Source organism: Rhea americana, unplaced genomic scaffold (assembly GCF_003343005.1).
Source record: "Rhea americana isolate MKP2758 unplaced genomic scaffold, rheAme1 scaffold_96, whole genome shotgun sequence".
Classification (NCBI taxonomy): Eukaryota; Metazoa; Chordata; class Aves; order Rheiformes; family Rheidae; genus Rhea; species Rhea americana.
The window spans coordinates 208821-262161 of NW_028187155.1; the positions used below are offsets into that span (position 1 = coordinate 208821).

At 38.7% G+C, this 53341-nt stretch overlaps 3 protein-coding genes across 5 annotated transcripts; 2 read left to right on the plus strand and 1 right to left on the minus strand.

Annotated features, from left to right (window-relative positions):
* Positions 1 to 6515: 6515 nt before the first annotated feature.
* Positions 6516 to 23177, plus strand: RNPEPL1 (arginyl aminopeptidase like 1). The gene is made up of 10 exons (XM_085325100.1): positions 6516 to 6668; positions 7334 to 7485; positions 7945 to 8061; positions 9355 to 9590; positions 11833 to 11946; positions 13027 to 13139; positions 14169 to 14277; positions 15713 to 15940; positions 16154 to 16296; positions 16969 to 23177. Exons 1-10 carry the CDS (start codon positions 6516 to 6518, stop codon positions 17239 to 17241), a joined length of 1638 nt encoding a protein of 545 aa, XP_085181226.1. The 3' UTR covers positions 17242 to 23177.
* A 1523-nt stretch (positions 23178 to 24700) lies between these two features.
* Positions 24701 to 40107, plus strand: CAPN10 (calpain 10). 2 transcript variants are annotated; one of them, XM_085325078.1, is made up of 14 exons: positions 24701 to 24805; positions 25184 to 25388; positions 26823 to 26954; positions 27218 to 27414; positions 28803 to 29020; positions 29499 to 29640; positions 31178 to 31344; positions 31921 to 32204; positions 32701 to 32903; positions 35066 to 35118; positions 35236 to 35321; positions 36632 to 36831; positions 37384 to 37429; positions 39212 to 40107. In XM_085325078.1, the coding sequence occupies exons 2-14, from the start codon at positions 25245 to 25247 to the stop codon at positions 39239 to 39241; spliced, it is 1902 nt and encodes a 633-aa protein (XP_085181204.1). In that variant the 5' UTR covers positions 24701 to 24805; positions 25184 to 25244; the 3' UTR covers positions 39242 to 40107. The 2 variants fall into 2 exon arrangements, with proteins under 2 accessions (XP_085181204.1, XP_085181203.1); XM_085325077.1 differs by having other exon boundaries at positions 35066 to 35321.
* A 1165-nt stretch (positions 40108 to 41272) lies between these two features.
* On the minus strand, positions 41273 to 52229 carry LOC146584220 (cytochrome P450 2J2-like). Of its 2 annotated transcripts, none has more exons than XM_085325200.1 (9): positions 52059 to 52229; positions 50825 to 50987; positions 50162 to 50311; positions 46919 to 47079; positions 45346 to 45519; positions 45001 to 45142; positions 44189 to 44376; positions 43183 to 43324; positions 41273 to 41451 (listed from the first exon to the last, which is right to left on the minus strand). In XM_085325200.1, exons 1-9 carry the CDS (start codon positions 52227 to 52229, stop codon positions 41273 to 41275), a joined length of 1470 nt encoding a protein of 489 aa, XP_085181326.1. The 2 variants fall into 2 exon arrangements, with proteins under 2 accessions (XP_085181326.1, XP_085181325.1); XM_085325199.1 differs by having other exon boundaries at positions 45001 to 45183; positions 45342 to 45519.
* Positions 52230 to 53341: the final 1112 nt, after the last annotated feature.

The window sequence follows — 53341 nt, forward strand, 5'->3', positions numbered from 1 at the left end:
GCCCTCGCGTGTCACCCGCCCGCGCTGGCGGCGCTTCAGGCCCGCCCCGAGCAGCGGGGGCCGCGCCGAGCGCTTCGCCGTCGGGTTTGCCCCGTTACGCCCCCTCCGCTGCCCTCCCCGCTCTCCTCGCGTGGCAGCCGGGCTCGTGAAGCGGCATCTTCCCGCCGCGCGCTCGCCCCGCGGGGCCCGGCCGCTCTCCGCGACCTGCCCGCTCGCTGGGCGAGGGAGCGCGGCGTTTCGCGGCCCCCCGCGACCCTGCGGCCTCCTTCGGAGGCGACGCTTGCGCCCGCCGAGCCCGGCCTCGTGCGCCCGCCGCCCTCCGGACCGCCCGTCCGGATGGACGGTCGCGCTGGCGTCGCCTGTCCTCTCAGCGCGCTGTGGCCGCTGGCAAGGACCGTGAAAGTTTTAAATCTCCTGCCCCGTCTGAATTCTTCGGGACGAGTTACGTAATCCGCGAATAAATCAGTTTTCCTGGGTGTTTTTGCCAGACGATTACAAAATCAGGCCCTGTGCACCTCGGTTTACATTCTAACAAGTGACAGTCAGAAGCTTTTAGAAGAGCAGAGGCGGTTCCACTGATTTCTGCAAGTTATCCGTGCCAAAAGAGACGAGGAAAGGCCCAAACACCCATCTAGCTGTGGCCCCAGGAAGTGCTTGCTTGTCTCTGTTCATTAGCCTTTTTCAGTAGCAAGATATTTTTAAATTTTGTTGCTTTTTTTAAATCCCTGATGCTTAGAAACACTTCACTCCTGACCTTTTAGATACTGTCTTGTAGATCTTGAGTTTTTAAGTGAGTATGACAGCAAAAATATAACAGCAAGCACTGGAACATCAGCTCTTGTTGTTGCTGTGTGGTCTGTTCTGCTTGGGAATTAAACTGAAACGACCTGGTTACGTGGTTCGTGAATCTCTTTCAGGAAACATCGTTCCTTTTGCAGACTTTCACGACTTTGGTAGCTCTTCCTTACCTAATGGAATTGACTCTCAGCCTGCTGGTTTGGTATTACCGTTGCATTGSTCCAAAACAGCAAACCCGTGCATCTCTTTGACCATTACAATTTCCTTAAGGAGGGCAAGAATTGAACATACCAGTGTCATGTGGAGTAACCAAATAGGCTGTATATACTAGGCCATGAATTTATGAAAAGAAGAGACTGCAGAGTAGAATGAGTTTACCAGATCTTCTTCTGTCTAACTTTACTTCTGTGGGTTTCAACATGGTATCAATTTAATCTTYAGAGTTATCTGGACAGTTTTAATACGTTGGCTAAGTTGGGATAGYGATTCCACATGCAATTTTTTACTGATAAACATTTACTTTTGTTATAAATACATTGACCTTTAAAGTACTGGTCCTTCCTTAAAAAGGGGAAAAATGAGATGAAATTCTGGCACCTTTTTAATTATAACCCATYGGTTAAGTGAGGATATTGTTTCTTTTTACCTCTGTATAACTCCTTGTCTTGCCGTTTTCTTGTACAGTATTTTGCTGTAGTTTCTCTGCACTGAAAAGAAACATTGAAGCTGCCTTTCAGGGACCACAGTGCACTCGGAAGATTCTGTTCTTTATTCTTGCACAGTTTTCTGGAGAAACCTGCTTGTTTTGCCATCTCAGTGCTTTGTTTATGGTTGAAGGCTTTAAAGTTGGATGTAGAATCATTCTTGGTGTGGCTGAGCCGAACCTCCTGCAGAACCTAATACTGTGCTCCCCTCCTCCTGAAGGAGTCGTTTTATTTTAGACTGACCTGTGTTTTCTCCTGGGTTTTGCCAGCTCTGTTGACAATTGTCTTGCTGTTTGTATCAAGAAGTGATCTTGGATGTAACTGAATCCTGATCTGAGACTTTGCTTTAGAAGTGATCTGACAGCACTGGAAGTGCGGAGCACTGATGTGGTGGTGTTGGYTTAGTCCCGCTTTGCTTCAGTATGCTATCTCGACCCTGTTCGCTATCCAGTGTGAAGGTTACGGATTTGAGGATGCGGGGAGCAGAGCATTTTTTCCATTCCCACTGTTGTTTTCCGCTGGATCAAATGCGAGCTAGCTATTCTTCATCCTGTCTTTCAAAGTCTCTATTGTGCCTTTAAARGCACACACTGCTTCAGTTGAGATGAAGCTACAAGGACTAGTGTCAAAAGATTATTGATGATTACAAAGTCAGGGGCATGCACTGCCCTTTTCAAGTGATACTGAAAAGCAGAGGCAGGCATGCTTGCTGACATGAATTGGGCCATRTTTTCTAGCTTGCACATGTTATTGTAGATACTGACAAAATATTTGTTCTTGAGTAGCACCTGCTCTAACCCTTAGAGTTTCTTYGAGTACTTTGAGCTATCTTTTCGGCTCCAAGGCTTTTTGGTGCTGTTGTAGTGCTATTTGTCGTTGCTGGGTTTTTTCAGCCTAGTGTTGCACTTCAGTAGGTATGAGTAACCTGTGGGTGTGTAAGGGTGGACTGGTTTGGATTTACACCTAGCTTATTTCCTCACAGTCTCTTTCCTCTGTACAAGTRAAGCACCTTTACAGTGTCAGACCTTCCTCTTCTACAAATTCTATCTTCCTGGKCCGTTCTGTGAATATTATCTTTTTATATCAGGGTTTGTTTTCTGTGGGACCCTTAACATACTTGTGGGACCTATAAAACAGTAAATTAATGTCCAGTAAARACATTACTGGCAGCAAGATCACTAGGGCAGATAGTAGTCTGTTAAAAATTGGAGCCCCGTTGCCTCGATAAACTTGCTTTGAGCCACCTGGGTGTGTTATTGGACTGCCCGTTATTTCTCGTGCAAGGGAAGGGTCTTTGGTGTTTGATAGATGCTGAGAGACAGCTGAGAGACTAAATCTGCCTTTCGCAGAGCATTCCAGCTCCTTATGCTGTTAGGAAACCTCATGCTCTGTACATCACCTTTTCACTTCTGAAGACTGTCTTAAACACTGTGTATGTCTCACGGTTTGGGCTGAAGACACACACTGGTTAGGTGTWTCAGTGAGAGGAGCCCAGCTCCTCCTTTCTCTCACCTGCCTCTTACTTCTCAGTACTGTGGATATTCTTTCATTAGATTTTTTTTTCCCTACCCAGAGAGAAAAATCTGTATGGCTCTGTTCTTCCACTGTGTCATGCCTCTGATATGGCRGTGGATATGTTAACAACAGTGTTATTTTCTTTCCATGACAACCTTAAATGCAAACTCTTGCCTGTTCTGGTATGAAAAGTGATAGTATTYCCTCATCTTTATGATTCAGCAAGAAGGACAACCCTCTTGGCAGGGCTGGAAGTTTCCCTGTTGTTCCATTAGAGTTGTTCTGATTCCTCAGGCCTCCTAGAATGACTCGCTCTCTAGGTTTGCCTCTTCTGTCACATCCTCTGCATCTCAGGTATGCAGTTTATTTTGTAACCGGGTGGAGTGGTCTGTTGTTTTTCACTGGAGTAGGYAGTAACAAGGAGAGATTTTAAAATTGAAAGGAGCTCAACTAGTTGCCTTTGGCATTTGCCAGATTTGCGTAAAAGGTTATATTATAAGTCAATAAAAAATGATGAGCTAGGTTGGTGTATTATAAATCGTGTGCTGCTCTGCAGTATGTGGGCAGAGGGAAACATGAACTGTCCAAAGCCACGTTTTTTTTCAGCAAAGGGACTAAGAGGCAGCTGTTACCTAGCTGTTCTCATGGTGTATTGTAACGTTTGAAACAGCTACTCTCCTGGGTTTCTGAAAAACTGCATGAAAATGATGAACGCTACGATGTGCTCCTAAGGGGAGGACAGGGGGAGTTTGGATGTAGAGTAGATGCTACGGCCTCAGATACCGCTCTACCCCCTGAGCAGTTCATGCTACCTGTACTCCTCTCTGAGACACTGCTGCTGCTCGTTTTCCCCCGTCCGTAGTCCTGCCTCTGTCTGGCAGCATAGCCTGGTCTATTTATGTTACAAGTCTATTTATATTGTTTCAGGATAACTTTCATCATTGTTCCAAGTGCATCTGGAAAGAGAGACCGAGGCTTGCTATGTAGCAGCAGACATTAGGAAACAGGGAAAAAATACTTCATCCTCTGCAAAACTTTTTTCCTCTTGGCCCGCAGGATTGAGACTGGTGCTTCGTTTAGCTTCAACCAAATGTCAAATAAAGGATGACTGGTTGAAAAGAAAACGTCCCTAATTTATGGAGTTTCTTGTAAACAAGAACCAACTTCTCAGTTCCCTCTTGCTTCCTGCTTATGTTTTCTTCCCGCACTGGTCAGAGAGAACTTCCTCTTTATCTCTCTGCTTTAAAGACATCGTCTGTCARTCCTTTTTCCTTCCTCCTCTAGTGTTGTAACTTAGTTCTAGTGACATCTTATCTGTGATTTCTTTGTAAGCCTTTTCTGTCTCTCAAAAAGCAAAGGAAACAGAGCCTTTTGAAGATGCACGTTCAGCAAGGCCAACAAAACAGATTGTGAATTGTGATGTGAACACAAAAAGGCYGATTGGAGGAGTGTTTCTAAAAGTTGGCAATGGGGCAAATCATTAAAACTATATTTTTCAGAGCTTCTTTCCTATCCAGCTCTCATAGCGTAAGTGAGGCATATGTTTGGCCTGCAGGATTGAAACAGGAGGGATTATTTTAAAACAATTTCCAAGCAGAGAAAATTGCTCYGAGATTATTTTTACTTTTAGATAAATTTTAAAAATTTTGTTGGTGCCCTTCACCCCARAGAAAACATCTTCCAGTGGAAGTGTGTACAGAAACTGCGTTTTTTGTGARTGTGTGCTCTGGGCGGAAGCTGTTWGTTTCAAACAGGTGACATTAATGACAAATTTGTCCCCAAATAGCCAGTGGAATTGCTATGTCCAGTTCCACAATGTCATATTGAAGAGAAGATGCTYMTTGCCATGAAATGTGGGTATCCGTGGGGTGGAAGGTGGGTGGTAGTAACATAGGGCACCTCAGCTTTGATGTAGGGTTTGGCCAGTGACATGCTGAAATACAGCAGCTAGGACATATTCTCACAGTCCTAGCTCTTACRTGTAAGTGAGGCAAGGTATGTCAGGAGAAGGGATGCTTTAAACAGGCCCAGTTCTGGTCTCTGGAGTTGAAATAGAARGGATAATCTTAAAACAAATTCCAGGTTGAGAATGAAGCTCTCAGATTAATTTTACTTTTATCTAAATGTTTTAAATTATGTTGGTGCCTCTCACTCCCCAAAAGCTATTCCCCAGTGTATGAGGAACKGAAAACTACTGAAAGTAAATTTTCTTTCCATACCTTTCACTGATCCCCAGGGTTTCTGCTTAAACAGATGATTTGGAAGAGGAGTGCAATGGCRTCAGAGAAGACAAGTCTAAAGGCAAAGGAAGAAGATAAAGCAGAATAACCTTGTAGGACAGAGGGAGAGAGAGAACATGCRGAGGTTAACTGGGGATAGTAGGAGACAGAACTTTAATATGCATATGTTCTGTCTTGCAAGTCAGAATTGAAATAGTGTCARTGCTAACTGCTGTCCCATAAATTCACATTTATTGGTTACTTTGATCTAAGAATTTAGCAGACTCAAAAGCTTTATTCCTTCTGCTTAACTGTTCCTAAGACTTAYAGTGCTTCCAACTTTGTGGGAAGTTTCATAATAGTTGATATTTTTCATAAAAGTTCAGCTCCAGAGCTTTAGGATTACAAGCAAATCCTTATTTAAAATTGTTCCTACGCTTCAAAGTTGGGGGYGGGGAGCAAGTGAAAGCACAAATACTACATTTGAAATAGAAAAAAACAAAAGGCAAAAAGTTGCACTTTTTCATATTGTTCTTAATCTCTTCTAATGATTTGCTCACGGCCAAACTGAYCGTTTATTTGCTGTTTGAAACCCAAAATAAAGACATGCTCAGTGATTTTTGGGGGGTCTCTCTCTCTTTTTCTTTTTTTTTTTGGCGACCACCCAGAATATCCTTATCCGTTCTCTAGAAAGAGGTCTCCAGTGTCACTGACCAGATGTTTCTTACATATGCTACCTCTTTTGCATAGTGTCAAAATATTTGGTGCTCCAGCCAGAAGGGCAATGTCAGGGTCCGAGATAATGTTGTGTACACTGTTCAGCCTCTTTTTTTTTTCTTTTTTCCTTTTTTTCCCTCTAGCCTGCACTACCTGACCCCTACTACTCCTGTTCGTGTTGAGTAGTAAGATGAAAGTATTCAGGGTACTCTTTCTGACAAGAAAGGTGCATGGATRTTTGTTAGGAACCTTTTATTAATTAAGCAAATCAATGTAACAGAAATAGTGGGGCTGGAAGATGTTATGTTGTGCATTACCACTCAGTGTTTAGACAGTGCAAAACTACTCTGAGSAGTCATGGTGAATAAACAGGAGTAGGAAGGTGGCTTCTTAGAAATGGAAACGTGCCCTATGCTAGGTAGCATCTAGGGAACTAATGGATAGCTAAACAGTTGGGGAGTCTGTCCTCCCTAACAATTTCCTCTTGATTTCATTTTTTTTTTTGACAGTTCATCCGGTCCACCTTTTCATTTCATGCCTTTCCCTCACCTCTTCTTCTTCAATGTTYCAACAGATTTGGTGGCTGGATCCAGAACTGACATACGGCAATGCCAAGCCATTCGTCTTCACGCAGGGCCACTCGGTGTGTAACCGGTCTTTCTTCCCTTGCTTTGATACACCAGCAGTGAAATGTACCTATTCAGCTACTGTTAAGGTAAGTGACTGAATTGATGTAAATAGATAATTGGGCACTTTGCTGTTCTTATTTTGTGAAAGCAAAGTTATGTTGTAGATGTATATATTATATAAAATATTGTATTAGTTATGATATATAGTGATATAAAAATATAGGATTTTTAGATCCTATAGTCTGGTTTTCCAGATAAAAATGGAGTAGTGTCTTAAAAGCAACTGTGTTGCTTATCACACTTGAGTCTTGCATTCTCAGAACTCCACTGTGGAAGAATACGCCTTAAATGGGTAATATGAGAGAATTTGGTTGGTCACTTCCAGTAGTGGTTGTTGATGACAATACTCAAATTGTAAACTCTTGTTTAAATTGTGTATTCAAACAGTTCTTGAAAGGACAAAGCACGTTTTTATGAAAGCAGCATCAAATAATGTTGCATTTTGGGTAGATGAAATCATTTAATATGAGTGTCCGTATAACTGATATGTTTGACTGGTATTTTCACTGGGAATAGACTGTGGTACAAAAAAATACAGAAATCTTACATTTTATATGTTTTCTAAATGATTGTTTTTTTCATCCATTCCTAAAAGGATGTACATAAAATAAATAAATAGAGAGAGATCTATAGTATAGTTCCTTGGCTGTGATCATCTAGTGAGTTGGTGTGTCTGATGCTGGTCTTTCAGGCCCCAGCAGGCCTCCAGGTGTTGATGAGTGCCACTCAAAGTACCTACTTAGAAGAGGAAGGTGTATACCAATTTTACATGGAATATCCAGTTCCTGCCTACCTAGTGGCCCTGGTGGCAGGAGATCTTATACATGCAGATATAGGTCCAAGGTAAGATTTGCAGCCAGTTGATTYTGCTTTTTGGGTCCCTATGGGGTGCTGTGAGGCTGTTTGGGATAAATGCTTTAAGTCATTGATAAGGGAATAGTTGGGACCAAGAGCTGTGACTGTTCAGAGAGCTTGAGCTTTATTTGGATGCAAAGAATTTTACAACACTGCACTGTAAGGTGAAAGAGATTACTCTTTCATAGATATTTCTTATTACTCGCCCCCCCCCCTTAGTCATTACAGCTACTTTCCTTATTGCCTTCAGGCAATTCAAATGATCTTTGAGTCAATGGTCATCTTTTGCCATGTATCCACTGAGCGTTAGCCTAAAGAAGGCCTAACTGAGGTGACACACCTGTTAGCAATGTTATACTTAGAAGTCTGGTAAGAAGACAGGTTATTCTGTATGAGAGAGAACTTGGTTCATGGAAGTATCACTTGATGTTTTCTGTTTTCTGACAGGAGCAGAGTGTGGGCAGAGCCTTGTCTGCTGCCAACTGCCATCAGTAAGCTTTCTGGCATGGTAGAGCGCTGGTTGAGTGCCGCAGAGAGTCTGTATGGCCCATATATCTGGGGAAGGTGAGTTTAAGAAGTCTTCCAGGAATGTGTAACGGGAACAAAATAAAGCAATCTAAGAAGTGATAGTGCCTCCTCCCTGTGTTAGCAATAACAGGAAAATCAGACTCTCATTGGTGACWCTGTAGTAGTCAGAAACGAACTCTTGGAGTTTTGACTCTCTGTTTGTCAGAGAGGAGCATGGAAGCAGGATGGTGTTCTGCTGGGCCTGGTGGGCAGAAATTGGAGATTTCTAAACACTGCATCTTTCCTGAGGAGGGAAGGGTGTTTTTTTTTTTTTTTTTTTTTTAGGAAAAAAAACTATAGTGTTTGTGATGTAGATCCAACACTGGCCTGAACACTGTTTAAAGAGTATAGTGGGTTTATTTTTAGTTTTGATCCTTCCATTTGGTACTTGACGCGATACACTTATTGAAGTATCCCTGAGAATGCTGAACTGCACTAYACTCAACACAGAGTCGCTGACAGTCCTAATACAAATGATGCTCATAGAATCTGAAGTTAAGCATGACTGTGATTAGATAAGACCTAAAAGAGCGTGTTTTTGAGAGAATTTTTTGATTCTTTGGATGGGAGAAAATGTTTATAAAGGCTTCCTATATTTCTTTCCTAAAGGTAAGCATGAAGAAAGTGTGTGGAGGGGGGTTGTTTGATTTTTGTTGACTTTTTTAAACCCGAAAACAAACCCCACAAAATGTTTGAAATAATCTGAGAACAAGGTGCAGCATGCCAGTGCCAGTTATTGATGGAGAAATTTAGAAAACAAAGTGAGCAGAATTCTTACATTCTGAACCAGAGGGACTAGAATCGTTGTGCTGACCCTACAGGCCCAGCAGATCAATTCACCCGCTCTACAGCTTCCTAGTGTCTCTTTTTGCTGTGAGCCTCTGGGGATGGGGCAAGGATCTGTGTGTGTATGTGAGCAGTGCATGTAGAGTAAACTTGATGGTTCTGGCTATTAGACATACAAATTGAGATCAGTTTGCATACAGGAAGGGAGCCTGATGCTTCTGGTAATTGTTGGACCTGCTACACATGAAAAGAATGGGTAGTCTTATGTCCAAAGCTATGCAGCTCCTTGGCCAAAGAGCTGCAAAATAAAGTCTGTGATCTCCTGATCAGAAGAATGGGCACCACTGGCCTAGGTGATTTGTTTCTGGGATCACAAAAATTGTCAGAAGAGCTTTCCCTAAACGAAAAAAAAAGTCTATGTATGTCTTTTGGAATAGCGGTAACTTACCTATTTCCTCTCTTCCCTCTTTTTTTTTTCCTCTCTCTCCCCCCCCCTAATTTTAGATATGACATTGTTTTTCTTCCTCCATCCTTCCCTATTGTTGCCATGGAAAACCCATGCCTGACCTTCATCATCTCTTCCATTCTGGAGAGTGATGAATTTCTAATTATTGATGTCATTCATGAAGTTGCCCACAGCTGGTTTGGAAACGCAGTCACCAATGCTACTTGGGAAGAGATGTGGCTGAGCGAGGGGCTAGCCACATATGCCCAGCGCCGGATCACCACTGAGACCTACGGTATAGCTGCAGAAGTGTTTTTCCTTACGATATGTCTAATCAGTAATTGCCTCGGGAGCTCCAGAGTCTGTAGGAAGCTGTTTTTCTTTGTTGTTGTGGAACATGCATGGTCCTAGATTTTGCATTGACCATCTTGGATACTTAGGATATGATAGGTTTATTTGGCTTTGGGTGGATTCAATACTTGATATGTATCAGAGGGGTTAGTTGAAATATGTACAGTGTTATAGGAAGATTTGTAGGAACTTTGGAATTACTGATACCAGGAAGGAGTTCGTCTGTCAGACCAAGGTGAGTAGAGGATGCTCCAGAGAAAGATGTAAGAAATTTTAATATAGCTGCATTGTGAAATAACTACCCTCTGAACAAGTATCTTTCTAATACTTGTCAGCTAGTGGTTAGTTGCTATTGGAAAAAATGATGGTATCAAATAAAATGTGCAAGTCTGCCTAGCTAACTCTTTATCTGGGGCTCTCTGTACAGTTGTAGACCCCAGCATTTTATAGCTTATATCAGTGAATTTACAGGTCAGTTGTGTGGTAGTGTCTTTAGAATATATAAATCATTCTTACTACCTTTCAATTTGATTGGACTTTTCTTAAAGTGATTAATAGGAATGTACGTTTTTCTACTTTGTCCCAACATTTTCTTAAAAGTCTGTGCCATGTGTATTCTTATGTGTTTTGTTAAATGATCTTATTCTATTTCATCTTCCTGAAAGTCTTGGCAGCAGAAGTGTTTAGAAGGATGCCTTTGTTTATTCATGTGTATTGTTTTTGGAGATAAGATGGTGATACTGAAATTGTAGGGAAAGATGTGCTGTGAGTGTATATGRAGGCATTCAAAGTGTAGTCTTCGAAAGCTATTGTACACTGAGTAATTCCCAACTTTTAGGACTCTCTTCTATTAAGTCACATTATGTTATACATGACAATCATATGAATAGGCCAAAAGATACTTTTAGATACACATCTTTTATTCCATCTTTGTCTCTCTCTGGCGTAAGATGTGATCCTTGCTGATTTTGGTCTGTTCTCTTGAAATTTGAAACTGGTTGTTTCAAAAAGCAGTTGTTCAGGAAWCTAAGAACTGCCTCTTCCTGTGCCCTTCTTCATTTAACTTTTTCTACAATCCGTTTTATTTCTGGGAAAATCTTGTGATCTAATTCCTGCCCTTTCTGAAGTCTTTTCTGGAGTGTTTTCTGCTGCTAATAGAAAGGCATCTTTGTAATGGCATCCTTTACAGAAATATGAGTCTRGTGACCACCACAGTTCTTGGATCCCACCTAATCCTCCTCCCTATTTCTAGCTTGAAATAATTGCCCTAAATACCGTCTCGGTTCTTTCTTCCTCCTGTGAGGCAGATCTGCCCCTTTATCTTCCATGCAGGCTCTTCTATCTTACAGACATATCCTGGTTCTTCATTCCCATTCTGGTTATGTCAACTTCTTATGTATACAATGAGACTCTATCAGTGAAGTTGAAGACCTAGCGAAGAAAGCTGTGTTAATGTTCCTTGATTTTAGGTATCTTCTAAATCTAACGCCATTTCCCACACCTTTCTACATCTGCAAGAATATAATAAAGATCTCTTGACTTACCGGTGAAGTACAGCTAGTTTGGCTTGAGAGTAAAAACACTTTTAGCAGTATGGAACACTCTGCAGTGCAGTTAGATAGAAGAGGAAGTGTAGCCAACCAAGCTGTAGCTACTAAAGAAATCCTGATGAGTGGAAGGTGAAAACTGTATGATACAATATGATCAAGATGCTAGATAAAGCTTTAGAAAGATCTGCAGGATACTTTATAGCTTTGTTAAATCTAATTCCTTTTCTGTTTGCATCCAAGAGGTGACATTCTTTAAGTAGTATCTCTGACACTGAAAATAGAATTCTAAGAGAAATATCTACCAGTGTACAACGGACATTACTTTTTATAGCACATGTTGCCCCTTAGARGTTACCAGTGCAGCAGTTATTCCAATGCTGTTCTGCTTATCTTGCAAGAATTGATCAGATGATATCAGGGATGTAAATTTTAGCATAATTTTCATGCTGCTTTGTTCTTTCAGTACAGGCTGCTGCATAATCATGATAGTACATACACTGTTTCARGTTCTGACTTCCATTACAAATTGCAATTTTCTCTCGCTATTGTCTTTTACGTTTTCAGTAGTCAGTATTTTGTACATGTGGTAGGTCAGCATTCATTTTTCCAGAACTAACCTGTTTCTTTCTGGGATAGGAGCTGCCTTCACATGCCTGGAGACTGCATTCCGCCTTGATGCTCTCCACAGACAGATGAAGCTCCTTGGAGAAGATAACCCTGTCAGCAAGCTTCAGGTTAAATTGGAGCCAGGTATTGCTTTTGCTGGAGCTACAATACACAGAATTTGAATATATAGATGCTGGAATGTAGAGCAAAAAAAGACTAATTTTTACATGCCCTTTATAAAACAAAGAAAAAAAATTAGTTCRTAAAACAGTCTGAAAGTAAATGAGGGAACTTGCCTTCAGTGAGCTGCATGTTCTGATTTTCAGTTTTTAAAATGTGGATGCAGTTTTCTTCAAACTTTGCTAACTTGAATATGACTATTCTGTTTAAAAATAGAACGTACAGACTCCTCGGGCAGAAACAATGTGTGAAAAACTTCTGCCTTGAAAGCTTGAGTAGCTTTGAAGCTCTGAATGTGTAAACTTAAGTAGTTTATAATGAAGRTATTTTGAAACGTCAGATAATTTTATTAAAAGTTCCTCTTTTTATGTAAGTAATAACCTAACCACATCTGTACTCAYAAACGTAGAAACATATGTGCTTGCTTTCCTGTTGAATCAACTATGCAATGTTAGAAGCTGCTTGGTTATCTCCTGAGCCAAATACACTCATGCATTTTAGTGCTATGTGCCTCTTTGTTGATAGTTCTCTAATTTTATCAGTATCATTGAAAGTAGACATGGAGCCCTACTCTGTGAAGCCATCTTCACTCTAGATTCATAGAATAACCTAAAATGCACATAGGGATATCACTGGGACTCAGTGGAATGGAAGAGGAAACGGTTAGTGTGTTGGAAGTCTCCGAAAAAGGAATACGTAATGCTTTCCTTGTATTGAAATCTATGGTAATTCTTTGGGTTTGGGGCTGAAAAAAGGTTTTGTTTTCAAATTCCAGGTGTGCTTTTAGTGTTTTCTCATTTGAAGTGACTTGTTCCATAGGGAATTAATATTTAGCCTCCAGTCATTGATTTTTCAGCTGTGTGCTTGGGCTGCTTTTCAGATGACACAGAGCAGTAAAATAAATGTACTGATAACAGACTTGTTTTGTTTTTAAGTCCCTGCACTTTGACTGTGTGATTTCTAGGGGGTCTGCACATTTAGGAGAATTGGAAATAGTGTCCTCATTAAACAGTGTCTTGTAACTCTTTTTTTTTTTTCTTTCAGGTGTAAATCCTAGTAATTTAATGAACCTCTTCACCTATGAGAAAGGCTACTGCTTTGTTTACTACCTGTCTCAGCTCTGTGGAGACCCAAGACACTTCGACTCCTTCCTAAGAGTTAGTGTGAATATGTACCTACAACACCTAAAACATGTTTCTCTTAAGATGTAGAATCTCTGTGGTTTCAGGTTTTGTCACTATGACTCATTGTCATGGTAATTATGGATAAAGTAGAATACAAGGATGTCTGAGACGGAAGAACAGTGTGGCCCTTTCTGCCATGCTGGGATTATCCTCAATGCATGACATGATTTTTGTGAGTTTTCTCTTAAATGCATGTGCCTGTGGTCGTCTTCCATCTTAGACTCTGAGCTTATGAGGTTGCCAAATACAGAGGAGTAATGTATTTTTATATATATATATATATATATATATATATATATATATATATATATATATCCTGTTCTGCGCTCCAAATAATTAAAAAGCAGTTACAACGTGGGTTAGTTATGACTGGAATAATGTGACTTTATTCAAAACAGAATTCTCAGCATTTGCTTTTTAAGCCATAGTGACTGGAAACCCAGCTCCCTAGAAAATAATGGTTTCCTATATTTGGGGGCAGCTTTGGTATCTTGGAGCACATCTGCTAAATCCTCTAGAAAAGTGTATCAGCTATTGACTTCTTTTTGAGTAGTGACACAATTTATTGCTTTTTGTTTTTACTGCATGCATTTTCTCTTCCTTCTCCTCTTCCCATCTATCCCCCATTCTATCTTCTCTCTTATATAGTTATGTCAGGGCATAGTCTACGTGAACAATACGGTAGCCAGCTGTACTCTTGACTTTCACAAGTGTGAAGTATGAGGAAACCTTTCTGCGCTTGATATGTTAGTGTGTCAGTGATCTGGATCAGAAAAAAACTGTACTTGGCTGTCAGTATCTTTGCAGCTACCCTATTTTTTCTTGTTATAGTGCTTTCCTCATTTTATGGTTGGGGGAAACATTTTCTTGATTTAAACCCTCACCTACTTTCCAAATACCTGTTCTCACTCTTCTATCCATTTTCTTTTTGAGTACAGTGGTTCTCCATCAATTGAAGGCTGTCTTTCTTCTAACCATAATTTACCCTTTATGCTGTTTCAGGCCTACATTGAGAAGTACAAATTTACCAGTGTTGTGGCTCAAGATCTTCTGGATTCCTTCCTGAATTTTTTTCCAGAGCTGAAAGAGCAATGTGTTGAGAGCAAAGAAGGTAGGGAGGAGATTTTCTTTTAGCCAACTGCAGAAACTATAGAAACTGTGGATGATAAATTTTGTGCTTGGCTTAGAGAATGCATGAGCAGATGCTAAGTTTGAGGCAAACAAAACCCTTTGGCAGGAGCCAGATGTTCACGTTAAAATTGGTTGTGATGATTTACTGTTACTGCGTCTGTGCTGGGAAATATCTTAAATTGCCAAACAGTTTCAGCCTTAATCATCTGAGTGCCCCTTGGTTAACTTTCTGATTAGCTCATCTTTCACTCTGCAGACGAAGTGATCAGTGTATATGCCATTTACACATGTTCAAATGGAAATCATCATGATTACAGGAAGAGGACGATGGGAACTTAAACTGAAATTCCATGTATTTTAATTACAGGAAACGCGCTTTGAAAACTGTAATGTTCCCAAGATCCTTTATGCATGTAAACTCTCTTTTCACTGTTTCCTCTCTTGTCATCCTCTCCTTACAACCTTTTCTTGCTCATGGATTTGCAAAGATCTGTAGTCTATTAGATGTTTATTAGCTTGTTTTCTTAAAGAAATGAGACTACCATGATCAGACCATGTGTCCATCCTTGCAAATAATCATCAAACCCATTTGGTCAGTTTAAACCAAATTGGCAGGGGAGTACAGCTCTACTAAGTTTCTACAATTTTGTGGAAGCTGCCTGCAGAGACATGTAGATTAGTGCTCCTACTGTGGGAAAGGTTGCAGCGTGAGCTCAGCACTTCTGTGTTTTGTTTGGCCCACTGTTGGCTAATGAGGGAACCACAGTCTGTGCTAACTCTGCTTGGCTGGAATTCAGGACATGAAGGAGAGAGGAGTTTCAGTGGAGATGGTGTGGAACTGGAAGTGTTGCCAAGGGTAGGAAAGTGCTGAGGTGGTAGAGGTTCAAGGAGGGGCAGCTCTGTTGGAAAATAGGCTCTGTTGGTTCTGCCACTTGTTGAGAAACTTTTTTGGTTTTTACTTACTGATGGTATAAATGAATYTAAAATTGCTTATGTTTTTGCTGGTTGAGATAGAAAGGGTTTAGTCAGCCCTCTCACCTACTTTTCTTATGAAGCAGATTTTCCCCCATTTTTTTGCAGAATCATAGACATTTGTCTGCCTAGCAGCTTTGATAGCATATGTTTCTCAAGAACTTACTGCTGTGTGTAAATGCTAGGTAACATTATGGTTAAATTTGGCATAGATTTTACTGACACTTTCCCAGATGTAGCACTGGCTACGCTGATGAATCTGCCAACAYTGCGGCTCTCGCTTCTGATATGTCACTATAACTATAGGTTGGTCTGATTTCCTATTGTTAGAACCTCTCTTAAAGTGTGCTAGAGGCAGTTCTGAACCTTGACACAGCCAAGCCACCTATAGCTTGACACATTTTGGTGTTCTACTTGACACATTTTGGTGCTTCTTATTCCAGGACTGGAGTTTGAACGTTGGCTCAATGCTACAGGACCTCCGTTAGCTGAGCCAGATTTATCTCAGGGATCCAGTCTGACCAGACCAGTGGAGAATCTCTTCAAACTCTGGACCACCGAGCCACTGGATTCTGCTGCTGCTGCCAGCAGTGCTGACCTCACTAAATGGAGAACATTTCAAACTGTGCTTTTCTTGGACAGATTGCTGGATGGGTCACCACTGCCACATGGTGGGTACTCTTATCAGGATGGTAGAAAAGTATTTCTGGAATGAAGACTTCAATTCTTTCTTTTTTGGGGAGGGAGAGGGGTGATAATCACAAAAAAGAAAGAACAACCACACCCCAAGCTGAGTTTATCGTTTATTATTCTCTAATGACTCTCAAATATGACAAAATATGTCATAGTAATATGTTCTTTCTCTGCGTATCTGCTCTCTTCAGCGGTGATAAAAAAGCTTTCGGAATGTTACTCCTCTCAGCTGGACTCCATGAATGCAGAGATCCGTATCCGCTGGTTGCAGATTGTAGTCCGAAATGACTATTATCCAGACCTTTACAAAGTCCGACGCTTCTTGGAAAACCAGGTACTAACTGCTGGATTAAAATCACTGCACCTCTCAGTGCATGAGACATGTGCATGAGACATGCGACGTGAAAGACCTTGGAACTTCTGCTTCCTGGCCAAGTGTAGACCAGGTGTGTTGCAAAGGGGCCAAGCATGGCTCACCTGCTAGCGGGTGGGGAGGAATGGGCAGATGTAATTTGAATTGCCTACCAATAATCTCTGCTTTTCTAGCCTAACTCAATACCCTTGTCCCAGCTCTGCCCAATGCATTTTTTGTGTTGCTTTGTAGTAGCCCTGGCTTTTCTAGAGCAGAATTTTTCACAATACTACATCGTGACTTTTTTTCTTTTTTCCTGTGAATATTTACACTTCAAGCAAGGCTAGGGCTCATCAAATTCATTTCAGTAGTTGTTTTATTGTGCAGAAGTAAAAGGTTACTGCAGGCATTTGCTGTGGCCTGTTCTCCTTGGCCTTTTAAGTAATTCTGTTATTTGTGGAAACAGCTCAGTCTTACAGATCAAGTAATTTTTTTATCATTTGTAAAAATTTTWGTATTAGATTTATTTAGAATAGAAGAAATGTGATGTTTGTGTCCAACCTGAAGTCATTCAGGGTTGTCTGAGTAATTGTGGAATGGCTGAATCTCTTGCCTTTCACTGAAGTGGTATTATCCAGTTTTCCTTTTTTGCAGATGTCTCGGATGTACACAATTCCACTTTATGAGGACCTTTGCACTGGCACCCTGAAGTCTTTTGCCTTAGAAATTTTTTACCAGACCCAAAACCAGCTGCACCCCAATTTGCGGAAAACCATCCAGCAGATCTTATCACAGGGCTTGAATCCACTTCCTGCCATAGACACTACAGCAGTCACTACAGACACACCAGCAATGGTGCTTGAGGACAAAGTCTCAGAGGCCACTAATGGTGCCATTTCACTCAGGGATGTTAATGTGTCTGCTTAGATCACCAGCTCATGCCAGCCATGAAGCTTGAAAATGGGGACAGGAATAGAGGAAAGATACAAAGTGTCACCTCCTTTCTCTCAGCCCTGCAGCTGCAGTGTGTTGTTGTAACTGGATTTCTTTTCCCAAAACACAAAGCAAATGTGCCTTCAAGTACCCAGCATGTGACACTGCCAGGCTTCGGAGATCTCCTTCAGCTGTGGGATGGATATTTTGATTTAGTTTATACTGAGCAGGGTCGAGTGSATATCCAGGGAAAGCGGACAGTTCTCTTTCCTGAGGCTCTTCTGGATGATTTCTCTGAGCTTCTTTTGTTTGAGGCCACTGAGGCACATCCTACTTGCTGTGTATATGTTGCTGGGGAGTGTATATGTATCCAGCTGCCATTAACCTGATATTTGGGCCAGAGTTCTGCAAAGGAGAGACTCAGGAATTTTAAGTGGCAGGAAAATGATTTCATGTTATGCTCCTTACTGTGACAGAAGTGTTGTGATTTGGGAGGTAGGGGACTAATGCTTAAATAATTGAGAAACTAATTTTAAATAGTGTCTGGGTTTTTTCCCCAGTTGGATAAATAATAATGCTTTTTATATATATACACCTATATATATGAATATATAGATGTGTGTGTATATATATATATATATATATTCATATGTATATGAAGAGCAGGGAAATCTTATGATGGATTTGAAATCCCTCCAGAGTTAACCCTACCCTCAGTTTTTCCTTTGCACTCATTGGGACAAGCAATAATGAAACATTTAGGCTCGAATTTTCAGAAAAAAATAAATTAGGTGCCCAAGTGCCATCAATTCTGGTAATGGCTGGATGCCTAAATCTTTTTTAACTGTTTTGACAAGTCTAGCTGTAACCCTTGTTAGTGTCTAAGGATTTGTAGCATGTGCGTTCTTCAGATGCACTATGGATTTTCCATTCTGTCCCTTTGGAAGAATTAACAGGACCTTTTACTTAATTTTTTAAAAGATCCTTAGCATGTGTTGGGCCTATAAGTCAACCATGAAGATATCCATGCTAAAATTGTATTGCCTTGAATAACAACTGCCTGAATAACAGTTGCTCGGTSATATGATAGTCTGAGGGAAGCGCCCTCTTTCTTGGTGTGCAACTTTTAAGCCTCGCATTACCCGAGTCTGTTCTGACTCACGGAGGTGGGAAGATGCCAATTCATTTACACAGCGTGCTATTTCTCTAGATAACTAGCCAGGCACCCAGGACAGAGAGATCCTCTCTTCTGTCTGTGCCATCTCGTCTCAGAAGTGCTGAGGGCAAAGCGTTGTTGGGGTTGCTGTTGCAGCCCGAGGGAATTGCACAGTACAGGTGATGGTTTTTAGACTCTGTGCCACATTCTTTAAAATGTGGGTCATTTGTGTGCCTCTTGGTGAGCTCCCAGTAGTTGTCTCTGAGCTGATGTATGACCGTGACAGTTTGATTAACAGGTCAAACCTTTGGGAGAGGCTCAGCTAACGGACATGCGAGAGAGAATGTGTGGAATCCTTTTGGGCAAATTTTAGTGCTGCTATGAGGATCTGTATAGCACAGGAAGATGGGAAGCTCGGGAGATGTTTTTTTCACCAAAAAATCTGTTTACACCCATGTGTGGATGGGGACTTAGGTGCTGTTACTGGATCTGTATTTTCTGGCTTTAAATTAATTTGGACTTCACTGTAGCCTTAGCCTGGGCTGAACTGGGATAAAGCAATAATAAACTCAGGCCTCCTTAGTGCTTCGTTAGGTTTCAAAATGGGCCATCTGCATTATTGGGCTTGAGAACGCCAAGCTCTGCTCTTTACTCCTTGAATGGAGTTATCTTTTTCGTTCTGTTTTGTTTTCCCGGAGGGAATGGAGAATGATGTTTTATGTACAAATCTCTTTCCTTTTTATTTGTTGCTCTCTTGAAAGAGATTTGTGCAAGCTGACTTTCCACTTCCTGATTTGCCACTGTTGGTGCTGCGTCTCCTAGACCCCACTGCAAGCAGTGGCAGCCTGGCCAGGACCAGTAACCACTAGCATCGTTTGGAATCAGAGGCCTCCATTTTAACATGTTTTATTTTGTGGGAGAACGTATGCGAGCCTGATGGGAATTTTTAATTTACATGGATGCCTTATGATGATTGTCAAATTAAACTAAGCTCTGTGACAAGTTTAGCCTTTTTGGCTGTTTTTCAGTGTCCCTGCTGTAGACATATGGAAGAGCTAACTTGGTACGTTGTCTTTGTTTTGTTGTTTTCTGGAGTATAGCACATAAGGAGTTTGGAAGCTACTTAAAAGCTGCACAGCAAAAAGTTGGAGAGGAGGCAAAAGAAAATAATCAAAAGTAAATATTATTTGTTGTATTACAACTGTCTGAAATAGATCATATCAGCTGTGTGTTTGCATATACGTGCATCGGAACAGGGATGTGCTGGCTGAACCTAACAGACCTTTCCTGATTAAAGAATGCAAGATTTAAGTTAGCATTTCTGTTCTTATCTAYGTGAGATCCCATCAGATGGCTATTTCATAAGCCTTGTTCTCTAAAACATAGAAGCAGAGTAAGATTTGTTGAAAATATTCCATACTTCTTTCTTCAGGTACTTTAGCTCTTCCTGTGAACAAGGAATGCATTTTTATTTTGAAGAGAGAAAAAATTGGGAGTGTGTTTGTGGGGATAAGCCTACCTTTTGTTGATACAAAATAAATTGCTTCAGGCAACTTTCTATCATGATCTTTCCTAGACTTTATGTTGACTGGAAACTTGGACTGAGATTAAATAGAAACTGTTTATGGGCCCTATCTTTGCTAGTTCATTTCTGACACGTTAAAGTAAAATTAATACAGCAAATTGGTTTTAAGCAGATATCAAGAGATAGTTACCTTCCTTTTTCTGAAAATCAAAGCTATTATTTACTTTGTTTATTTCATTGTGGCCTTGAGCAGGGTGATATGGGATCTAGAAATATCACTTGTGGAAAAGCTCTGAAGAGCTAAACACTTTAATAAAATGGAATATTACTAACTTTATCTTTTTAGCATTTCATAGTCATGTTGGATAATATATTAGGTATAATTCCTGTTAGCTGCACATTTTACTCTGTCAAGCTTGTACCAGTAATTATGCTGCTATGGTTATATTACAAAACCCTCACTGTGCGCTCTTTATTAACCAAGAGCAATTCTAGCAAGCATCTCAAACATTATGATTTAACCAAAGTTTTGTCACATTCTCACACTACAGTGACCTTGGCCGTTGCCTTTTTTTGGATAACAGGCAACCTTTTGTACTTCTATGCTAAGCACGCTTACTGCGCAACTCACTTAGGTCAAGTACACTTCTTCACTTTGGTTTCTCTGCTTGTATTTGTCCAAAGTTAAAATACCTCAATACAAGCAACACTTACAAATCACAGGACGCTTGTTTTCACACTTTTTATCAAGGCTAGTAGCAGCTTAAAGTCATTGCGACTACGATATCGGACTTTATGTATAAAACAAGCCACAGCAGAAATCACAGTTTGAGAGTTACGAAACAACTAGCGTTTGAGACACAAAATTTTTTTCTCTTTGGAGGACCAAATTTAAATGACATGGAATTTGCTGAAGCCCTGGCTAAATTGTTCTCGTCGTTAATTATATGCCCTCCTAAAAATGTCTGCCTAATTTCTAGTTTGGATTTGTATAGTTTCAGCTTCCACATCTTGAAGCTATTGCCTTGTTTGACAAACATAGACACTGTTTACTGATAGTAACCTCTTGTCCATGTAAGTACCTCTTAATTCTCAGAGAAGACAAATTGAGTTGTTTAGTCTCTTGCTGCAAGGTATATTTTCTTCACTTCATGTATTGCTTTAGTTCTCATGTGGAGCATGATGTTTCAGCATCCTTTTAAAATGAAATCACCAGAACTGCATACTGTTTCTCAAAAATTACCTCAAATGCTGCTGTCTGTATGTTCTGCACCAACTTAAAAAGAGATTTTTATTAATGTTGTCGGATGTATCCTGTTCTTTCAGTAATTACGATAGTAAGTTGGGCACTGGTTAGAAGGTGTTGTATATTGACATGGTAACCTTTTCTCTTATACCCAAGGAGTGCAGAGAGACGTTACTCCATACTCTGGAGGTGACTYTCTTTCTTTTCATTGTCTACAGAAGAAGACTAGCTAGTTGAGTTAAACTATTGTCCCTGTGTGAATACCGCCTACCACTCCTTCACCATGTGCATGCGCCTTCTGCACTTGAAAAGTCACATCTTATTCCTCTGATCTCTTGTTAAGAGAGCTAGGATTGTGATGAACATGGCATGCTCTGTGCTCCACAAAGATGAGGCTTTACTGTAGTAAAGAGAAATCTCTCTTTAAAATTTAAGAAATGACATTAACAGGTTTTGCAGAGTATTGTATCCCTTTCCAAAAGCGTACTTACTGAGATGCTGGGTTTTAAGGAAGAGTGGGAGGTGTTATGTAAGGATGGGAGACTGGAGTGTTGTTCATGCCTCTGTGATTTGGTGGAAAGGGATTAGTGAGTCCAAGTCATAAATGGTTGACATTCTGCATATGATCTATGGAAGCATCAGCTTCTTGCATTGTTTTAATTTTGGTATCATGCATCATATTGTTCTTGTGCACTATTGTAACCAATACAATAGTGTGTAGAGCTGGAGCTGTGTTCTGCCTTATGATGTATCTGAAGTAATGGTGGAAGTTTTTATCTAGCATGGAAGTCGTCCTCAGGCTGCGCCACGCCATCTTTCTAGAAGAAGAGTGAATTTTCCCACTAGCTGAAGAGCATAGTGTATTACCAAGCTGCTCCAAGCTGTCTGAAAACCAGCAGGGACTTCTTTCACGCTCTCCTGAGCATAAAACTCAAATCCCCTCTTTTCAATCTCCCTTAAGCTGCAGAGTGAGATTCTGCATTATTCATCTGATCCAGCACTGGCCACTCTCAGTCTAGAGGTATTGCATGGACTAATAAAGCTCCAAGGACTTTGTGCCTTCCTGATCTTGGTATTGGGATCTAAAGGATTGGAAGAGTTCCCATGTGCAATTTAAGGATCCTCTACGTGTCAGAGTCTGTCTGGATGATTGGGAGGGAATCTTAGGAAGCATCTTCAACCATGGGCCAAGTGAATTCTCCTTTTTAGAAGATAAAGGTGAGAATGTGTGTAAACAGCATTGCTCAGATTACTTTTTAACTATCTCTCTGTCCTGGAACCATCTGCAGTTGGAGACAAATGACTAATGTGAACACAAGTTTGATGAAACCCAGACTGTGGAAAAATGATCATGAAAATATCATCACATACGTATCTAACAAAGGCTGGTCTTCACATTGAAATTAGCTTGCTATTTAACCACAGGCAAATTCCTTTTAACTGTTTCAATTTCCACAGAAACTGGACTCAGCCTCTTGGCATCTGTTCTCCTTTACAAGGAAATGTGAAGCATTGAAAAACTGACATAAACGCAAGTGTCAATTTGTCTTAAAACATCTCCTCAGGACTTGCTGTTTATATATACTTGTTTTCTTTTCTTTTGTCTTCAGGAATAGGTGAATCCAGTAGGACTGCCAGGAGGGCAACAGAGAAAATTCTCTGCTGCCTTTGTTCTGAAAAGCTTTGGGGTTAGTAGAAACAAAATACTGCCTGCTGCATAATGGATTAATTTCACTGCCCATTGCCAGCTTTGTACTCAGGGCAAGCAAAGTACATCAGATATCTTAGAGACTAAGAAACATCAATCTCTTTCCTTCTAATGGTCATAGATGAATACAGGTAGATGTGTAACTAGTTCACTGTTCCAGGCAGGAGCTACTATATTTACAACATTAGAGCTCAGCATTCATACTACTTCTACAATCTGCCCTTTAATGGATTTTTTACAATTGTGGTCTGTGATTGCCATTTCCAGAATAAAGCAGCAAGGGTGAAATCACACAGATGACAGCCTCACTGTTTCTAAGACAGAGCTCTTTTTTTTCCTTTCCCTCCCCCAGCAGAGACCTATCCTGTGTCAGCATAGCCCGTGCAGCTGCAACTCTATTGCCTGAGCATTGGACAGAGGGGTCCTTATTCTTACTGATGGCAATGTTCCCTTTGCTCCCCAACGGGTCAAAACTCAAACGTGAGAAGTCTTGTTTGTTGATCAGATTTGCTGAATGCAACGGAGAAGCCCTGTGTCTGCAAAATGGGTGTATGTAAGGAGCAGAGAGTGTGTTTCTGCATCAATCCYTGCTGTTGGGCAAGTGGATCATCTGTTAGTTACCTGCTAGTGTTTCCATTCTGTTAAGGCTGAAGTTTGAAGGAGGAAATTGAGCCACTTCTTTCTGAAATAGAGTACTGTAGTCTTCTGCATTTCTGTAGATCTCTTCTTAAGAGACTTCTCTACAGAAGGGTCAGGTGATAAAGCCCCTTGGCCTGCTTCAGTATGCYTTTGACCCACCTGAGAGAGCTCAGAACTGGTGTTGGAGTTAGTGAAGGGTGGTCTGGAGGGGGCCTCTTATTCCTGTATTTCTTCCCTTCATCATTGTCTCCTTTTCTGGGGAAAATTTTTATTTTCCCCCTTTTTATTTCATTACTCAGTGATATCTATCATAGTATGGGAATCACCTATTTCCTTTGTCAGCTCAGCCCTTTGACTATTATTTTGTGATGAGCGCTCTCAGATATTATCTATGCCRTTATCTTTGGAAATCACTTCAAGAGGGAAGACCAAGAGTTTCTACATCTGTTGGTGGTCCTCTTACCCCTTTGTTTTCCTCTGAGTCCAAGAGATGTTCAGGTGAATGTTAATCATTTTATTCACCTGTGCTCCAGATGGTTTCCACTTTATTCCAGGTGAAATACCAGTAGGGCTGCTGGTGGCCCCTTCCCACCCAGGCCCTTGTAAACTCAGTGCCTCACACCACAGCAGGAATGGCTCTAGTAGCAGGGACTCCTTTCCCATAATTTTAAATATTTTTGTAGGCTTGTTCGYGTAAAAGTTTCAGACTCCGAGGAATACTTTTCTGGGTGGGTCCGCGTGAGTGTGTTAAGGCCTGCGGTACGTGCTGCGCACTGGCCGGAGCCGAGCGGGCGGCGTGSGAGGGCGGCGGGCGGAGAAGCGGCGTTATCGCCCCGCCGAGCGGCCGGGCGCCGCGGGTGGCGCGTCCTCCCGAGCAGCGCCTGCGCCTGCCCCTTCCGCGCCGTCCTTTCTCCTGCTCCTGGAGAAACGCTTCACCCCTGCGGCGCAAACAGCGGCGCCCGCGGAGAGCAGCGCCAGAGCCCGGATGCCCCCTCAGCGCCGCGCCGAGGCGGGCCGGCCGCGCCCCGGGCCTGCCCCAGCGCCCGCCGGGACTTGTCGTTTTCTTGGTCCGCAGGGTGCGGCGGCGCCTCTCGGCTGGCGGCCGCGGATTGGCCGCGAGGCCGCACGTGCTCGCGTGCCGCCTCCTCATTGGCTGGAGGCCCAATCCCGTTAGCCGTGGGCCGGGCGAGCGGTGGCGCGGGGTGGGCAGAGGGTGYGCGGCGTTGCTGCGGTAACGGCCGGCCGGCCGGCCGCCCCGGGCATGGCGGCGGGGCCTGCCCCGCGGTGAGGAGGGGTCGTGAGTGCCGAGGAGAAGGGTCGCGGGAAGAGGGGGCCTTGCGGAGGGGAGTGTGTGGGGACGGTGCCTTGCGGGGGAGGGATCTGAGCGGGCTCCTGGGTGTCAGGTCACCTTCTGGGGCCTGGGCGCGCCAGGCAGTGCCAAGGGAAGGCCCCTGGGAGCCGCCTCTGGACCCTCTGAGACCTTTTTCTTTTCTAGCAGAGCGGGGATTTTCGAGGGTAGTGTCTGACGCTGAAAGACACCAGCAATGGCATCGTTCAAGGCACTACGTGGAAAAAGCGAGAGGCTTTCTGTCTGTGAATCTTTTCCTCTTGTTTGCTTGTTTCTCCCTTACAATTCCTGATTAACATGCATTTGTATTGTAGGATGGCACTTGGAAATATAAAGTCTTGGAAATAGCCAGAGGTACTTGGGATTGTGTTGAAAATGCTGGGAGAGAAGCAGCAACTAATTGTGAAAAGAGACCTTTACACAGACCCCACATTTCCAGCCAGTGATACTTCTATATATTTTAATTACTGTACCCCACTTGCACAATTCAGAGGCGAGATCTCATGGTTGAGACCACAGGTGAGTTTTAAGATACAAAAGCCTGAGATTTTAGCAGAACTGGACTTAAAGATAGTAGATGGTAGCACTGAATGGTAGCTTTTTACTGTTTTTATTATTTTGGAATGCAGAGATGATAAAAGCAGTGCATGTCAGTATCACAATGCAAGTTACACTTTTTAAGTTTGCACACTTGTTAGTTTGATTTAAATTCTGATACAGAACTTCTGAATTTCATGGCATTAATAGTAATTCAAATACTTTATCATAAATGTATTTCATTATGCAAATTACGTATGTACCAAGTTAAAAGAAGTATTATCTCATTCCCTACTWTTTCAGTATATTGCATAACTGTCTTGAAAGCAGGTAGTTGGATTTTAAAGGTTGTCAGAAGGATATTATTTGTTGCCATTGCTGGGGAATATTGTGCTGCGATAACAAGAAGGAAGATATATGTTTCTGTTAAGTTTGTTGCCTGTAGTACTGCCTTTAAACTGTTATTACTGGGTTTCAGAGGAAACCATATGAGAGCTGAAAAGTTAAGAATGCATTCCTGTAGTACATTCTTTGAAAGTGAAATATTTATGATAGATGCGTGGAAAAAAGATAAGTATGTAACAATGTAATGGAAAGAAAGTATGTTGTCACTAGCTGTATTATTTTTCTTCTCTACCGATGGCGACAGAACAGTGATAGTGCCACTGGCATATGTGTATTGGTTAATGGAGCAATAGGTAGTAGAACTATTAAAGAAAAATTAAGCTAATTTTTCTACTCTCAGTGCAGATCTCATAATTAGATATTCTGAGCAAAATATTATTTTCAAGCTTTATTTGGCCAGATAGAATTAACCAACAAATGATTTCACAGAGCTCTGCATGCAATGTTCTGCTTTTCTACCTTTCCCCTTGGTCACTGTTGAGGACTGACCAGTTAAGCTTCATCTCTTGTAGTATTTACAGATGCATTGTTCAGAACTTTGCACTGAGATTATCTTTCACTGCTAAGTAATCTATTTTTTATTTGTCCTAGAAACTGTTGTTCTCTTACAGGGATTTTGAGTTTTTTTTTTTTTTTTTTTTTTTNTTAGCTTGTGATGTGCAGCGCCATGTGAATGCTCTCAATTCTGTCACTGTCTAATTTCTAACAAGGAGCTGATTAATTATGTTGTTTTTTACTTACTGGCCTTTCTATTGAGGTTGCTGTTGGTAGTAGCACCTGTGTACTAAAATCTCAGGGAACTAGACTTATCTCTAATAAAGCACCAGCAAAATACCCACATGGCAGTAATTTTGTTGTTGCCTGCTTAGGCTGTGCCTAAAGAAGAAATGTTCTAGAGGTAAAAGCTCCTCTCTTTTGTGAGGAGTCTCTGGAGCCTTCCTGTTCCCAGGAAGTGTATTGCTTACACTGTCATGTAGCATTCAGCTTTAAGTCCCACTTTTTTCATTTTAGGAAATTTGTTCTACTCCTCGGTTATTTTCAGACAAGCCACAGGATGTGCAAGTGAAACAAGGGATTTTGGGAGACTGTTGGTTCCTGTGTGCCTGCATAGCTTTGCAAAAGAGTAAATACTTACTAAATAAGGTATATAGAAGTTTCTTGTCCTGCATTTCAGAAATTTTCTTCATCTGATTTATATTTGCATGTTCTTAAATCCATAGTATCCATTAGAACCTGAATTTTCTTATGCTTGACTTTTTCTGCTTCAGTTGTGATATTTTTCTTTCTATGCTTTATTCCAAACATTCAGTATGTGTGGTTTTTTTGTTTTTTTTTTTTAAGTGTTTATTTCCTTTAAAAAAATCACTATTTGTCTTGACTTTGCCTTTTGTCATCTTTTTCTCCAGGTAATCCCTCCAGGTCAGCCTAACTGGACAGATGAGTCGTATCAAGGCTGTTTTACATGTCGAGTCTGGCAGTTTGGACACTGGGTGGAAGTAACCATTGATGATCGCTTGCCTTGCCTRGGTGGTAAACTCTGCTTTTCCCAGTGTCAGACAGAAGATTTGTTTTGGCTTCCACTATTGGAAAAAGCTTATGCGAAGTACGTGAGCACTGTTACTGGGGGAAGTAAAGGGATGTGGAATACCAATTTTTACCTTATCTTCCCTTTACTTATTTTATATGACTGTTTTGTGGCTATTTAGGTTTGCATATAATTCAATATAAAGTAAAATGGTTGCCAGTTTTTCCATGATGGGGTATGTAGAGATCTCTCTTTAAACTGTAAATCTGCAAGATGTTTCTAACTGCCTATAGAGTAAGATACGTCCACTGAGAGAACTAGGGTAAAAAGTAAGATTTGAAACTAATTAGCACCTTGTGGATTCAAGTGATGGTTTTTAAGAAACTATCTATTGGTCATATAATTTATAAAAGTCAAAGATTTTTACTAATGTAGTATTTGAGGGCAACTGAGGGCTCAGTGAAAAACAGTCAGTCAGCATGTAAATATTTTCACTGAAAGCAACATTACACTAGTTTATACTAATCAAGGCTCTTGTGAGTGTTTCACTACTGCTTTTCTTATTTGGCTTGTTTTTTGTTTTTTTTTTATTTTTTTTTAATTATTTTTCTATTTGACAGGAGTGTATTATTTTGGAAAAAAACATATGTTGTTAACATGTTTGACAATGTAGCCATTTGATATTTTATGAAACATGTAGCGAATGCTGATGTTAGTCCAGAGAGACAAAACAATTTCAAGACAAAACATGTTGGTAAGATAGGCACCAAGTGTCCAAAAGGACTTGAAAGTAAGTTTGTGGTTGCCAACAGAGGGCAGAAAGACTTTAAATATGAAGTAATTCTTTTAGCCGTAGATATGGTGAGTCTTGCTGCAAAGCAAGTATAGCATGTTAAGGCTTCTCTGTATTGTAAATTTGAAAGGTAATATTCTTTATTTGCTTGTTTTCTGTAGACTCATGTCCTTCTGTCTTAGTGGTCTTTCTCTGATCTGTTTTACTCTGTTATTTTGCAGTCACTGCATCAGATAGAACAGTCTCTTGATTTACCTTACTTGTGCTTACTTCCAAAAGTTTTGTTGTTTGTGCAGAGTAAACAAAGAATACTTTAAGAAGAGGAAGAACTGTTATTTACTTATAGAAAATACAGTTCTGTCACAAAAGATGACGTATCACACAGATTATAAGGTAGAAGTGATTGGAGCTATAAGCAGTTTCTATATAAGAAGGAATTAATTTTACTAAACTTCCTATCAAACAATTAAATGTCTGATGGCTTACATATTCTTTACTACTTTATTTATAGTCTATAACATCTATTTACTTTCTTTTGCCTGCTAGAGAATGAGGTAGGGTACAGTTATGACTGGAGWATGGAGCAGGATTGAAAATATACAAGAACCACATTTATGCAGTTGTGCTGTTCACAGAAACCTTTTTTTTTGCTTGTTTGTTTTTTGTTTTTAAGACTACATGGATCTTATGAACAATTATGGGCAGGACAGGTAGCGGATGCTTTAGTTGATTTGACTGGAGGTATTGCTGAAAGATGGACCCTGAAAGACCCTGGAAGAAACATGGAGAAAGAGAGGACTGGTATGGTTTTGGAGAAGACAGTGTTTAGGAGATTAATGAATCTGAAGGAACAGTGTGTAATAAGCTGCTCAGTCCTCAATTCCAGACAAGGTAATAGTAAAGTTCTAGACGTTTTTAAGCTAAATTCTCAATTTAGCAGTGTTCAGTGTGCAAGACTGCCAGCAATTGTATAGTGCTGTTCTGCTGTCATGTGAGCTTTATGATGCAGTTATATCTAACCTTATATAAATAAAGAATTAAGGATACTATTAAGGTTGGGGCAAGGGTTATACAGGATGACAAGGAAGCTAATCTGCTCAATTCTCCATTTTTTTTTAATAATTTCAGCACCAAGGATTTGTAGAAGTTTGAAGTCAAGAAGTAAATGCATTTTAAAATTTTAAAGTATTCTATTTCTATGTGGTCACAAATAAAATGAGCTGTTTGGATTTCTTTGTGCTGTTTTATACTGATTTAATCACTTTCTTTAGCTCAAAATTAGTTTCTTTCACAGTTTAATGGCTTTTATTGGAAAATACTAAGTAGGTTCTTTTGTCTGCCTTCTAATGCTATGTTTTTTTCTATCCAGGGGCAAGTGAACTAGGAGAATTTCATGCCTTTATTGTGATAGACATGTTGAATCTTTCTAAAGTGTCAGGCAAGGAAATCTTCCTACTACGGATACGAAACCCTTGGGGAAGGCGATGCTGGAAGGGTCCCTGGTGTGAGGAGTGAGTAGGTTTATTTTTATTTGGAAAGTCATTYGTAAAAGTGTTCTGAAGCAGAAAGCTTATCTATGTATTGAAAAGGTGAATATTGCTAATATACTATAGTGGAGGGGAGAGATTTCACTTTATATGTAATCTTTTTGAGAATTCAGTAATTCTTACAACTCTTTGATTTTAAGGCTAATCATTTTGATTCRTTAGTTCTAGTAATCTAGATTTTTAAATATTTAATAGCTTTTATTTACCAAAGCATCATACCATTTTTAGAGGTAAACTTACAGGCTTAATATGTTAGTTTTATTTTCTTCTGTCTCTCATTTTTGCTGGGCATTTTTTTTGTCTTTTTTGCTCTGCAGTTGGTTTAAAGATCTTTGCTCAAAAGGTGTTTGTGACTTGTAGTCACTCAGCCTTGCTCAGATCTTTTTATTTGGTCTTGTCTCAGAGTTGCCAAAGATAAAGAAGGGTGCATGTATGAAACGAAATGTAACAGAAGGAAGGATACTTGTGTGTTCTCAAGCTGTTGCTGCAGATTAATATGAATAGAAGAAGCTGGAATCCATGTAGAGTACATTTAATGACGAGATGTGTTTTAAAGGAAATGCAGTACTGTATTTAGTAGTCAAATAGCTTGCAATAAGAAGAGTGAAGGAACAGACCCTATTGGTTTATTTAAAAAGCATAGAGATACTTAGACTGTACAAAAGAACATGCAGTTCCTGACCCAAGGTCCTTTCAGCATGGAAAATATAGTAATATAATCATGATAATAAACAGTTTAGAGAATTAGTTTTTTACTGATTTTAAAAGATAGTTTAGTCATATTAACTGAGACTTAATGTGTTTTGGGTTTGGATGAGTTTTTTTTTATGCACTCAGTCTCTTGTAGTAGTYTGATTGCCAAACAGTAAATTGCCAAACAGTTGTGAGAGGATTGGATTGCCTTGCATTGAGCAGCCTTAAAGCCCAGTCTTAGTCAAGTGCAGAACTGTACTTTGTTGCTAGTGAAGCAAATAAAAATGTTGAAAGTACTAGCTCTCAGTGAGCCCTAAATAATTAGTTGTTTATATTCTTGGTTTATCATGCTAGCAGACTAAGGATACGTTCTACTTGCTTCATACAAACATATTCTTTTGATGTTTGCTGTACAGCAAACAAAGTTTTACAGAACAGTCACTGTGTGGCTTAGTTCCCTTCTTTTCTCACTGTTTTTAGTAACTGTTAGAAAGCGTTATTTTGACTCATGCACTCTGGACACTGTACTGTCTGCTGCACACAAAGTAGCTACTTTGCCTGAAAGTATGCTACTCTGTTCCATTTGGTGCTGGGTTGGTTTGTTTCTAAGTTTTCTTTCAGATGTTGTGATTTATCTGTTGTCCATCTCACTAGCAGCATTTATATAGGAAATATTGTATGCAAGTATTTGACAATAAAATGAAGACACTTCTTTTTATTGTTGTGCTACATAGGGTATTCAATAGAAGACTATTATGGAACTTTATGGGCAAAGAGCTAACTATGACTTCTGTCTTACTATGTGCAGTGGTCAAGGGTGGAGCCAGCTGGATCCGGTAGTTGCCTCGGAACTACTCTCTCAAGTCCAGGAAGGAGAATTCTGGGTTGATGAAGAAGAATTTTTTAGGGAATTTGATGAGATTACTATGGGCTTTCCAATCAACGAAGAAGGACAGCTTCAGAGCCTCTATACAGGTGTGGCATATGAGAAGATCTTTCTTGTGCAAAAAATTTTGTTTCAATGGAAAGACTGATTTGAATGCACATGGTGTAACTAGTCCAGATTTTTTTTTTCCCAGTCCCTCTGTTCCTGACTTGTAGGCCTTTTCTGTCTTTCCTGCTGGGAGGAAAATAGGGACAAGGAAATTGCAGATCTTCAGAGGAGTTTTTAATTTTTTGCTGAGATCTAGTTACTTGCTGGTGTGAGAAACTAGTGTTCTCTATCTAGAAGGCTGCAGTTTTGGAAAGCCTTGTGTGTGGGTTTTTTTGTTTATTGTTTATATATTTCACCTCAAAACAAAAAAACACAGTATTCTAAAAACAACTTGCTGTTACCGCTAAAAATCGTGTCCTCAATCTGCTATTGCCAGTTGTGACAGCTGTTCTCATGCCTCTCAAATCTTGGTCATGAATATCTGTTTGGAGAAAGTGTCAAGGTTATTGCAGCATTTCTCTCTGGGCTGGGGAACCTCTACAGAAATTCTGTTAAATAAAACGAGATCAACTCCAGTGGCTGAAGTCTGCACCGTGTTTTTTGTTCTTTTTTGTTAGAGAAAGTGCTATTTCACACTCAGAATCTTTTTGGATCCTGGGTGAGAGGCCAGTCTGCAGGTGGTTGCCGTAACAACAGCAGCTTTCCTACCAATCCTAAGTTCTGGCTGAGAGTCTGTGAGAAGAGTGAGGTGTGCATTGCTCTGCTGCAGAAACACAGGAAATACAGTCCTGACTGGGCTGGAAGAATTCAAAATCTGACTCACTTAGCAGAGGAAAATCTATCTTTGACTGAAGGCCTACAAAGAAAGAATTATCAGGCTGTGGGACTGCATGTCTGGAAGGTAATTTGAAAGTGACGTTTTTCTTTTTGCAAATGGAAGTTGTAAAGCATTACTGAAATATCTGACTAAATCCTTCATTTTCTATTACATGACAGTGATATGATTCAACTGTTCAGATGTTTTACATTTCTGATTTATGTTAGGGTGATCCTGATTATCTCATAAAGCAGTTACTGTCTGTACAACCTAGTACTAGTCCACTAATACTTTGTTCTCATCTTTGAGTGCCAAGTAGTAGAAATTTTGGGACTGTTCCAAACTAGTGTGCGATGTTTCAGGCTAGCTATTTGATGATGATTCCTAAACTTCCTTCTCCTGAATGTTAATTTTTTTTTTGTTTTCTCTGTTGTTGAGCTTGTCTGCTGATACTCTTTCTTGTTTCTTCTTGTATAAGTATGAATGTTTAAAAATGGTTTAAACAATACTTGATCATGTTCAATTTTATGCAAGCTCAATTTCTCCTGAAAAACTATGCATCRTTATGCTTCTATTCTAGGTGGAGAAGAAGCGATTTAACCTTCCAAAGACCCTCTCTGCTCCTCCAGTTGTAGGTACTATCTGCCATTCCTATGACAGAGAAGTGCATGTATGCTGTGACCTTTCCCCCGGGTTTTATCTTGTTGTTCCCAGCACTTTTCTGAAGGATGAAGTAGGGCATTTCTTACTTCGTGTATTTTCAACGGGAAGGATCTCTCTCAGGTAGGTTTTAAAAGAAATGGAAAATTTCATAAAATTCTTGGGATGAACTTGACAGAAATTATGGCATTATATGTGAGTGTTCAAAATGATTTGAAAATTGTGCAGAATACTAAGTAACAGTATTATTTTGTCTTTGAATCTGGGTAAGTAGTCACTGTCTGCTTGTTTTTTCACAGGAAGCTGCTATTACCTTTTGTTAAGCACCTTAGAGTACCTCAGGAAGGTGGAAGTAGTCAGATGAGTTGCGTCTTGACTCTAACAGTTGTAGCCTAGTATCTTGAGAAAGTGCATATTTCCTAAAGGAACTGAATAACTTTCCACAGAGCATATCTCTCAGTATGTGGAAGTTCATTCTTAATATCCAGAAAAATTAAGATGTGCTACAGGAGTTAAAAGGTGCTATTATTACTACAATCAATGACAGAAAAGGAAAACAGTAAGTAAATCATCATGTATGCTGGAAAAAATTTTGGCATGCATAATAACAAAAAAGTGCTTGACACATAACATTGTTGACAGTGAGCAGTACAGCTTCAAATGCAAATGGAACGTCATTTCCATGTGCACGTGGGTGTGGATGACGTAATATTCTCAACTCCTCTTTGCAGGAGAGGCGTGGAAAATAGCATTGACCTTTATGCTGTCTTCTTTAGTTGAATGAAGAATTGGATTTTGAATTAAAGCATTCGACATTGACAGTACAGCTGAACTTCCTAATTATGAATGCCTGAAGAATTTTACCAGCATTACGATAAAATGGTTGGGAGGATCACTGCGTATTGTGTCCTGCCCAGTCTTTTCTCATACTTTGTAACACAAAATAGGCTTTTATAATGGACTCAGAACAGTCTTTCGGTGTGACGACGTTTGCTGATCCAACAGGAGATATGAGCAATGTCAACTAAATAGCTTCTGATTGATTCTAATTTTTTGATTGTAGCAGACTACAGAGCTATCTCAACACTTTTAAGTCAATTATTCATGAGCAATTTTATGTTGGAGACCATAGCCTTTAAGTAAATACTTTAAGAAGATATAATGATGAGTATTTGTGTGGAATTAGCAAAGTTATACCTTCTTCCAATAAAACTGAAAAAAATCTGAGGTTATCTAGAAACTTGCACCAGGTAAACCATATACAGAGACAAAATGTACTGTTGGCAACAAATTTAAAAGATTAGAATTTTTTGATATCCTGATAATACACTATCAAATCATACCTCCTTGACAGGAGCTGGCAAATCATGGTACAAAGCCAGAACATGCATTAATTGTTTACTCTGCAGGATCTGAAATCAAGATTCAGACCACGTAAAGGTCTGCAAAACTATAATGCTAAATTTGCTGAATGGATGCAGGATGTGGACTTCCTGTCAGCAGTAGGTAGTTTCTGGACAAATTGCGTCTGTATAGTGTGCTGCACCTTAGGTGATGGGATAAAATTTTCAGTAACTGTGTTAGGTATAACAGCCTTCCTGAGACTAAACCAGAGGTGCCACCATTAGTATGTATGTCTAGAATGGACAACCCTAGAACATCAGAACAGCTGTTAGTATGTTCTCAACAAAAGTGTTTCTCTGGAAAATTGGAAGTATGAACAGATAAAATGTTTGAAGTTATGCTGAAGTGTGGTTTCAAACACTGCAGTACTGATACTAAGTAGTTTCTATAGTTGTGAGTTGCAGTGCTGGACTAGGAGCAAAATGTGGGATAATGCTACAAACGGTGATGAAGTCAGCAGACAAAATGGTAGTCTCTTCTGATAAAAGATATAGCAAATATATAATAAAAAAAAGAAATGCAATTCATGCTTTAAATTTACTGCTGTGCTTGTGTGCACTCAAGACACTCAGTTATGTTGCTTTCAACTGTGAAGAACAGTACAAGAGTACTGAGGAAAACACGTAAACTGCATTATTGCATGATTGTACAAAAATATGTGGCTCTAGGGCAGAGTTTGTGTATGCTGTGTTGTTCTATGGAGTCCTGTGAATTATATAAAAACTCAAGTTTTATAGTTCTTTTGCAGGAATTGGAAGTTCAGTGTTTTCATGTAAGCTTATGCAATACTAGTTAGTTTTCTGTGAGCTGGGTGCCGAGATTTGTGGATTGAAGGTGCACACATTTTGTATTTAGTTCTTTTTTTCTTTTGCATTTGATAGTGAGATAAAACCACCTCCCACTGATGCTACCTTCTGTGAAGAATTCCCAGCAGGTGAATGGGAGACAGTGCAGCTGCAGGGATGCTGGAAAAATGGTCAAAGTGCTGGAGGTAGCAGGAACTTCCCCTCCTTCCATATCAATCCCTGCTTTCCCCTCTCCATTCCTGCAGGACCGGGAAAAAGCAGTGTGAAAGTTACCCTCCGTCAGCACTGTCAAGATAGCAAGTGTCGTCCAATAGGTTTCCATATTTTCCAGGTAAGGGTTCTGGTCAGTTTGATTGCTCATTTGTCAAGTATGAAGGTAAGCTTGTCAGTCAGTTCATTGCCTCTTGCCCTGGGCAAGGGATATATGCTTCTAGGAAAAATGCAGGCTGATGATGTGAATGTGATGATGTGATGAAGTAATGCATGCGAAAATAACTACATACTGGTTTTAAGCAGATATCTAATTCCACTGAATCCTTCCAAAATCCTAGATTACATTAGAGATGATGAGCTCTTGGAGATGGCTTTTAGGATTAATGCTATAGCTAGTTAACCTTGAATAAAACTATGCAGAAAACTTTTAAAAGTTTTTTTTTTTCTTTCCCCCCCCTCCATTTTTGCGCAGACGCAGAATATTTTCATTGTCTTAGTGAATGAGGACCAAAGTTTTTGGTAACTCTTCATTAAAGAAAACCTTATTTTTTTCATCTCTAATAATTATGTGCTTGTTTATTGGCAAATGATGTTGAACCTACAGACAAAATGAGAATTCAAAAGGACTTTGGTAGATTGAAGAGATRATCTGAAACAAAACTAGGTATGATCTGGTGTGGACAAGTGCAGGTTCTGCATGTGTGTGCAACTCCATAAATATAGACTGTGAAGCATAGAGTTTGGCTTTTTTACTGGAAAAAATCAATGATGCTTGGTAAGAAATCAACAAAGGTGAAGAAGAAAATTGCATTTAAAACATGTAATTTTCTTTCTTTCTTTCTTTTTCTTTCTTCCCTCYGCCCCTTTTTACTTTGCACAGCAGCGGTCTGAATTCAGCCAGCTTTATTTTCAGAAAGATGTCACTCAAGCAGAGAGACTGGAGTTGAGTGGGAATGATCATGTATCTGGAATTTTATTTATGTGAATAAAGATTGAAAGAATGGCATTTTTTATAGGAGACTGAAGAGAAGTATAGTAAAAGTTTTTAGTACAGGAAATGCARCTGGAAAGAGGAAGGGCATAGTTTGTTCACCTGATACATGAAGTGGAAGATAAGGGCATTGGGGTGCAGCAAGGAAGAGTGAGGTTGGACATTTGAAAAAAGTTTTAGAGCTATGTGGATAGTGTGTTGTGTAAACTGTATACAAGCGTGTTAGGAATTATTTTGCTTTATTTACTACTGCCTTATGACAGGGAGCGTGAAGTAGAAGATTCCTTGGAGGCYCTCCTGCCCCTGCATCCTTTTTTGTATAGTTCTGTATGTAAGGGTGAGCATTTGGAGTGGAATAGATATGGAACATAACACCTTAAACTTGTGAGATCTGAAATATTTAAAAAGATGTGCATATTTTCTGTTCTCTTTTGCAGGTACCTAACAGCAATTGGAAACCTCATACTTCCTCTTTTATACACTTGGAACCRCTGGTTAGTTGTGTACCTCACTGCTATTCACAGGAAGTAAGCCAACTTTGCAGACTTTCTGCAGGAAGTTATATGGTTATACCTTCTACATACTTGCCAAATACAGAAGGCAATTTTACAGTAATCATAGCAATCAAAATAGACAGGTAAAATATGTTGCGTTTATAGTATTTCTAAGTGCCTGTATTGCAGAATGTTTGGGTGCAGTAACTGTAGTAATGTGTTCTCGCTCTTTATAGAAACACTTTTTAGTCTTTGTATTGCTGTTTCAATCACAAGCAGTGCTTACAGCTTTGACTGTGTTGAAAAAATGACAAAAAGAGAAGTATCTGTTAATCTTGCATCAGTTGCTGAGTAACAGGTGCCTACTGCTGGAGAAGATGGCACCAAAGCAGCAGAGTATCAGCTATATCCAGATATTAGAATTTATTTCAAAATTTTACTATGTTTTTTAATAAACAGGGTTGTTTTTGAGAAACTATAGTAAGTTGCAAGCCTTATTCYGGGTAGTTTCTCCTGATGTGAGTAATAATAGGTCTGAATCATTTAGTAGGTTCCCTCAYGTTCCTTGTGGGTAAGGTTGTGGAGCAAAGCCTACCTTAAAATTCTCCTCTTTTTGAAGTGGGATAAAGCGATTGATGTTTGCAAGATTTTGCAATACTTTGAGTAGAAATAAGTATGTGTTTRAATTTTGACAGGAAACGTATTCAGAGCCGGGAGACGCTTGGACAAGTATTGCAAGAAGTGAGTGATACACTTTAATTTGTTCATTTGCTCTAAAGGTGACGCAGAGGCATTATTCAGGCTTACATATTAGCTAATATTGAGTTATGCGCTAGCAGACCGGGCTGTGAATGTTCTCATTTACTCACTTCGCACYGGTAATCAGCAAAGCAGTTAATCTTTGTTTTTCTTGGTTTCTCAAGCAGCGAAATAGCAGTTGTTAGCAACTATCAGACTTTGTCTTCTCACACTACTCAGATATGTAGAAGCTTCTCTTTGATTATTTTCAAAGGCATTGCTTTCTTCTCTGAGACCTTTCTCAGCAGCTACTTCTGCTGCAATGTCTGTGAAAAACTGGACAAATGTGATGAGTACATGGTAGTACTTGAAATTTRCATTTTCTTTCAAAAAAATAAGCACTGTATGTGTTTGGATATAATTTGATGTATTCACTTTTCTTTGTGTCAACGTAAATCTATTTGCTTTAGTTATGTATTTTGTTCTTCCTCTGCCTGGTTGACTCTGATACTGATTTGGGCTTCTAAGTATTGGTATTTAATAATACCAATGATACTAAAATGTCGTAAAGACTCATTTAAAAAAAAGAAAAGAAAAAAACACAGCAAAAATAAAAGAAAAGGGAAAGGGTAGTCCAAAGGCTAGTTTGTGCCATACTGGAGTCTCATTTTATTTACTTTTCCTCACAAGCCTCCACAGAAAGTATCCTATAACTGTAATCCTCATTGGTGTGTGAACTGTTATGATAAGGTTAACATAACCTATTTAACATTTTGGTGATGATATTTTGCTCTTTTAGACGTCCATGCATTCTTTAAAAGGTTARATGCAAGTACTGACTTGTTAACATGTATGGTATTTTTACTTGGTGGAAAGGAGAGCTGTGAATGCRTTATTAAAATAACTGTTTAAAGATATCTGATTTGGTTGGTGGATCAAAGCATGGTCTTGATAATACTCTGCTTATTATGTGAGATCAGGACTGACTAGGTACTTGGCCCTTTCTGAGGCTTTGACAAAAACAAAACAAAATCTTAGGAAAAACTCTCCTCACTCAAGATTAGAATTGGCTTACTAATTTTCCTGTTCTAGGTCATGTTGACCAGTGATTACATTTTGTTCTTAAAACCACACAAACAGTATGGATTTTGTGTGCTTCACAGAAMCTGGCAAAGACCTGTATGTACTTTTCTTGTGCCTGTTGTTTTAGTATTTAGGAGCTAAASTATGTAGTGAATCCTTTATTATTGTTGTTTTGGAGACAAAATGTTGCAGTGCTATCATTACAGAAGAAAGAATATATGCAAAGATATTTTCTTATATTAGTCCGTAAAAGTGGTCATACTTGAGAAAATAGTGCTTMCTAAAATCAGGGGAATAAACAATTCAGGATTCTTCAGGAGTTGGAGAATTTAGAAATGGCGATTGTCCTCATCAGTGGCAGATCTTGTTGATTCCCAGATCTAATCTCCAACAGGATAGGGCTTTTCTAAAGACTGTATTTTAATCACTTAAGACTTTCAGAGGTTTAAGCTCTGAAGGGTTTAGGCAGTCTGCCTTAACGAGAAGGTAGGCTATTAATTTGCTTCAGAGCGGAGCTGGAAGTCAGTGGATTTTTCTATAAGTTTGTCTGTGTGACATGGGAAGAGCTTGCATAATATTATTTGGTCTTAATTTCTAGGTCTTTTTTCTATTTTACTTTAATTCTTTATGACATTCTTTACTGACATCTGAAAAAGTTAGCTCACGTAGTATCTTTGTTTTGTTCTGTTCATTTTCTGGTAGGTCTCCTTTACAACTGTGATGAAAAAGTAATCTGGAATTCTCGCACTGTCATTTTGGGAAACATTGGAAAGCTGAGGAATGCCTCACCTCTTGCTATTTTAAATGGAGTGACAAGAAGATAATCTTAACCCAGTTTTTCTCTGGTACCAACTGTTAGGCCTACAGTGACTTCTTTGTAAAAAGAAATACCTCCATATTCATATGCACTCTGAATATTTGTTCTTTCTGTACTTTTTAGAACCAGCATTGTACAGCAGATCATARGGTACCTCAATTCTTCACAAATTCAGGTGGAGAATATGTGCATGTTTTAATCCAAGCCATGTTTTTAGAAGAAAAACATAAAAATGTATGTGCATAATGAAATAATACTTGGAAAAAAATATTTGTGCTTACAAAGTAACTTCAGGAGACCAAAGTGGGAACATGGAGGAAAGAAACTGGAGTCTTTTTTTTTTCTGGTAGGGCATACCTCAGGAACCATCACAACACACTGGAGTAAAGAAAGTTCTAGTTGGTATCCTACACTGCCAGTCGTGCTGCTGAGCACTTTATCATGGGCCCTTTGCTAACCATGCAACTGGTAGGTTGAGAAGGAAGATTGTCGGTAAGTTTTTTCTTTACTGAGCCGCCACAGAGGAAAGGGATAAGACTTGAAAACTTTTGTTTATGAATTATGACATGGGACTGCTTTTATAAATCTCTAAGAATGSTATTTTATGCAAGATTTGCCCTCACTGTAAGAAAAACAAAGTTTAAGAGATTTTTTTCTTAATTTCTGTTGGAAAGTGTTTCTTACTCAAGGAGGGTTTTTTAGATGTTATATTTTCCTCAATAATAATGGAGTAATGTTATGAACTTTTAAAATGTCTTTTATTAAAAAGGTGAAAACTGCCAATGATGTCTTTGTTTTGTGATAGTAAACTTTGCAATGTGTTGGTGCTCTGGTGTGTGTGTTTTTTTTTTTTTTTTAACCAAATGGGAGATGAACACTGGAAATAGAAGACTTGATTCTCCTCTCTAATATTACTAATATTGTACTTTCACTTTTAACTACATCCCAGCATAATTTGCTCTTGGTCCCATTGAACTTTGAAGGTGTTTTGCAGCTGAGTTTTAAGTGGTCAGATCTTTCCACATCTGTTGCGGAAAGATGAGGCAACAAAAGGAAAGACCAGGAGCACCAAATCTCTAATTTGCAAAGGACTATCTGGTATTTGCTTTAACAAATATTGGCATCTTTTGTTATCTTCACTTCTTGAAAGGTTGTTACTCTCACTTTCAAATAGTAAATTATTGAAACGATAGTGCTTCTCAGTAGAAGATAGACTAGTTAAGGAAGAAAACCTTAGTAAGAAAAGCACCTGGATCAAAGAGATGCGGTAAAATAGGAAACAAATACTGAAGAAATAGTTGAAAGGTTTTCTAAATGAACTGTCTTTTTAGTAGGCCCTATTTTGCAAACACTTATGCATGTGCTGAAGTTTGTTACAATACCTAATGCTACCAGGGAGTGTGAAAGGAAAAGGAGTCAAAACTGAGTGTATGTACACCAGTAACTTCTGCAAAAAGACGCAAGAAAAGAACCGTGAAGAAAAGAACCTTTATGAATGCAAAGGAGTGAAAAACAGCATGCTGAAATAAAATTTTAATTTGTGCATTCTTGCTGCATCAGAACAGTTCTGCTACTTTAAGGTAGTCTGGTATCTGATTGAGCACACATGCAGAAAGCTCTGCTTGGCACAGATCACTTTGCTAAAATACTACCTCTAACTCTTTGCTACTGTGAGTATGTAAATGCTTTATTTCTTTTTCCTCTAACATACTATTGCGTACTTCTATATGCCTTAGACATGATTATATGAGCTCTGACAAGTACATTTATTTTGATTTCAAAAAGCTCAAATGTAAATGGTTACACCTCCTAAATAAAAACTTACATATTCATTTGCTATACTGATCTACCTACATGCAAATTCCAACGAGATAGAGATATGTGCTTTTTAAATATCTATGATTATTGACTGGCAGAAGTGYCTCTGCTTTGTAGTATGTTGCAGACTAGCGTGGAATAGCACAGAGTTTATACGGATGTGGCTGCAATATTGCACCCAAAATATACTCCATGTTGATTTCTTTTGCTCCCTCAGGGATCTGGAATGTGAATGCCCGAAGCAGGTTGGTAAAGATGATGAACAGTTCAACGCGTGCCATCTGTTCACCCAAACACACGCGGTGCCCTGTAGAAAATAGGGAAAGAKAGTTAGTTTTGTAAAGCTATGTTTTGAAAAAGAACTGCAGAAAAAGTTCTACAGAGTTCCACAAATCCTGTTGATTTAAGTTAATTGTTTCCTCATATAAAGAGAGAAGGTGCTTTTGAGGGGGAATATTTACTTTTACTTACTTGAGAAACTCTTTGGTGATGCCAACATCTGTGGGTTTCCCTCCCCTCCCCCTTTTCTGGAGCATGTATAAGATTCTTTGTTTTCACTTTTGCTCTTGTTCTCTCTGTGTTGTTCTGTGACAACCATAAAGAGCTTCTCAGTTAAGGAGTCAGTTTTTAAAAGGCTTCATATATAGTAGAGGCTTGTCCCTTTCAAGTGGGAGTTGAGGGGCAAGAACTGGAAAATTGTGGGATACAGTTCTGAAGATAAGTAGGAGGATGTAATTAGGCTTATTCCAGTGTTGTTAGAAAGCAAGAACTACTGGATTTGGTCCATACAGCACAGTATCCTGTCTCTCTGTCCAGAGCAGATATTTGGGGTAAGGGAATGAAACCTAGCCATACACAGAGCAATGTATAGACTCAATGACTCATTCCGGCATATTGTTTTCACAGTGTATTTCAGCATTCACAGATTATATAAACAGACAGAACCACCACCAAAGCAAGTAAAAACGAAAATTTCCTATGCCTTGATTAAAATGGTAACTTAAATTAGTTGTCTTCGTTCATGTAAACTGGTGGACATTTGGTGAGCAAAGGAGGTAAGATGCCAAGTTATTTTGCAAACATGGTTTTAGGATTTAGAGGCAATTTGGGCAGATGGCTTTGAAAWTTGGATTTACTATGCTTAATCTGCTTTGTACATTATTTAGTGTAGTAATTGCCTTTCGATCTGCAATAAATGAACAATAGCATAATCTTTCACTGTAACATGAAAAGTTCTCAGCTAATATTGGTTTGGGGAGTAAATATACTTCTCGGGTTTTTGTTTAATTTTTATATTTAATTTTTCAGGAAATAATGCCAGCTTTCTTTGTTGTGCTCCTTTCTCTTATATTCAGGTTATTGGAGAGGCTGATGAGAATACTCTCCAGGCTACATTTTGTTCTGTTTTTCACTGTTTTTTTCTTTTTCCTTTGCATTGTTGCAATGTAAGTTAGATATTTCTTATTGAACATCACAGCATTGCTTTTGAAAAATCTTGATTTAATTTTTTCTGATTACAAAATAATATTCTACTGAAAAGACTGGATTTCAAGTTTTATGGTGATACTAGAGAACCTGTGGCTGGACTATTAGTATAGGTTTGGGGAAACAAAGTTTGTTTCCTGCCTTGTCACGTATTTCCTGTGTATATTTTGAGAAGACACGTTACTTCTGTTTTTGGGTTCCCCATTTGTAATGTGAGAATCAATCCATTTCCTGATCTGAGGGTGTTAAGAGGATTTAATAGATTAAACACTGTGAGAAGCTCAGATATCTTGATAGTGGGGGCCATACATGTACCAAGAAGATAGCGTTATGTCTCCTAGCCATAAATATCCTCTGTTCAAAAGTATATAAACATAAAATGCAAGCTAATATTTGTGGCCCTTGCAGCAGAACACCTGAATTTAAATCTTTGTGTCAAACATACTTTTATAAAAGTGTGTTTCTGAAGTTGCAGAATTGAGAAATTTAGAAACAATATTTTTAGCTCTTCCCCCAAGATATAGTGAACAAGATTAAGATGTCAGGACATTACCTGCTGAGAAAGGTAAGAATGATTCTTTATTTACAAAATTGCCATCCAAATCAAGGAAATGATCTGGATTGAACTTCCAAGGGGTTTCCCAGTGCTCGGAGTCATACACAACGGAGTGCAAATTTGGTAATACAAGTGTGCCCTGCAAAAAGAAGCAGAGATTATCTTTTCCATGTGTGATTGAATCCTTGTTGGCCTTTCTTTCTCTGTAGTAGATAATGTCATCCTGTGTCTAGAGCCCTGTATTTGGATTCTGCTTTGCTTTTTTTCTATAGGTTTTACATCCATGTGTAACGAACCATTGTATCTTCTGTTTGTTGTAAGGTACATGTCTGACTTTGTCTATTTGTTACCTCATGTCAGGGCTACTTAAGTATTTTCCTGTCTGAGTCAAATTGCAGCTTGGATCATTTTAGATACTCATCAGACTAATCATATCAGGTTCCATTTATTGTACTTCTCACTGTGTCTTTCAATTCCACCATGTCAAATTTATGCTAACTGTCTTTAGGATGCTTGCATCATCTCATTGTGCATCTTAGATCTGTGTCAGTGTACTGAGCTGTCATTATCTTAAGTGTGTGGGTTTATTTATTTATTTATTTATTTATTTATTTTCTTGGTCAGGGATGATCGTTGGTAGCTCCAGGTAATGTATGACAGTTAACTAGCTTGAAATTCATTAAACCTCTTGTCTTCATCACTCCTTAAAACATATGCTCTGCTTTTATATCCAGATATCAACCCTATTTGATTAGTAGGAAAGGAGACTTAAGTTTTTGTGTTCACTCTTTGCTACTTGTGGCATTAGCCTTCTCTTAAAACTTTCTTTTGCCTGCCTTTATGTAGACTTACCCTTCATTCAGGGCAGTCAGCTTTGTTTCCTGTCTCTTACGTGCCATCACATATTTCCAAAGCCAAATTAGGAACTGCAGATGATAATGTGATATAAATACTAAATATTAATAAGTGAAAGCCGTAAGAAACACGAATATGCACTCTATACCTTTTTAACGTGAAAGCCCATCAAAGTTGTATCTCTCACACATTGTCGAGGGACCCCAACAGAAGTAATGTTGCTGTACCGCAAAGTTTCATGAATCACAGCATTTGTATATGGCAGTCTTTTACGGTCTTCATAGCTGATTAGTTGGGAGGGTTCCAGAACAGCTTCTATCTCTCTCTGAACCCTTTCTGCAGAAGAATGAAAATATTTTACTTTCCTTTTGTTCCCTGCAGTTTTCTGGTTGTGATCAATGTTTGGGGAAACAAGAAATTGTGTTGCTGTAAAATACCTTGGCATGTGGTTTGACTGCTGTGTGGGTTTCAGTTCAAAAAGGGCATATACCCAGAGCACAAGATGATCTCTGATTTAAGACATATCCCACTTGGTGATGAATGTGTTTCAAAAATCAGTTTAAACTTTGAAATGACAGGCATGATTCATTTTTATGAATACATCAGACTAGGTGCCTTTTTAAAGCTTGTCCACTTTGAAGGTTAGAGAGAGTCTTGGTTACATACGAAATTGTGTCTTTAGCTTGCTATTCTGCCTTTGTTTTATTTCACTAGAAGGGGATGGTAGTGGCTTCTGTAAACCTCTGCTTATGTTGCTTCTTAGAGAGCTGATGGCATGTTTGTTTCATTGATTAAACTTTAATTTCTTAGCTCTCAATTACTGACATATCACCGTCTGTGTTATTCATTATTAATAGTTAATTCTGATTCATTTTTAAATGGCTGAACTAATACACTGTAATGATGTTCATTATGATATACTATTGAATACAGTTCTCTCTGACACTGAATTTTGCTCACCTTGTATTTCTGGGTATTTTAGCATATAGAGCAGTGCCCAGAGAAGGGTGGTGCTTGTTGTTTCTGTCCCTCCCAGCAAAAGATCAACCACAGTCTGAACCATGTTGTCTGTATTAAAAGTAGAGGTAGGGTCATCTTTGGTCTGTAGGGAATATTCACAAGAAGTGGATGATTTTAGGCATACTACTGGTCATGTAGAAATTGGCATTGCTTGATGAAAACAGTGAGCAGTYCATCAAAACACCTTTTGTGCCAAACAAATGAAGTATGCCTGTAAAAATTCAGCAAGTATTTGTAGGAGGCACTAAAGCCAAGGAGGGGTTAGTGTGATAACCAGATACTTACTTTTGCTATTTGAGCCAAGTAGAAGTCAATGAGATCCTGTGGATCGCCTCCATTCTGTCTCTCATGAATCTGGACCTCATTCATAACTAAATTATGCATGAAATGATTGTACACAAACACCTGCTGATGAGGTCCTGGGAAATGACGCATAAGCCATGGAAAAGCATCATACATCTGTGATTTGAACAGAAAGGAAAAATATGTGAGCGCTTTTAAACTGAGAACACAGTTCTGATTTCCTGATAACTGTGTGGAATTGCTGCAATGCATGGGCCTCAAATTAGGATGAGAGGCAACAGATACAAGTTGGAGTATGGGAAATTCTAAGTAGATGTAAGGGCTTTTTTTAATTTTAATTTTTATTTATTTAACCATGAGAGTGGTCATATACTGGGAACAGGTTGCTCAGAGAGGCTATGTGGAATCTCCATCCGTGGAGGTGTTCAAGACTTGACTAAAAATAAAGTCCCTGAGCAATCTGCTTTGAGCAAGTTGTTGGCCTTGGTGTCCTTCAAAGGTGCCTTCCAACCTAAATTATTCTACATTTCTAATGGGGATTATGAAACCCTTACGTTGCCCTGTAAGTGAACTGTCAGTGAAGAAAACTTGTTTGGGATTTGTTAATGACCTATTGATAATATTCAGCAGTCTAATTTGTAATGATTGTGTTTAGGGTCAACATCCACTTGCCAAACATTTTATCCTTAATAGAAAAGTTGGAGACTGAATAATTGTATGGAAGCTGACAATTCTCTCAATCTTGGAAGAGATTTCTCTAAGAGAGACTGGCAAGTGTATGAGGGAAAAGCCTTTTTTTTTTCTTTTTATTTTTTAAATTTGTTTGTATGTTCTGTTTTGGATAGGCTTCAGTCTCTAGGACTATGGATAAAACCTTTGTTTTAGTTATGCCTATAATGAGAAATCTATTGGCCAGCACAAACCGTGTAACCTGTCCTTTTCCATCATCACTGACATGTCAACACCATGTGATGAGTGGATATCAGCTCACAGGAGAGCAGGGAAATGATTATATTTTACCTTTTTTACCTATCTAATAACACAGCAGGGAGTTCTGGAAAAGGGTGGGATCAGAGCAATTGTGGGCTGAATCTGGCTCACAAGTAGGAGGCTTTCCCAACCTTGATTTTTTTTTTTTTAATTCTATTTTTAAGGCATCTCTGTGTGGAAGTGTTGAAGGACCTATTACAGTGAATAAATAAATAAAGTAAAGCTAACATGCCATGTCAGCACAACCTAAGTGATAGTTAGGCTCTAAAGAACTAAAGGTAGTTCTTAATTTGAAATACATTGTATATTTTGGAACTGCTAAAAACAATAATGATTTGAATTTTTAAGACCCACGGGTYACTGACATAAGTAAGGAATATGAGCAAGTCGTGAGATATACAAGGTAGATGCTAACTTATTGTTAAACAGTATTTTGTAGAGCAATGGTATAGAAAGGTTTGGGAATAATGGTAATAGGAATAAACTAGTGTTTAGTTAACTTGTTTTAACCTGTGAAGCACTGACTTACGTTAAAGGAATGAGAACAAGAAAATTAAGTTCTTACCCTTCCCCAGATAGTAGCTTGAAAGTAGATCACAAAATGAACAGCTTTGATAAGCTTGCCGAAAGATTCGTCCTCACTGGAGAAGCGATGGCCAAAAACCACAGCACAGATTACATTTGCAATGGCATGGACAATGAAAGTATGGGGGTCAAAAGGTTTGCCTGTGAATATAACAAGTACTAGTGAATATCTCTGAATAGACTACAGTGAGAAAAATGGAAGAAGAGGAAGAATTTTTTTGCACTAACAGTGACTAGTTCAGAGGACAGAAGATCACACTACTTCTAGGTAAATTTCATACAAGTGAACTCAAGTTTAATACAAATTAAGTGGAAGATTATAAGTGTAATTAAAGTGTAATTAAATTTTAAATTTGCTTTTTAACTCTTGTAGGATTTGGTGAATGTTAGTTTTGAGAAGACAGATGTTAGGTCTCTTTTTTACTCTCTGACTTGTGATATTTAGGTTTGTACAGCTTACATTCAGCTGTAATCTTTTTTCCCAGACTGAAAAGGCAGAACTCGCATAATTCTTATTTTAGAGGGTGGAAAACAGCTCCTGTGAAAAAGGGTTAAGGCAGCAGTTTACATGAGGAGTTATATAACAATATATGTCTGTATTTGTATTTTTAAAATGTTCTTCAGATTTAAGATATAGTTTTTCCATTTTATAAATTTCTATATTCAATTTAAATTGGTGGAACACGTAAGAATCTGTATTGAACATAATAATATTTAGATTTCAAAGTCAAGTGCTTGAAAGCTGGAGAAATGCAGAATCYGAGTTGTTTCTGAACTGATTTTACTCCCTTCTGTGTTCAACCTGAGTGTACTAATGAATGCTATGTAAAGTATCTTGTGAAAAAAATAATGTCTGAGTAGATGGTTAAAGAATAGTGTGCTGCATCTGGACTGTGAGTAGGCATTGGTAACTTCCTAACTTTTGAGTACTTAATTCTGCAGCCTGAATAATGTCTATCATATTTAGTTCGTTTCTTTGAAGCTATTTCTTGCAGCAATCCTCTCAACCACCCTCATCGTATCTTCTAGGAGGAGTTGAATTATGAAAGGATCTGATACCTCTGAAAAATGAAAACTTCTGGATAGTGAATTTGGAAGTAGTTTGCAGATGACACAAGAGGAAGAACTGGCAGCAAAGGGATATGAAGAGGTGAGAAATCAGTGATCTGGATTTTTGTAACCAAATGGGAAATAAAGCCAGGAAATACTTGGTCTAGCTGAAAACATGACATTTTTTTTCAGTGAGCTAACTGTAGAAGAGGAGGAGAGGAAAAGAAAACTGCTGGGGAAGTATCTGATGATTTTTCTTGCTTTATGAAGCAAGCTGTGATATCAAGAGGGTTTCATTTCTTCAAGTGACTTAAAAGTGCATACAATTCTCATTGCAACTCTATAATAATAAAAAATAGACACAGAGCCAAGGGGCAAGAGAGTAGTCCTCTGCCTGGAATGAAAATGAGTTTTAACTGGAAGACTATAATGATATATGATGTTGTTTGACAGGTGGCTGCCTATAATGGTGTGCACTGGAGCCAAAGTTTGATCTCAAATAGGAATTATACAAGCTGAAAATGATTTTAGAGAATTTTAGAAGGCAATTGGAAAAGAAGGAAGCTTGAGTGGTCAGAATTCTCAGTCAAGCAAGAAAAAAATGCAGAAAAYAAAGTTGAACAATTGACTTCACAAGCAGTGAGAAACTGAAGGTAATCTTTGCCCAAATTAAAAATGGGAATATGAAAATCCAGTAGTTAGTAGAAATAAACTTGGAAGCTAGCTGGAATGTTTAGGCAAGAGAGGAGAATAGCTGAACTGAAATTAAGGGTAGAGAGTGAGCGAAATGTTAACTTGATGTGTTCCAAATAAATTGAATGCACGATAAAGAGAATGAARGAAATTTTTGCAGTTTTATAAAGGAATCTGGGTAAAAGAGCTATTGGGAAAATCTAATTAGCAATGAGTCTTAAGCTATCTGTGATGTTATGACTTGAAGCTAGTTAATTTTTTTTCCAGTCAATAATAATATGTGATTAAAACCTTTAAAAAATATAGCTAGAGTATATATTTATGACTATTATAAGGCAAAAGTATTCCATCCAGTAAGCCTGACATTTTCAAGGATTTATTTTACTAATCTAGAAATAACGGAAAAAGAAAATTGCGAGGTAGCTTTGATCACTTGAACACCTATTTTTATGTAGCTACTATATGTCTTTATGTAAAGAAAATGCTGAATCTTAAAGTATTATTTAATCTAACAGAGAAAAGCATAGCAAGAACAAATGAACACAGGCTAAATCCAGAAAAATTTGAATTAAGTATGCATGTTAATGGCAAGGACAACTAGTGAACTGCAGTACCAAGGAAAGAGATGGATTATATATCTCCTTGACTTCAGTCCAACCCTTGCAATCCTTCTTGGAGAGAGCAAGTACAATTATTTGGTTTAAAATTGARGAAGGATTGCCTGGAAGGTAAAGAGTTGGGCTGTATAGGAACTCTGACTAGATGGCTTATTGGTTTTTCACATCTTAAAGTTTTATGAATGTGTTCATACGTTATGAATCTCAGAAGAGAGGTCATTTTGCTGCAACTAGGGCAGAGAGAATTGGAGAGAGACATTAGGCAACTTCTGTGCATTTTCTCAGCAGTGTGGAACACGATGTGGATGAGGGATTTAGCTGTTCAGGATATTTATATTTAGTTGCTTTACTTTGGCATCTTGCTAAAATGTTATTCATTTCCATTTCATTTAGATCTCGGAAGAAGTTTTAGACAACTGAACGACAAATTCCTTGTGTTGGAGTTCTTCCTTTGCCAAATCCCAATGGCCTGCTGCCCTAGAACTACTAGGTCATGATTTTGCAGGTCACAAATTGTGTTTTTATGGAGAAGAACATAGGTTGTTTCAAAACTCCTTCAGTGGTGGGAATTGCTACCAGCTGTCCCCTGGGCTGTGTTGATGATAAACATTTTTTCAATATCCTTATTTTAAAAACAATTTTATATTGCCAACTCTGCAGACAAAATATTTTCTGTTTTTTTTCCTAAGAATGCAATTAAGAAGCCAGTAAAAGCCCCACTAATATGTGAAATCGTATCTGTATTGCTCATAAAACGTGTGCTGAGGCTTTCACTCCCAGAATCTGTTATATTTCAGAAAAAGCTCTAAGTTTTTTTTTTTTTTTTTTTTTTTTTTTTTTTTCCTTCCTTTTAATGGATTTACCTTTTGTGTTTGCAAAGATGTCCACAAGGTGACAGGCCTCCATTTGTATTTGATGCTCCAAGTTGTTTTTACCAAGTCCCAGGCTTCTTATAACTGTCATGCCAAAGCGTCTTTGTTGCTTCCAGGTGTGCCCACTAGTCAAAAAGATACCTGAAGAAAACAGAAATACTTGTTTTGTTGCTGGGAAGAGAAATCCTTTCACTGCAGGAGACAAAACTGAATTTAAATTCAGATTTATTTCAGTAACAAAGAGATTATCATGATTTCAGATATTGCCTTTTAGTCTGTAATCGGATTCTTATGACGGTCAATGATATAGTTGCTTATAAATGTGACCCCGAAAACTCAGTGATAACAGATTTTGGTAAAGATACAGCAGCTTGTGTATAGATATCTTTACCATGAACAATCTTCTGTTTTAGAACTGATACAATGGAAGGGCAACTCCTCTAGGCAGATGCTTCTTTGAATACACTGGGAAGAAGAGAAGCCAATGATATGCTGTGTAAAAGACAAATCTTTTGGTTTTCACTTATATGCTAGCTCTAGATGATGGAACTTGTTTGCCCAATTACAAAGTTGTGTGTCAGTAAATCCTGCATGTATGGGAAAGCATCTTTCTCCTTAACAATGTCATCTTTATTTTTCAGTACTGCAGTGTACCTTTTTCGCCCATCATGTCCGTGTAAAAAGGTGTGAGAGGTCGTCCAGAAAGCTCTTCCGAATGGGTGACTATGCCGTCTTTTACGGCTTTGTATCCATTTAGTACAACCACGGGTGACTGTCCTAGCCACACTGTGTAGATATTTCCATASAGCTTGGTTAACTGGAGAGTTAATAACAGTAAATTAATAAATGTAAAGCAGACATATGCACATAAAGAACCAGGCACACATACATATACAAAAATTCCTTTTAAGAGTTTTTCATAATTACAGCTAAACCTATTTGCCACCATCAAATTAGATTAAGGATTTCAACAAAGTTTTGCCTTCTGTTGTTGCATGCTTTGGGTACAGAAGATGGTTATATTTTGTCTTCTGGAAAAGCCACTAAGGACAACTCTCAAAAGAACATGTTTTTGAAAACACAAAGAGAAACAAATCTTCTCTGTCAGCTCTGAACCAAAGAACAAATGAACAAAGGCAAAATTCCAGGGCTATTTTTTGTTTGTTTTAACTAAAATTATTGTATTTTCTTGCCTCTAACTTCTGAAGAAAGCAAAGAAATGTTTTTGCACTCTTATAGCTTCTCAGTAATTTTTTAAATATTTTTCTCAGTTATCTTTCCTCAAATCATACTTGTATTTTCCCTTGAAAAAGAGTTTGAAGCAAATTCCTTACTTTTACAAAAGTTTTAAATTGGTTTATACAGTAGTAATGCTGTGATCTGAACAGAGATCAGTTTCTTCCTGCTCCATTTCAATAACTATTTGCGTATTGCAAAATTTTGTATGAATAAGCAGAAAGAGGTCAGTGTAGGGTATCTAACAGAGATCAGACCACTCACAGTCTGGGAACATTCTAGTGACATCAGAGTTAGGCAAAGGAAGTTCTACCAGAGATGGTTTGCAAGATGAGATATTAACACAAAATATAACAGAGAATAAAACTGTCAATGGAATATCATGCTGTTGACATTTAGAGTTTGTGATAATGTTATGTAAAGATGGCACGGTATCCAAAACARAAAATAACAATGAATAGAGCAATTAAGATTTTTGTTTTTCTTGGAAATATTTTTACCAGTGCATGGTCTTTGTATTCTTTGAAATTGGCAGGTTATTAAACTTGAGGATAATGAAATTATTTTCCAAGTTTAGACAATTCCTATGCAATGCATAATTCAAATTAAAATATATTCAAGTGAATTTTCAGCTCTAGAAATAAATAAATACCTTAGCGAGAGTTTCTCGACGAAGTTTGAAGTCCAGCAGCCACAAGTTTCCAATGATAGGGAGGGGAATTGGTCCTGGAGGAAGYTGGCTACGCATCCATTGCAACTTTAAGAACTGCAAAATCAGCAGAGATGCTACCAGAGCTACAAAAAGCTCAACAATCCCTAACATCTTGTCAAAGTCTTTGCCTCTTGCTGTTTTTCTTTCTATGTATGATTTTCTTTGAAAATCTGGAGTTGTATAGATGAGTTCACATCTACTGATGTCTAACGGCTATTTGCCTGCTTTAGCACTTGCTTTCACTCTGTCTCTCTGGTATAGTTTCTAATTTTCCCAAGCTGAAGTCTTTAGAAAACTTTGAAATATGTGATCCCTTGTGGTTAGCCAAGCCACACCTACTCTCTTTTGTGATCTCTCTTTGCTCAACATTTTRTTCCTTTTAGCATTGATACTGGGCCTAAATGGTAACTAGGGTCTAAACAGCTGTCCAGGATATCAGGTGTCTTGCATAGCGGTAACACCTCTTGTAGTTCCGAGTAGATAAACAACATTAAAATACTACAAATGCATTATTTATGATCTGTCTAAAACACTGCAATTATTATGTGATTTCTTTTATAGAAGAAGAAACATCTACATGATACTATTAGTGTGCAGTCTCTGAAATGAAAAACAACTGGATACTAGCAGCGTAAGGCCAGTTTAATGTCCAATTTAAGAAATAGGAGAATATCTGCTTTCCCCTTTTATTATATTCTAGAAGATTACGTTATGATATTAAGCTGAATGCAATGGAAAGATTATTGTTCTGTCCAATGAATTGTATGGTGTTTTCTAAATGGTATTTTTATGCTGAAGTTTCAAAATTCATTGTGCAAATTTTGGAGGGGAAAAAATGCACRAGGCCTATTGTGTGTGTATATCTATACATATATACATACACAAAAATATATATACATGTGATGTATATGTGTGTATATACACACATTCATATGTATATGTGTGTGTACATATGTGTATATATACATATATATGTGTATATATTTGTGTGTGTGTGTAACAAATAAACTGAAGAAAAAGGTGGAACTTCAAACCTTTTTTTTTGATCTGTGGACCCCCATAAGTTTTCCAGGAGAGGCTTGTACTGTGGTATAGCAAAGTTTAACTTAAAAAGAGGCTTGCTTTCCTTAGTTGCTGTTCATGGACTTTTTTTGATGTAATTCATGGACTATGGTGCATTACTTTGAAAAATGTGGGAATTTCCACCACTTGAAAACAAACAG